A 66,700-nucleotide genomic window follows, 5' to 3' on the forward strand; every position below is an offset into this window, starting at 1 on the left:
CACTGTGGACCCAGTCTCCCCTCCTTGGTTTGCCCTCCCCAGGAGGGGGCTGTCCCGCCTCTGCTGACCTAATGCTGACAATGCTCTCAGGCCAGTAGCCTAGGAAGGAAAGAGCAAGATCCCGGCCAGGGGCCTCCCGGAGGCTATCTTCCAGGGCAGAGGCCCCGCCGGGGCAGGGGTAGGAAGCACAGGCTGGAGCACAGCCTGGCCTCTGCCCTGCTCCCAGCCCTGGGCCATCGCCATCCAATAGGTGAGACCACCACGGAGCAGCACGTCCCTGTGCCCAGCGCCTGACCAGCAGCTGCGGCCTCCCTCAAACCCCGGCTCCCCAGCTGGGCTCAGCTCGGCGGCGCTCACATGCCCAGCAGGGGCCAGGAGGGCACGGGCCTGTGGATGGTGGCCTCCGTGTAGGCGCGGTGCTCCAGGGACGACAAGGCCTATGCAGGTAGAGGCCACACCGCTCTGACCGGCAAGCCCCGGGCCCCACCCTGGCAGCAGGCGGCTCTTGTGCGAGGCTGGCCCGCAGCCCGGTATACATCTGGGGGCTTTTTTCCCAAGAGACTGCAAAACTACAAGTACAAAATTAGCCACAAAAGCAGAAGGGAATGAGAAAAGAAACCGTTTCCGAGAATTTGGGACGGCAACAGTAAGAAATGCCAGAGGCTCCAGGACGGCAGCACTCTGAGCCACCACCGCCTTCCAGGCCTCCACGCTGTCCCCGCCGCTGCCACCGCCCGCTGTCCCGAGGGAGAACTCCGCTCCAGCCCGCGAGCGCCGAGGCCACGCTGTGTGGCCTTCGGGGCTGCCAGGCCGGCTGGGCCCGGAACCCCTCACAGGCCGGCCGGCCGCTCCACCCGGCCAAGCTGCTTCCCCTTCCCGCAGGCTCGGGGCAGCGGCGGGGAGCCCAAGTCCCTGCGGCTGGAGAGCGCTGGCAGGAGCGCACACGCGTGGCCCAGGCCGCTGCCCTCCCGCCGCTGCCCTGCGCCCCGCCCGAGGAGCTGCAGGGGGAGGGCAGCGGCCCTGGCGGCGCCGACGCAGGCGGCCGGACCGCGGAGTCCGGCGCGGCCAGGTCAGATCCATCCCCGGCCGCCGGTCCCCGCCTCCGGCCCGCCCGAGGCCTCGCTGCGAGGTGTGCGGGGGCATCGGGTCCGCCTGGCTTGGGCGGCGGAGGGTCCGCGTCCCAGGACGGAGCGCCCGGAACGGAGGGGTCAGCGGTCCGGAGCGGCGGCCGCGAGCCCCGAACTGCGGCAGCACCACGGCCCAGCCCCGGGCGGCCTTCGCCCTGGAAACAAGACGCCGCGGGGCACGCGCTTGTCCTGGGCAGGAGGCCCGCAGCGCACCGACCAGGAGGGGGGACCGCGGCCGCAGCGGGGCGGGGCGGGGCGGGGCAGGGGGCGGGGCACAGCACGGAGAGTCTACTGGAGTGAACTAGGCTCAAAGTATAGAGGCCTCTCATTGGCTGGCCCGGGACGGCCTCTCATTGGCTGGGCCGGGACGGCCTCTCATTGGCTGGGCCGGGACGGCCTCTCATTGGCTGGGCCGGGACGGCCTCTCATTGGCTGAGCCGGGACAGCCTCTCATTGGCCGTGCTGTTGCCAGGGCAGGAGGAAACCTTCCTTCCTCCCGCTAGGATGGTAACCGTGTCCATGGGCAGGGCACGTCTTCCCGTGGGTCTGCAGTGGTCAGCGAGTGGCGTGGCGTGAGCGCTGGCCCCGCCGGCCTCCTGGCGCCGTTCCAAAGGAGGAGTCAGCCCTTTCACTGGTTTTGCACACCGCTTCAGGGCTCTCGCTTACCGGAGCGGTGGCCCTTACTTCCCGCTCAGAACCTGGGGAGGCAGGCGGCGCAAGGCTCAGCCTGCCGCGGGCTCCTCCGAGGGCACCGTCCCTCCCTCCAGCCCCAGGACTGGGGCAGGGAGCGAGGGCTGAACGTCGAAGCCAGTGTGGCTGGCAAGACGCCGACCTGACACATCCAAGGGAAACGGAGAGGCCCGCCGAACTGACCCGGGGAAACAGATGGGCCGGAGGGCTCCGCGGTCGCTGGAAACGAACACATTTCCGTTTTGGTTGCTGGGTAATTTTTAGTGAAGTAATGTGTACATGGCTGATACGAGAGAAAGGTCTTACGCAGGAAAGGAAACAGACCGTTTTGGCTAAGGGCAGGGTAAAGAGGAAAAAGCAGGAGAAGCAGGGGCTGGGCAGGGCTGGCGCAGGGAGCGCAGGCTTGCTTACAAACCTGTGAAAAAAATCAAAAAGGTGTGGGTGTTCCCAGCGCCCAGGGCAGGGTCACCGGGAGCACAGCAGGTACCCCAAAGCTCACTTCAGCAGCACTGCTCCGCCAACCCCACCGTCAACCACCCTCAGGGCTGAGAAGTCATATGGGACAAGTGTCCAGATTCAATCGTAGACTTAACCTCTCGGTTCTGTCCCAGCACCAGTGTCTCAGGGCAAGTGTGGGCTTTCTCCAGTCCAGTGCCCTCCCGCACACACCGGCACATGGCAGCCTCCGGCACGCCCACCCGCCCAGTGGCCACGTCAGTGTTGACCTTTTCACCAGTAAAATGGGTTTATTCGATAATGACAGAATTGCAACGTGCTAGGGCAGAACCACAGGCAAGTCCAACAAACAAACAAGAGGAACATATATGGAGAAAGGAGGACGCTGGAAGGCCTGTTTGGAACGGAAGCCCACTGGAGAGAAGCAGGAGTCCTGGGTGATGAGGGCTTGTCCCTGGCTTGCAGCGCTGGGGCTGGTACTTCCTGGTGGGGGTCGCAATGTGCACCTTTTCCGGTGGGGCCCGAAACTGAGTCTTTCCTGTTAAGGATTCTTCTGCTGGGTCTGTGACTGACAATCCTTGGTGTTCAGTGGGACAGAGTAAGGGCCCCCCGTTCGGGCCTCCCCACTCCATTTTAGTGAGGTTTCCCTTGATTAATGTCCATACAAGCCGGGGGCCCTCTACAGCGGTGAGGACAGGCCCTCTACAGCGCTGGAGGGCAGCGTCTTCCAGGGAGAGGCCCCTGGTGCTGGGAAAACTACACAAGAGGGGCCCCGAGAGTCAGATCCTCTGAAGGCACCGCCGGAGACACCTGGGGTGGCTGCGATCTTCCGATCTTCCGGTAGACAGGATCTGACCTTCACCCCCAACATATACATATAAATAGGCATAAATAAAACCTTCCAAAATCCCCACGTAACTCTACGAAGACAGGGCTGGCACAGCAGACCTGGACACGACACCCAAGAACAGAAGGTGGGGCTGTGCAAGGTGGACTGTCACAGCACAGAAGGTCACACCAACGTCTCGTGGAAATTCATGATCTAAGTACACCACCCGGAGTGAAGCTTCCTGTAAAAAAAAGTCCTTATTTAAACCTTAAAAAAAGAAATACACCAACTGCAGCTGTTCAGGTTGTAAGTTTCTAATGTAGCAGCAGAAAATGTTTATAGAAAAAATAGACTTTTAAGAAAATAGCTGAAAAAATCTAAAAAGATAAAAGTATAAAAAGTTTAAAAAATATATCTTACAACAAAATATTGCCCAAAACATATAAAACTTAATTTAAAAAAGTTCACCTATCTAGAGTTAAACCAGGCTGGATAGAGAGCCGGTGCCCCCCTCCACAGAGCGGCAGCAGGACGGGGGCAGATGCCCAGGGCCAGCAGGAGGTCAGACTGGCCCGGAAGACCAGTCTGAAGGAAAACTGGCCACTCCCCTCGGGGAGAAAGGGGACAGGCCAACCGGATGCTGTTCTGGAACGTTCTCCTCGTTCCAGCGACAAGCCAGGCGCTGAGCCAGCAGATGCAGGGCAGCAAGCATCACAGGCCAAGCACTCTGGATGCCTTAGGAATCCATCCATGACGCGTCCCATCAGGGCACAGCTGCCCGCTCAGGTCTCCACAAGGATCTCCACGGCGTGGTCCAGCTCGCCCAGATCCGACCTGCAGCTGGAACTGGGAGGCGAGGTGGCGGTGGAGGCGAAGGCCTGGAGCCCGCTGCCGGGGCCCGACGGGGTGCTGCCCACCATCCCCGTCAGCACGGCGTCCAGGTCGTAGTAGGAGCTGTCCACATCTGCAAACAGCTCTTCCACGGAACCCGAGGTTTTGCTCTCCAGCGTTTCAAAGATCTGATCCAGGGACTTCTGAAAGCCCCCTCTGCTCTCTCGAGAGCCGTCCCCTTCCCAGAGGCTGCTCTGCGGGCTCCTGGGCGCCTGTGCCGCGGGCGCCACGGCCAGTCCTGGAACCAGGTCTGGTTGGCCGTCTCCCATGTCAGGGGCAGGGCGCTCTCCCTCCTGCTCCCGCACGGAGCGGCACAGGATGTCAGTGGAGACGAGGCGGTCCAGCGGCGGCCGCCCTGCTGCCTGCGGTGCCACTGCGCGCCAGGTCCCATCCCGGGTCATCTCCTCCTGGATCTGCCGCACAGTGTTGGCGATGAGGACCGAGCGGCAGAGGTTGGGCTCCACCAGCATGTGGCACAACTGCAGTTTGACCAGGGACATGTCCAACAGGGACTGGCGCTGAAGGCTGTAGGAGGGCGTGGCCTGCGCACCCACTGGGCAGCCTTCCACGTCCTCCGGGTCCTCGGCATTTTTTCTCTTTAACCCTCGTGCAAACATTGTGCCCTGTGGAAAGCAAGGAGCATGCCATTTAGCACATTCCAGAGTCCCCAGAAGACCCTGCCCCGAGGCGGTCCGCAACTGTCAAAGACGGGCTTGGGAGAAGGACAGTCTGGTCCCGGGGGACACGGGGCCCCAGCTTCTGGGGGGAGGGCTCTGATTCACAAGGGAGCTCTAAACCACCACACAACACCCCGACCCCCCCGCCCAGTCTCCATCAGAAGAAATAAATGGGCTACAAATATGGGAAATACACTCACGATACACCCAAATTCTGGGCATCAGTGCCCACAAGGGAGGAGTGTGTGGGGGAAGCAGGACAGTTGCTGGCCCACCTGTGCCTGAGCTGACGATGGTGGGTCCCAGCCACAGGCAGCCACTGTCCCCTCAGGGCTTTCACAGCCCTGCTGAAATGGGCCCCTTGAGCCCAGAGGACTCAAGCCTTCACAGCCCAGGGCCCTGGCGGCACCCTTGGCTAGAGAGGGCTGCGGGAGGAACGACACCGGGGCTGATTCCCTGCACAACTGTGTCCCTCCCTCCTCCAAGTACAGCTGGAACTCGGCCTCACTGGGCGCAGGTGGGGCAGGTTAGGACGCACCCAGAGGCTCTGGGCGGGCACCAGTCTCCTACCACATAGCAGGCTCACCAGAACTCTGCTCTCAGAAGCCAAAATACAAGCAAACTGTTCTTCTGAACTGATTCTAGGTTGAGCGATCTCTGGAGAAACACAGTCCAGAGCAGGAAGGGTCTAGGGCCCCGACTTGGTATCTGCACCACCTGGCCAGGCACCCGGAGGGCTATGGAGCCGGCTCTCAGGGCACACCACCAGCAGCGTGTGAGGACCACCCCTTCTAGAACAAAGGCCAGCCATATGCATCAGGTTTCTCTCTTCTCAAGTTCATGAAGTAGCTAAATGTTTTTATTTCAAGTAACTTTTAGAGATTTTGTTTATTTGACACAAGAGAGAGTTAGCACGAGCAGGGGCAGCAGCAGGCAGAGGGAGCAGCAGACTCCCCAACGAGCAGGGAGGCCGATGTGTGACCCCATCCCAAGATCCTGAGATCATGACCTGAGCCGAAGGCAGACGCTTCACTAAGCTACCCCGGTGCCCTTATTTCAAATAATTAATCTGAGTTATTCATAAAGAGGGTTAAGTCTTTTAAATTTGCAAATTTTTAGACCCCCCCCCTTTTTAGAAAAAGCAGTCCAGTGGCTCTCTGTGGCTGCTGTAGGGGCTCCCGGGGAACGGGGGTGGGAGGTGCAGGGAGGGCGCCTGTGCTTTCTGTGCTCGGGCCCCAGAGCTCTGCACCCCTGCCAGGAGCCCCTCTGAGGACTCACTCCTGCCAGCCCCTGTCCCCAGGGTATCCTTTTGATGTCACAGACCTCACCCCCATCCATTCAACTTTTTTTAAATATTTTATTTATTTGACAGATAGAGATCACAAGTAGGCAGAGAGGCAGGCAGAGAGAGAGGAGGAAGCAGGCTCCCCGCGGAGCAGAGAGCCCAATGTGGGGCTCGATCCCAGGACCCCGGGATCATGACCTGAGCCAAAGGCAGAGGCTTTAACCCACTGAGCCACCCAGGCGCCCCTCCATTCAAGTTTTTAAGAGATTTTAAAAATAAAAGGACTTTGGGGGCATTTATCCTAAAGAAATGAAAGCCAACATTCACACCAAAACCTGCACAAGAATGTTCACAGCAGCTCCAACGACCCGGGGAAACAGCCCAGCAGCAGGGAGTGTCTGACGCGCGTGGGGCACCAGCCGCACAGTGCCTCGCAGCGGGAGGGCAGCGTGCCCCAGAGACCCACACCTGGAGGGGTCTTGGAGGAACTCTGCTGAGTGAGAAAGCCGATCTCAAGCTGTCGCACAAGGTACTGGAACACTCTAAGACGACCTAGACCTGAGGCGGGCGAGTGGGTCCACGAAGCTACGCATGTGCTGTGACGGCCCAGAGCCCCGCAGGCACAGCACACAGGGTGTCACGCAGCGGTGAGTTGCGGAGGACGTGTGTGTCTGGGCGCCTGACTCATGCCAACACCAGGGAGGCACGTGTACCTCCAGAGGTCTCCTCGCAGTGGCCAGAGCATCTGTGACGTCAGTGGCGGGAGCTGACTCCCTCCCGGGCGACTTTCCCCAGAACAGCCAACAGGTCTGACCCCGCGACCCTGCAGCCCGAGGCCACCGGCCGTTCTCCCGGGACCGCCACACACGCATCGACTGTTACTGAGTAAACACATGAAAGGGTTTACCGCCAAAACATGCGAAAAAGATGTCACTCGCTACTGGTAGCAAAGGGTTCCAGGTTTTTGTTTTGGCCGCAAGTGCAGCCTTTCCAGAAGCGTTTTTCTGTCCGCGCCCGCGTCAACGCCCCTGCTGAGAACCGGTGCGCACACTGCGGCCACTGTGAGACCCGGTCCAACCGGAGACCCCGCGCTGGGGAAGAGTCCGTCTCCGGGGCTCCTCTCTGGCAAGTCACTTTGCTGCTTTGCCTTTTAGTATCTGTTTTCGACCAAATCTGAACCTCCAACTCTGGGTGACCAGCGGCCAACCGAGCTCGCTCAGACGGCATAAAGAAGCCCGAGGGGCCGCCACAATGACGCACAGCCGCCCCCCGCGAGCCCTGCGTGGCCAGGGCGGTCGGCCCCGCCGGAGCCACTGGGCGCAGCGAGACCCCCAGCCCCGAGCTCCGGACGCTGCACGGAGCACACCGCCCCGGGGCCCCGCCGCCCCCTCCTCGGAAGGCCCCAGACGGAGTCCGTGAGTGGCCGGTCGGGGGGCCTCCGGCAGCGACGCTGACTCAGGCCCAGCCACAGCCCGCGGAGCCCCCGATAGCGGCGCGACACACCGCGGCAGGGCACGCGCAGGGAGGGCCGCCGCGAGGGCCCGACCAGCGCCCCCGCAGCCACCGGCCACGGCCCGTAACGGAGGCCTCGCTGCGACGGACAAGCTACGGGGAGCCGGCAGCGCCCACTGCCCGCCACAGGCCCCACGACCTCCCCGGGGAAACCGACCCCCCCCCCCCCCCCCCCCCCCGGCTCGCTCCGGCTGGGTCCGCCCACGGTCCGGCCGGTCCTGCCGCTGCGTGCCCGTCCGGTCCCCCGGGGCATACGCTGCGGGCCATCTCACCAGCCACCGGCCCCGCCGCTCCGACCACGCCCCCAGTCCCGGCCGAGACGCAGAGGCGGAGCTTGGGAGGAGAGGTGCAGGGGGCTTCTGTAAATGCAACGTCCATTGGACTAACCGAGAAGCTCAAAGTATAGAGGCTTCCCATTGGCTGAGCTGAGACTCCTCCCTTTGGCTGGGCCGGGACGGCCTCTCATTGGCTGGGCTGTTGCCGGGGCAGGAGGAAACCGTCATTCCTCCGGCTGGGATGGCAACAGTGTCCATGGGCAGGAGATGTGTCTTCCTGGTGGGTCTGCAGTGGTCAGCGAGCGGCGTGGTGTGGGCGCTGCCCCTGCCAGTCTCCCGACGCCGTTCTAAACGAGGTGTCCTTTTACTCATTTTTTACACCTGTTATTCCCAAATCTATTTTTGCTAGTAAAATAACTGACCTTCACTGTTAAGGTTAACACAGAGCAGGAAGTCAGACTTCTATCCCCATGACAACCGAGAAGTCGATGACGTCTGTAACAGACACCCCCCAGGGACAGGGCCTCGATAACTAACGGCTACCCTAATATTTGTCCCCACTTCCTAGAAAAATATAAACGTGCTGCCCACAAAACCACAAGGGCTGCGTGCTCCTCCAGCCCGCAGCCCCCATCGGGGCCCTGAAAGCCGGTTCCAGTCGGCAGTGCTGCCACTCGCCTGTCCCCAAGTGTCATTCTGCAAGCCAGGAGGTGGCCCACTCTGCGGTTGCAGCTGCTTCCAATAAACAGCCGTTGCTCTTCTCCCGCGGTTGCCTCTGTTTCCGCAGCTTACTGTACATAATTGGGAAGAGCATCAGAAATGCAAGACAAAAATCGCTAGGGGCCACCCCACAGAGAACCAGTTAGGACGCGGGTTCTTCCTAGCATCTCCCTAAGCAGGCTCTTTCTTCTCTGTGCATGAGAGCTCGCTGCCAGCTCTGCTTGTCTTACCACATCTCCCAGGACACGCAAGAGCTGACCGTCACTTCCGACAGCCTCGTGGTGACCCTCGGCTATAAAGACACTACAAGGACTGAGCCTCATTCCGTGCATACACACCACCCACGCTCTCCCCAGGTACAGTGAGGCTGGCTTCTGACTCCACGCGCTGACGCTGGCTCGACTGGACTCCTTTCAACCAGTTTCGACCAGGGCAGAGGCAGGAGCATCTGTAAGGCACGTGAGACACGTCAAGCCGCTTTCTAGGGAGGCGCCATCAGTTCACCCTGCACCAGGTTTCTCTGTATGGGTTTCTTCACATTTGCTGGTAAGTTCTGGTCCACGTTAGCCATTATCCCAGCTCCATCCTCCAGTCCTGCCATGAACCTGTCTGACCACCCGGATGTAAACATTATTTTCAGATTCAAAACAAGCAAGTCAAACAGGGACACCGTGGTGTGTCTGACAGTGGAACACCAGCAACATCCACACGGACAACACGGACAAGCCTTGTGCTATGCCTGAGCGCGAGGCAAGAACGAAGAAACGGGTGCCACAGGCTTCCATTTACATCCACTGCTGGAAGAGGTGAAGCTACGCTAAGTCCTAAAATAGCAGAACGTCACCAGCAGAGGAGCAGGGTGGGCGAGAACGCTTCGGGACGACGGAGATTCGCCCGCCGCGGCAGAAGCACGGTGTTCCTGGAGCCAGCGGACCGTGCCACTGCTAAGCGCCCACTGCACTGCACGAGGCGACACCTTCATCAGAAAGACAAATGCACGACGGCGCTGGCGTGGGGGCTCACACTACTTTACGTCTGAACCATTTTAGATGTTGCCTCCACACGCTGCCGCGTGCCTGGATCTCACTCAGCACGCCAGGACAAGTGTGTGCTCAAAGCCACTCTAATTACTCCCTTCAAATGTTCCTGAGCAACTTTAACTTTTGTTGCACTCGGTACAAGAAAACGCTGGCAGACTTGGGACCTGAGGAGGGGTCGCTCGAGGGCGGCGCATCCAATGACACGAGCTGGCGAGCTGTCGCCAGAGCCACATCGGGGTGATGGGTCAGGCAGAGGGAGGATCACGGTGGCCGATGAGGATCACCCTCCTCAGACATTTGTGTTTGGCACAAAGTCAGCAGAGTACGGATGGTTCTGAAGGCAGTGGAAGTGGGCACCCAGACCCCCTCAAGCACCACTCCTTGGGCAGCCCAGGACGGTGGCCTGGGCGCTCGACCCTTCGAACACAGCACACAGGACCTCCCACTTCCCAGGCTGTCCTAACTGCAGAGCCTGAGTCACCACGCAGTTCTGGGTAAAGAAAGCGTCGGGCATTACACACCTCCGTCCGCTCCACAGACAGCCAGAAGGGCTTGCTGAGTTCAGTCCCATCAGCTCCTCACGGGTCATGGTATTTTGCTCAAAACCCCCTGATGTCAGTGGACAAGCAGGCCGTGCAGTGTTCAGCCCTGGGTCCGAGCACAGCAGCCTCCAGACCACCAGCTGACCATACAGAGAAAACTGGAAAAGACAGAAGGACTGAGGGTCCCATGTGGTGGGTGGAGCCAGGGAAGGGCACTGTGCCTGTCCCATCAGGGTGCCCCCAAAACAAAGGGGACGGTGGCCTGGCGGACTCCTCACAGTTCATGCAAGCGGCCTCTCTCTCTCCTGCAGCTGCTCTCAGGCTCTGGCCAGCAACCCCGACTCCAGCAGAAGAGCTTGAAGAGCGGGAGACGGACCCAGCTCTGAGCTGACCCATCGTCACCACGCTCTTCATCTGCCACCAAGCATGCTCGTGACAGGTTTTCAGGCAAATCAACGTGAACTCTCAGTTTCTGTCACGCGCTCCGACTGTTTTTGAAATACCCCATCAAAGGAAAGCGGGAAGACAGAGCAAGGCTGCCGAAGTCCCGAGAAGGGCTGCTTCGGAGTCCACCGGGGCGGCCTCCTCTGCACTGTCTGAAATCCTCCTTAAGCGATTACTAAAAGAGTAATTTTGAAAAAGCAGTCCAGGTACTTTCGTTACTTGGAATGAAATACACGGACGTTCTCTGCCTGGAAACCCCTTCCCTCAGGAAGCTGAAAAAACCTGTAGCCCTCTTTCCAAGATAAAACGCGGCATTCTTTGGAGAAGGAGGTCTTCACCGACTTTTCATGCTGAGTTTCAGCTCCGGTTGTAAAACGGCAGAACGCGAAGACGAAGTTCTGCACAGCACGCGTCTAAGACAGTAAACCCCATTTTGCAAGCACAACTTCTTCTCTCCTCTTCTTTTTAAGGAACAGTTTACGTCCTGTGCAGGCAAGGCGAGGGCCACCAGAAGAGGGACCAGAGCTGGGACCCGCTCCGCTTGGACCCCGGCGACCCCCAGCGAGCTGTGACCCGGGAGCTCTCTTCCCGGACCGCGCTCTGCAGACAACGGGGAGCGGCGCTGGCCCCGGGGCGTCTGGGAGCGGCTGGGATACTTCTCCCCCACAGCTGGCCCCGTCCCGCACGGCACAGGACGCCCGCGGGAGGCGGTTCAGCGATCCGGGGATCCTCCCGCCCGCCCTGCCCGATGTCCGGCCCCACGGCCCGGGGCAGCTGCAGCCGGACTGCACGGCCGACAGGCGGGGGGAGACCACCCACGGCCGCCACCGGCGCTCCCGGGGCTCCCGGCCAGCTGCAGGGAAGCCGGGCCTGGACAGCACGGGGGGCACCGCGGAGCGCCCGTAACCTTCCCCTCCGACGCAGCGGAAGCCCCGACACAAAGGGACGGAGCCAGAGTGAACTCGGCCCTCCCGGGTGCCCGAGCGAGGGGCCGGGGGCCCGCCGTGGAAGGCGTCTGCTGCCGGCTACACCCCGCCTCGCGAAGCACCCGGGGCGCAGCCCGCGCTCGGCCTCCGGAAGGCAGACCAGGTCCCCGCGGAAGGCAGGGAGGGCGCGGGGGGCAGTGCGGCGCCGTCCGGTCCGCGCCGCACACCCCGGCCGGCGGGGCCGGCGCCGACCCGGGCCGCAGGTGGGGGTCCGCCCGTAGCCGCGGCCCCGCCCCAAGGAGCCCGCAGCGCGCAGGCAGCCCGGGGCCAGGCCCCGCTGAGCGCCTCCCTCGCCGCCCGGCAGCCCGACTTCGCCCCCGCCGCCCGAGCCCCCGCCGGGCCGGCCGCGCCGCGCCCCTCCCCCGCCGCGCCCCCGGCCCCCGGCCCCCGCGCGCCCAGGCCCGCCCGCCGCCGCACAAAGCCCGCCGCGCGCACCGGGGCGCTCACCTGGCCGCCGCCGCCGTCTGCGCCCGCGCCCGCCGCCGAGGGAGGGGCGGGGCCGCGGGGCGGGGCGGGGCGGGCCGCTCCGCGCCCACAAAGGGTCGTCATGGCGCCGGCCGCCCCGCCCGCCGATTGGCCGAGCGCGGGGGCGGGGCCTCCGGTTCAAACCGCGGGCGGGGCCCGGCGCGCGGTTCCCGCGCGGCCGCGTTGGCCGTTGGGGCCCGCGCCCTGGCCGCCCCGCCCCCTCCCGCTCCCAGGTCTCCGCGCGCGGCTGCAGCGCGCCTGCGCAGGGCCAAGGGCGGGGCGTGCAGGGAGAGGATGCGGAAGCGAGGAGGGAGCGCGGGGGCCTCGCAGCCGGACGCTGGAGGGAGGGGGCGGAGGGGGAGGAAGGAAGGGGAGGGGAGAGGGAGGTTAGGAGGGGAGTTGGGGGTGGGGGACCGGTGGGCTGCAGGGGACGGGAGGAGAGAGAGACGTTGTGGGGGTGGAAGTGAGAGCTGGGGGAGGGGAGGGGCAGGCACGTTGGGAGGGGAGTGGAGGGGGATCGGATCGGTGGGCCGCAGGGGAGGGGAGGAGGGGGCCGCAGCTCCCGGACAGTCAGCGCTCGCGACCGGGGCGTTCCCGGCTTGCACGCGAGAGACGAAGCCACAGGGGTCCACAGAAGTCTTTGTAGGGTTGTTGTTGAGGGAGCGGCCGGCCCAGGGGCAGGGGGCGGCGGGCCGGGGGGCAGCGGCCGGGGGCCGGGGCGCGGGGGGCGGCCTGCCCTCCCCCGGGCAGGGGGCGCGAGGCGGGGCTCCGTCCAGGGTCCTGGGATCGCGACCTGAGCTGAAGGCAGACGCTCGAGCGGCCGATCCCCCGGCGCCGTGTCTCCTAGAGGAGGGTTTCCCGTGGAAGGAGGTCGTCAGACAGCCCCGACTCGGTTCGCTGGGGCGGCGTGGCCGGAGGGACGGCGGGGCTCCGGCCCGAGCACGTAGACCTGCGCCCCAGCCGCGTGGGAAGTGGCGTCAGGAGCCCTCGGGTGAGGCGGGCTGCTCGTGCGGACACCAACGGGAAGGGGCTTGGCTGAAGTGGAGGAGCCCTGGGCCGGGGAAGGTGACGCGGTGGGAGGGGCGGGCAGGAGCCCACTGGACACTGCGCAGAGGAGAGGCAGGTGCTGAGTGGGGCTTGGAGGGCAGGCGGGGAGCACGTAGGGGTGGAGCGGGGAAACTGGAACGTCCCCCTTGGCTCCTGCCGTGCTGGGCGTCGGGGGACCGGGGTCTGTGACTCGCACAAATGTCAATGTTCGCGGGACAAACGGTGGAAGAGCTGGGGGGACGGTCGTCCCTCGCCATACGCCACACAAAATTCCTAGTGCACGGCCAGCCTGCACGTGACAGCAAGATGAGCTGGACACAGGACACTCGGCGGGCTCGGAGTGAAGGGGAGAACAGGCCCTTTCCTGGAAGAAGGGCCTTCAGTCCCGGGCGAAGGACCCTGTGTGTCCCAGCTGTGCAGGAGGGGCCTCCTGCTGTGGCACCGCCGAAGTCAGAACTACTGTGTGCGGTCAGCCTACCCGAGCCGCCAGTCTCCTTCACCCACAGTGTCCAGAAAATGAAAAATTAAGGGAGCCTGGTGGATCGGGATCGAGCCTCGCATCAGGCTCCCTGCTCGGGAGGGAGCCTGCTTCTCCCTCTGCCTCTGCCTGCTGCTCTGCCTACTTGTGCTCTCTCTTTCTCCCTGTTAAATAAATAAAAATAAGAACCTTTAAAAAAATCTCCCACTGCCCCTGCTTGTGTTCCCTCTCTCGCTGTCTCTCTCTCTCTCTGTCAAATAAATAAATAAATAATCTCAAAAAAAAAAAGAAAAATTAACAGACATACCAGGACATGAAACCTAATTTGGGGAAAATACAAGGCACACCCCCCCCAAACAACGAACAGATACTGGGCTCACAAGTGATCCTGATATCGGAGTTTTTGGACTTTTAAAAACAGCAATCATTTTACTCATGAAAGTTAATGATAAGGAGAACAGGAATGTATTAAAACGACTCATGGAGGAAATGGGTTTCTGGATAATAGAGAAGGAACTTTTCTCAACGAAGGGGACAGCATGACCCGTGACGATAACACCCAGAAAGGAGGCCAGAAGGAGGACTCCCAGGCTGCTGGCTCTCACAGCCACCCTTGAAACTTCCAGACGGTATCAGCAACTCAAATCCCACGATGTGCAGAAAAGAAGGTAGAGCACCACCAGAGCAGGGCTGCTCCGGGACCCGGAGCGTCGACACTCCAAAACCACACCTGTTCACAAAATGAAGGTAGAGCTGGAAATCCCGACAGGTGGGAAGAACCCCTGATGACACTCAACCCCCGTTCACGACAAAGTACTCGCCAAACTGAATGCGCGAGTGTAGGTTGGGAATGGCCCACGACACCCCCCACCTCTGACACCCACTGCAAGTTTGGGGCCACCACGACCACCCTCGGTTCAATAATTCACTACAAAGACTCACTAAACTCGCCAAAACGCACATTTGCAGTCGTGGTTTATTACTGTGAAAGTCCTGCAGGGGCAGGGTCCAGGCGACCCCCCCCCAGGCCTTCCACACCAAATGGCCCAAACCTCCCCCACCCCCCAGCAGCAGTCACCCCTGGCAGGCAGGACATCCCAGGGGGCTGGGGATCCCCAGTCAGGGCCCAGGGGCAGAGACCAGACCACCTTGGGCAAGGTTCAAAGGGAATCCCCTTGCCTGAATGAAGCCTATTTACAAACCACCTACAAGGTGACCCTGTGGTGCCGTAGCGAAACTATGGGCCGCCTCCTGTGATAAGGAATTAGGGCAGGTTTCTGCCCGCATCGAGCGGAGGTCTGGGGGGGCAAGCAGGCAGAAGAACCAGAAGGTATAAGGACCCGAAAGGAGCTGGGGTCATTATTCCCAGATCAGTTTTTGGGTATAGAAAAGCCAAAGAATCTCGTCTTAGCCAGCATGGTTGGTCACCCACAGAGGTGTTGCCATGTAGCAATGCGGGGCGTGGGGGGGGGGGGAACGACACCCTTCCATCCATAGCAAATCTCCACATAAAGAGGTCAAATGAATGAAAAATTAGGCATGACCATCAGATAATCCTATTTCCATATACAAGTAAGCCAGTATAGAATTTCCAAAAAAAAAAATGTTTTAATGATACCATTTGCAAAGCACCGAAAACGTCAGCACCAGCTGTATGTAGCTAGATGCACACGGGCTGTCCCGGGAAGAGCGGGCACCACCGGGGAGAGCAGTCAGGGACTAAGCTGGGGAAATGGCAGTTCCCCGGCCGGAAGACCCCGCTGGAAGGACAGCGGTTCTCTCAAACGTACTGTAGTGTCCGTGCGATCCCAGCAGAAACCCTAACTTGTTTTCCTGGAGACTGACGAGTTCATTCTAAAATCTGCAGGGAGGGGCGCCTGGGTGGCTCAGTGGGTTAAGCCTCTGCCTTGGGCTCAGATCACAGTCTCAGGGTCCTGGGATTGAGCCCTGCTTCAGGCTCTCTGCTCGGCAGGGAGCCTGCTTCCCCCTCTTTCTCTGCCTGCCTCTCTGCCTACTTGTGATCTCTGTCTGTCAAATAAATAAAATGTTTTTTCAAAAATAAATAAAATCTGCAGGGAAAGGCCCGGGGCGGGGGGCGAGCCGATACCGTCCTAAAGGGCATCCCGGCCCTTGAGCTGGGACAGCCACCCCGGAGAACCCCAGGGCAGGAGTGCACACGGCCCAGCGGCCAGAGCTGTGCCCAGCAGAGGCAGGACACGTGTTCACAAAAACGCTGGCGCACGAATGTTGGTAGAAAGGACCCTTGGGGCGCCCAGGGGGCTCAGTGGGTGAAGCGTCTGCCTTCTGCTCTGGTCACAATCCAGGGGTCCTGGGAATGAGCCCCACATCAGCAGGGATCCTGCTTCTCCCTCTCCTGCTCCCCCTGCTTGTCTTCTCTCTCTCTATATCAAATAAATAAAATTAAAAAAAAAAAAAGGCCTCCTCCGTTATAGCCCCAAACGGACAAACGGAGAGCAGCCCCGTGCCCGCGCTGGAGAGCAAGCCGGGCCAGATGAGCACGGCCGGCGCGGGTGGAGAGCAGGCGGTGGCAGGGCACGGAGGAAGAAGCCCCTCCCACAGGTGCGAAATTCTGAGCGGGGGGTGGGGGGGGGCGCCGACCTGTGCAAGGGGCACAATGGGGTGGGGCGCGGCCCAGCGAGATTTCTGGGACCCCATGACTGTGCATACTTGATCTCAGGGCAGGGCTTTCTCACTGGGAGCATTCTCTCTCAAAGGCGGCGTCTGCAGAAGGCTGGTCCCCAGGCCCCCAGTCTCCGGCCATGCACAGTCGCAGACCCTCAGAATTACGGGCCACACGTGTGTATGACCCGGTCCAAGAGTCCAGTCCTTCCTGTAATAAGACCACACTGTGGCTGTCCGGCCTCCCAGCAGAGCCCCTTCCTAGGGGAGCACGTGCCCAGCCCCCTCCAGGCGGGAGGAGGGCAGCCACAGTCCCCGTGTGGGGACTGACACAGTCCCGCCAGGCTGACACCTGGGCTCTCCTGGGGCCACGCCCTGGAGGTCCACCTGTCTGCCCCAGTCTCATGGGTAGAGGTGAGGTCATGGGGTGGAGACAGGCCCAGGCACAGAGGAGACTGCGAGGCCGTGGGCCAGGTGACCCTGTCCCAGAGATGCTCCAGGCCTGCCTGCTGGCAGGGACCCTCGCCAGACCCCAGCCCTGACACCCTGACACCCTTCCCGGCATCTCCTGTCCATTCCTGGAGGGGATCCCCCTGACCCGTCCGGAGTCCTCCCTGAGTCCTTCAGATGTGGCCAGAGTCGGAACTGCGCTCTGACGAGAGACCTCCTCGTTGCTGTGAGTGTCCCTGTGTGCCTCGTTTGGGGGAGCTCTCCCCACGACACACCTTTTGGTACCCAGAATCCCAGGAGTTTCCCCACCGGACTCTGTGTTGTCTACAAAAAACCCAGGATGACGCAAAGAGGAGCTTTCCTCTACCTCGTCTGGTGTTCACCCGGCAGAGCTCCTGCCCGGACGCTGGAAGACGCGTCCGCTCCCCGCTGCGTCGGAAAGGGCTGCGGGAACGGAAACCCACCCTGCTCCCAGGAAGGGAGGGTGGGCCAGGTCTGGGGGGCAGGGAGTCTGGCCTCCTCCCGGCACCCCCAGCCCCCGCGGGCCTCTGTCTGCACGACTCCCCTGCCTGGGGCTCTGTCCAGGGACCCCGTTGTCCTCTCCTGTACAAACAGCTGCCCAGCTTCTGTGTCCTGCCCAGGTGAACAGCCCAGACCCTCTCGGTGCCCCAAGTAACGCTCTCCCACGGCCAGGTGTCGGCCTTTGGTGCCACCAGTCCCAGCCAAGCAGGGGGCCCCACCCCCCCATGTGGGTCCAGGCCTCAGGGGCAGGCGGAAGGGCATGGGCTGGCACCTGAAATCCGCCCATGGCAGCCCATCCCCCCAGCACAGCCTTGGGGTGCCCATGGGCCCATGGGCCCTGAATACACAGATGCCACCAGACCTGGGTGGGCAGGTCCTGTAGGTGGGTGCCCTGGAGGGCTGGGATGAGATTATATTGAAGGGGCCCAGGCTTCCTTACGCGGGCAGCCACTAGTGATTTCCATGGTCACCATCACCATCCACATCGGCCGCTGGGTGGCCCCATGTCCAGACTCCCCGGACGCCGGGGGCCACCTGCCTGCCCTTCCTCCGGCCCCTCTCGCTGGTTCCTCCTCCTCTCCCTGCAGACGCTGGGGTGCTCTGGGGCCCGGGCCTCAAACCACGTCTGTGCACACCCACTTCCTGGGCTGCCTCACCCAGGCCCCCAGTGAAGCGCCATCGACCCCACAGCAGAGTGGACGGCGCCCGATGGTCCCGTCTCCCGTCACGTTCACCCACCACCGGGGCAGACGGGGCTCTGCCAGCGGGTCCCCAGGACTTCCTGCACCAACCCAGAACCTGGGACCGCGGCCGTGGCACGTTGCCAGTCTGTGGCTGTGTTGTTCTGTGGCAGGGTGACCCACACACCCAGATTTCTGCAAGGGCCCGACCCGGTCAAATGAGCCCCCGAAAGAGCCCGGCGGCAGAAGGGGAGGCCACAGAGGTCCAAGCAAGACAAGGACGGGGGCGCCCACCTCCGCTGGTTTTGAGGAGGGAGGGGCCGCGAGAGAAGGTGTGTGGGCACCCCGCACCGCCGAGGGCAGCCCCTGGCAGGCCGGCAGCCACGGGAAGTGGGGCTTTCCGCCTGGCGACCCACAACAGCAGGAATGGAGCCCGGCACCCGCTTGAGCGTGCAGGACCCCAGCTTCAGCCGAGGATGTTCCGGCCGCATGCCTGATCCGTGCCGCACGTCTGACCTGCGGACGGCCAGCGGTGCCCCCAGAGCCACCCCTCCTGTCTCACCCCTCCATGTCTCATAGACGCTGGCAAAGTCACACGCCTGAAACAAAAGTGTCGTGTTTCCATGGCCAGTCCAGTCAGCCACCTGCGGCTCGGCCAAAGACCTCGGGGTCCTCCCAACACCCCTCTTCTGCTCATACCCACCTCGCATCTGCCAGCCTCTCGGCAGAGGAAGAATCAGCCCATGCGTGCCGGGCCACCTGCCACCGCCTTGCTCCGAGCTGCGCCGGGACTGTCCTCCCGCGGCAGAGCCTGCTCCCACGTTCCAGCCGGACTGTCGGCCTCGCGGCCAGTGACTCCGGTGGGTGCGTGACGCAGGCACTAGCTGGTCCGGGAGAGTAAGGGGCAATGCTGGGGTGTGACTCCGGGGCGGGTGGCTGCAGGCCGCCGGGACAGGCTCCTCCGTGGGGACAGGCACTGCGGCGGGGACTGGGGAGCAGAGCTCTTAGGAGTGGGCCGAGAGCCCGTGAGTGCGGAGACACCTGGCGTGGAGCTCTGGGCCATCAAACGGGGCCTGGCCCTGACCCACCTGCACCACCGCGGTGCCCGGCCCGCGAGCCAGGCCCGTGAGGAAGACGGACCCGCAGCCGCACGCGGGGTGTGTAATTCTCCACGACATGACCTGAGTGGGAGGCAGCTCTCTGGGCTCCTGCGTTCTGCCGTCTCCTGAGCAGAGGCCTTGGCAGCTCTTACCAGGGTCGCTGTGAGCAGATCACCGGGAAGGACAGACAGCATCGACTCTCCCTCGAGGGGGAGGACAGACCTGCTGTCCGGGATCCCGCGGATGCTTCGGCCCGGGGCGGGTGAACAGGCTTGACCCCAGCGCCCTGGAAGCCTAGTGTCGTCCAGACGCAGGCTCCGCCCTGTGCGCACCACATCCGCCCGGGGCCCGAGGGAGGCGGCCTGAAACGGACCCGCTGCACCGCGCGTGACCGGCTCCCGTGTCCCAGGTCTTGGCCAGCATCCCTGACACGGAGCGCCCCTGCCACTTGCAAGCAGGTGAAACCTCAGCCCCTTCAGGCTTGACACTCAGCTCCTTTCCCTCCTTCCCCTTCCCTCCTCAGAAACCAGCCTCTGGCCACCACGCCCGCAGGTAAATCCTGAGTGCCGAAGGCAAGGGGAAGGGGCGCGAGGACAGGCGGCTGCCGGGTCAGGCCGGGGCCAGACGTCACAGAGCACACTCGGTGTCGTGCACACAGACGTGGAGAGATGCAGACGCGCCCGTGTGGTTTGTGGAGGCGCACACACCCCGTCCAGGCTGGAACCGGCTGCCCGGCCCCAGAGCGCATCCCGGCCCCGCTCTTGCTCTCGCCGCTCTCCGCAGAGAGGAGCCGGGGCTCCTCAGAGGAAAGGCTGAGCCGAGTCAGCTCAGCACCCGGTCCCAGAAGGTCAGGACGCGTCCACACAAAGCGAGATGTGTCAGAAGGATGCAGGAACCCGCTGGAACTTAGGGACGGCGGTGCCTGGAGCAAAGCAGCGTCCAGAATCCGTGCCGACGCACTTCCAGGAAGAAGAGCGCGCACCCCCGAGATGGAAGTCCCCAGCCTCGTCGAGCTGCTCCCACACTCTCTCTCCACAATCTGCTCATGAACGACGGAGCGCAGCGGGCTCATCAGCTCTCTCCACGCCGGGGCTGCTGGCAGGTGTCGTCCTACCCCAGCAACAGGCCGCCAGGCCACCGCAGGAGCCGTGCTGGGCTCCACGGGCAGTGGGTGATGGGGAGCACGGGGACTCCCTCCAGCGGCCTGCAGACAGGCGGCAGCACAGGAGACCAGCAAGCCGAGGCGGGGGATGCTCTGCAGAGATGCCAGAGGACGTCACCGAGACAGTGCGCGCTACATCAGCGGCGATTGATCTCCTGACCCCGAAGGTTGCACACAGTTATGCACAGTCCCGTGGCTCCGAAAACACTCTCTCGGGTGTTGAGGGCAACGGGCGTTGTGTCTGCAACTTATTCTCGGACGGCGCAGAAATAATTATAACGAGGAAAGGGCGACAATCAGGGAATCTTCAGGAAGAGAGAGAGAACCCAGAGTGTTTTTGTACTAAGTGTACCACTTTTCTATAAATTGGAAATTATTTTGAAATAAAAAGTTGGATAAAAGCAAACAATTCCACATAGTTTCCACAGTGGCCTAGGTAGGCAAGTAAATGTTTAGGAATAGTCTGGACGGTTGTGCAAAAGCGTGTAACCTCTGCCGTCCAAGGAGAGCAGGATCGCAGGCTGTGGTGGGGAGAGTGCCCGCGGGGCCTGCTGTCTGCAAGGACGAACGTGGGCAGCTGTGTGAGCAGACGTGGGGCTGGCAGGAGGGAGAGAGCAACAGGAGACACAACGGGGAGTGCTCATGTGGGAGAGCTGAAGGAGGGGACAGCGGGGTGGGGGCGGCTGCCCCTCCTTCGAGCAGAGCAGGCCCCGGGCACAGGAGCAGTGGTGGACTGCAGGGGAGCATCACTAGCCCTGATGAGGCCAAGGAGTGGGATGAGCAGGGCCTCCCCTTTGTGCGTTCTGCTTCGATGGCTTTGCCCACAGTCTCAGAGTGGCTGCTGCAGCTCCGGACCTTGCACCTGGCCTCACAGCTGGTCCAGGGGAAGGGAGAGCCTTTCCTCCAGGAAGCAAACTGAATCCCTGGCCCACCTCTCACTGGCCGGAATGGGATAGGAGCCTTTCTGACGGCACGGGGCAGAGAGCAGAGGTTCTCAGTGTGTGGACTTCAGGACCTCCTGGGAACTTGCTACAGATGCGAATTCTCCGACTCAGGAAGGTGGGGCTGGGTCCCTTCCCTGCTTTACCAGGCCCCCTGGGTGATCTGGAAGCAGGCTGCCCTTGGAAGAACCATCGGAGCCCACCCCGGGCCCACACCCAGGGGCAGAAGGGGCAGGCGGGGCAGGGCTGCTCCTCTCCAGGCCATGATTGTGACGGAGGACAGTGACTTCTCCTGAGTCAGCCCTGCTGACCTCCCCAGCTGACTGCCCGGGGCTGAGGCTGCTGGAAGGTGGACCCTCGGCCGCCCTGCCTGCTCCCCTCCCCGTTGTCTCAAACCGCAAGGGGCTGGGTCGGGGCCTCTCCCGGCCGTGGGGGCTGGGGTTCTCAGCCCGCCCTCCTTTGAGCCACGGTGGCCCCGGACTGCCCCTTTGGGACATCACCTCCGGAGGGGCCCTGGACGCTGTGGTGGTCACCCCCTCCCCTCCCAGCCCCTGGCAAACCCTCCTCGGCTCTGTCCTTACAGAGTCCCCGGTTCTGGGGCATTTCACAGAACTGGAACCCCACTGGCTGTGACCTCTCGTGTCTGCTCCCGTCATTCAGTGGTGCTCTCGGTCCCTCCGCGATGCCGCCTGTGTCCCACCGTGGGAAAGTCCAGCCCGTGTCCAGCCTCTGGCCATTGAGAGTGGCCGCGGGCGCCCTAGGGGGCGGTGCTGCTGGGCGGGGGTGGCTCCTGGGGAGCTGACGGAGGACCGCCAGGCTGTTTCCCGAAGCAGCCGCACCCGCTAGGTTACCGCCAGCTCTGGGCGGGAGCTCGGCCCTGGCCACACCAACACCTGTCCCCTCTGACCCGCTCTCCGGAGCAAGGGACCCTGTCCTGAAGGAGGTGTGCTGGACGCGTCCTGGGAGGGCTTCCTTGGCCACCGCTCGCCTGGCCGCCGCCACGTTGCCCTGCCCAGGGGGCTGAGTCTCTGCCCGGTGGCCTCCACCCTCTCGCCTCACCCCTGCCCCAGCCGCATCTCACTGGTGGGGGGCCGGGGAGGGGCTGATGTCACTGACAACAGTACTGTGGCTGTCCCTTGTCACCAGGACTCAAGGCCACTCGCCGTTCCTCTTCTTCTCAGACCCAGCTCCAGGCCCAGGGGGCTTTTGGCGTCAGCCCCGAGGTGGCTGGTCTCCGCATGTCCTGTCTGTGGTCCCCAGGCCTTCCTCCTGGAGGGCCAGCTCCGGCCCCTGCGGCGGTGCTGCCCCCTGGTGTCTGCGCGCTGCACCTCCAGGGCCGCCCCCGGAACGCCTGGCCTTTGTCAGGAATGGACCTGGCATCCTCCCCAGACGCCAAGACCAGCGTCTAACTGACTCCGGGCACACCCTCATGTCAGGCCAGCTTGGGCCAGGGACATGCATGATCTCAGTGTCCCCAGCAGCCTGGGCAGGTACTGTGGCCCTTCCTGAAAATGGTGGAGACAAAGGGGAAGGAACGTCTCCGCAGAGCCGTCCTGCCGACCCCTGAGTCAGAGGGCGTGCGGAGAGCGCACCTGCGTCCAGAGCTTGGGGTTCTGTCGGGATGTCCGTGGCCAGTGCTCCGCACTCGCTGGGCATCACCCAGGAGGGCCTGCACGTGGGCTGCCCCAAGACCCTTCCCTGCAGCCTCCCTTCCGAGGTCAGAGGCTTCAGGCTGGGGGAACTGCAGCCCTTCTAGACCAACTGCGGACCATGGCACCCCAGAACTCCCAGGCCACGTGCCCCGCTGTTTGGCTTCTCCTGAGGGACGTGCCCAGGGTGCCACCAGCAGGGTCAGGAGCCTGGGGTGGGCTGAGGAGGGGCCCGACCTGTGCACCTGTCAGGGCAGGAAGCAGGAGGACATCTGGTCCATGTGGGCCCTGAAATGTGGGGTGAGCCTGGCTGGGTTCCCGGCCAGCACCGAGCTCACCCACACACGTGACCCTTGGTCCCCCTCGGTTCCTCGAGGAATAGGAAGGGGATGATTCAGGCACAGGTCCTGTCCCGGGAGCCGATGGCAGGATGCTCCCTATCCCGGGGAGCCCACCCTGTCTGGACACACTTGAGGAGAGAGCCCAGGAGGGTAGGGTGTGGGCATGCGCCCCAGGTGGTGGGGGCCGTGCTGCAGGGGCCTCTGGGCTCCCACCTCCAGCATAGTGCAGGGACTGATGGCGCGGGAGGAGCGAGGCCCAGAGTGAGCGTGCGTGAGAGGGAGCAGGTGGCTGGGCGAGGAAAGGTCTCGTGCGCGGATCCCTGGTCTGGTCACTAGCACTCGGCAAGCCCATGGCTCACCAGAGTCGTTTCCGTGAACAACGTGAGTCCGATGGAAAGGTGAAGGGTCTGCGGTCAGTGAGTGAAGGCAAGGCCGGCGCTTGTCGTCGAGAGGGGGAGCACGGCCAGGAGGGGCTGACGCAGCCTGTCCCTGGCCCCCAGGCCAGCCCTCGCCCGCGTCCCCAGCTGCCCCATCCAGCTGGGATTCGGGCCCACCGCCCTCTGCCTGCTGCCCCCAAGACTTGCCCTGGGTGCCCCCGCACCCGGCATGTACCTGACCCACGGCATCGGGGGCCCCTTAGCAGCCCCCCAGCTAAGGTGGACGCAGCCTGCACACCGTGGACAGAGGATTGGTTGGTGTCTGAGTGCGGACACCCAAGCTGGCCCTCAGCACAGAGCTTCTCCTCGTCCCCAGTGGTCACTGTCCCTCCTCACACACATTTTCTAATTTCATGTGTCCCATGCCGTCACTGCAGACCCCCCCGAGGCCCCCCCCAGGGAAGGAGACCCTCCAGGTCACCCCTTCTGACCCTGGACCCCGGTTCACCCTGCCCCAGCCCCGCCTGCCCTGGCTGCAGCCTCCAGACCCCGCCCACCGCGGCCCCGCCCACAGCCGGCCCCGCCCATAGCCCCGCCCACGCACCGGCCTTCCTGGGACCTCTCCATCACCAGGGCACAGGCTGCCCCAGCGCCACGCGACTGGCCACCTGAGGAGGCGTCCATGGGACCCCTCGCCCAGAGCTGGGGCCGCCCGCCGTCCTTCCCTCCTGTCTTGAAAACGCTGGTCCCAGGGCAGTACCGAGGCTCCAGGACCAGGCGGCTTGTGGCAGCTTTTCAGGCTGAAGCATGGAAGCTTGGAAAGACCAGGAAGACCCCCCAGCTGGGACACTTGTGCTCCTGCCAGGGGCCCTCGACAGCCTGGTCACCCTGGTGCCCAAGGGGCAGGCTCAGCTCCCGGAGGAAAGAGGACAGAGGGTGGTCGCCCCGGCAGGGCACACAGGGCCGGCAGCACCTGTGAGTCCAGATGGCCCCTGGAGCCGAGTGGTCCTGGGATCGAGCCCCGCGTCGGGCTCTCTGCTCAGCAGGGAGCCTGCTCCCGCTGCACCCGCGGGTGCTCCCTGCACCCGCCTGCCTCTCTGCCTACTTGTGACCTCTGTCTGTCCAATAAATAAATAAATAAAAAAGAAAGGAACCTGGGACTGGCGTGCATTTTGCATCTTTATTCCAGGCTTATTTTCTAAATATATCTGGTCGGTGTCTCCTCCAGCAAGGAAGGACAGTGGCCGGCTAGCTGCCTTACAGACACGAGAATGTAACTTAGCACCTGTGAAGGGCAGGTGCCTGGGGGTGCCTGGGCCCCCCGTGGGGCGTGCAGCCTGCAGGGCTCCTGCTTCAGGGCCTGGGCGCAGGTAGTGGGTCAGCCCCCGAAACTGACTGACGAGGTAGGTGTCATCGACCCTGTGACAGGCAGGAAAGCTAGGCCGCCCCATGACCTGGCCGTGACGAGGCTGGCCGGGGCAGAGCCGGGACCCGAGTCCAGGGCTCGTGGTGGGCCTGGCTCCATGCCCCACTGGCACTCCGCACCTTGCCGCGGGGCTGGCGGCCCGGGGCGTCACCTGCTCCCTCCTGATGCCCCTTTCCGAGTCCTCGGTGGCCACTCCGCTGACAGTGAGGCCAGGGAGCCTTGATGCGGAGGGTTTCCAACTCTTCTCTGAGCCCCTTTGCCGGCTGTGTCACCCTCCTGGGGTGTCCACCAGCATCTCCGGCCTGGGCACCCTCCAGGACATACGTTGGCCGCCCTGCTGGAAGCTCGCCTGTGGGGTCCACAGCAGCCTGCGGCCTCAGACCGGCTCGGCACAGAGCAGCCTGGGGCCCCTGGGGCTGGGCTGCTGCCCCCCTCTCGCAGACCTCGGTGGTCCCCCCACAACCAGGCACTGTGCGGAGGGCCCAGTTGGCAGAGGCATTTTGAGCAGGACACAAAGGTCCCATGTTGTGCGATCACAGTCATCCAAGCCGTGCTCACAGAAGAGCGTGGAAGATGAGGGTATCACGGTGCCGTACCCAGGGCATGGCACGGGCCAGCTGCTGGCCGCACTGGGCAGGCGGGAGGCCTCTGCCAACAGCCCTGCTGCTCGCTAATAGCTGGGTGAGCCAGCGAGCTTGAGAGCCGAGGACGAGGCCGTCCTGCCTGCCATGCGTCGCCGGGATTCCTGCATGTGGCCACCTTCTGCATGGGGCCCAGTGGGACAGCCTAGAGGCGCTGGGATCCCAAGGTCAGGGCTTATGGAGGGCATGGCTCCAGGAACGAGAAAACGGCGGCATGTTTTCCAGAGGGGACTTCACAGCCAGCACCATGGACCCTGGCTAGCAAGTTCAGTGGGTGGGGAAGCCACACCCCAGGCCCCCGGGCTCCCACGCCAGCCGCCCTGCCCTGCAGGGCACCGGGCTCAGTGGGACTCTTCATCCAGCCTCTCCAAGGTGTCCAGCGAGGAGCTCCATGTGGCCGGCCCAGACTCCAGGGGGTGGATGGCCCTGGGGAACGTGGAGTCATTTGTGGGCAATGTGGGCAGCGACAGCTCCTCTGAGCCCTTGGAACACGTGTGCTTGGGGACGTCGGCGCTCGCGGAGCACTTTTTCCACCCCCTGTGGATTCTGGACACCTCTTGCCGTGAGCAGTCCGTGGCCAGCACGTAGATGATGGGGTCGGCCACGCTGTTCACCGTGGACAGGCACAGGAACACTGCGGAGAGCTGGCAGAGCTTGACCTCGAAGTCGCGCGAGACGTCCAGCTGTCCCCTGTAGTAGGAATAGGCCACGGCTTTGGTGAGGAGCACCAAGTGGTACGGGGCGAAGCAGACCAGGAAGATGGTCACGACCGCGATGACCGAGCGCTTCACCTTCGTCTTCTGGGTGTCGCTCAGGCCCGCGCTCTGCTTGACGCTCCTGAAGACGCGCCGGTTGGTGAAGGCGATGACGGCGAGCGGGACGGCGAAGCCCAGCGTGAAGCGCAGGTAGTAGAACGCCACGACCTCGGTGTCCATCGGCGCCTCGAAGCACGTCGGCTCCCCTCCCATTCTGAACACCGGGCTGTGGGCGAGCCCGACCAGCACAAAGACGGACGCGGACACGAGGACGGCGGTGCGCTGCTGGCGGCGGCCGCGGCTCTCCAGCGCGTACACCACGGCCAGGAAGCGGTCGCAGGAGATGCAGCACAGGAACAGAATGCTCACGTACAGGTTGCAGAAGAAGATGTAGCCGGTCACCCTGCAGGCCCAGACGCCCAGGGTCCAGCGGTGCTGGTTCTGGATGTAGACGGCCCAGAGCGGCAGCGTGCCGATGTACAGCAGCTCGCACAGCGCCAGGCTGAACAGGTAGACGGCCAGCACGTTACCCTGCAGCACCTGCAGCAGCGTGAGCCCCGCCGTCACGCAGTTGGCCGGCAGCCCCACGGCGAACACCGCGCTGTACACGACCACCAGGAACACCCTGCTGTCCTCGAAGGACGCGTTACAGCTCGAGGCGCCCATGCCGGGAAGCCCGGTCACTGGCACGGGGCTGGTCGCGGTGCTGGCGTTTCCTGCGGGACAGAGACAAGCGTGAGCACAGGTGTCCCTGGGAACCCCCCGGGAGAGACGTCGTGGCGCTCAGAAAGGGCGAGACTCGAGCTGGCTCCGGGCTGGACACACCAGGGGCACAGCTCCGAGTGGGCTCCTCAAAAGGCCTCTCCCATCTCTGGTCTCCAACCGGACAGCATCGTGGACGGATGCACGGGCTGGGGCCGGACCCAGTCCTTGCAGCGCCCCGAGGCCGGTCCTCAAAGGGTGGTCCCTGAGGAGCGAGGGCTGGCACGCGCACGTTCCCACAGGCGGGTCGCTCCGCCCCCCCGCCCTCCCCCCACCCACCCAGGCCGGCGCCATCCTGACCGAAGACTGCCTCGACTGCCCGGCGGAGGGTGGGCGTGCCCACTTTTCCTTGAGGTTCTCGCAGGGTTGGCTTTCTCTCTCGTGACCCACGGGTAAGGGGTCCGAGCCCTGGTTGTGGCTCCAGAGGAATCGACCCCGGGTCATCGTGTCGTGATGCTCTTCATCTCCACGGCAGGCAGAATGACCCCCCCACCGAGAGGTGCCCATCCTCAACCCAGAGCCCGTGAACGGGGTCTCCCCGCCGGCTTCTGCGCAGTTCCGGCTACTTAGCCAATGGGGGTGAGGACTCAGCTGACAGAGCAATAGGGGGTCTCGGATGCCCCGGGGGCCCGAGGCAGGCAGGGGTCCTCGCTTCCAGGAGATGGATGCGGAGGGATGTGACGGTTCCAGCAGCCACGGGCGGCTTGGAAGAGGGAGGAAGGGGCCGCGAGCCAGGGATGCCGCGGCTTCTGGAGCCCAGACGGGGGTGGGGGGGAGGCTCCTCCCCAGCACCCCTGGTGGAGCCCGTCTCCCGTGGCCCCCCCACAATGACCATGGTGAGTTTGCACCTTTTAGCCTGTAAGTTTGTAGTAACTTGCAGCAGCAGCCGTAGGAAGGAGGCCTCATTTCCAATCATGCTGTGAGTGTGAGTCCGCGCTGCTGGAGATAAACGAGCTCTTTGACGACGGTGCACTTGGGGTGCTTCCTCCCAGGCGTCCACCTCCACACGTCGGCCCCATGTTTCAGACGCCACACTTGCGAGAAGCCCCCACTGGTTTCGGAAACCGGACGGTCTGCGCCCCGTTCCACTGCGGTCGAGCACGGACATGGTTTTGCCCCCCGCTGTGTGGCCCCGTCTGCCCTTTCTGTTTCTATTCCCCTTTCGTCGTCTGCTACCGGCTGAGCTGTGCTCCCCACCCCTGGGAACGACGCGGTGACGACCTGCTCCAGGCAGCTCAGCACCCCGCCGAGTGTGGAGCCAGTCTTCGCAGAGGCCGTCGGGTTACCTGGAGGCCATGCGGGACGGCCCTAAGCCGGGGGCATTCATGTGCAGGGACGCACACCGGGCAGACCCTGGGAGGGACGGGGACAGGACGGCTGGAACCGAGCCTCTCTTCCAGACAAGCAGGCACACGCTTCCTCTGGGTTTGTTCAGGTTTTGAATCCTGACTCCCGCCTCTGCTGGTGGAAAATGACCCTTTGGTCTGTCTGTCGTCTCGCAGGGACCACCGTGGAAACAGACCATGCACGTTGGCAGCGTCTGGAGCTCATCAGAGCCTGCGGCCTCTCAAGTGTGCGGGAGCCCTGGGCACGGTCCATCCAGCGCCCGACTGGCCCGCGTGCCCCTCCGGCCTGGGCGTAACAGCTCCTGAGTTTGTGGCCTCTTGTGTGGGCGCCGTTGTCCACCCTACGCGGGACGGGCCACGTGGTGGGGCTCCGCCGGCTCCCTCGCCCCCACCGGCTCAGGACCTCCTCTGCCCGTGGAGAAGGAGCGCAGGATGCCTTCTTCACCCCGTTCCTGCAGCGGGTCCCCAAGGGTCTGCTTGAGCTTCAGCACACAGACGCCTGCACTCCAGCCTCTAAGGCCGTGAGGAGCCGTCGACCACTGGTCTGACTTTGGAGCTGTGCTGAGGCGTGACCGCAGCACTAAGGGTCGGGACATGGCCATGACTCACATGCTCTCTGGGGACCCACCACGGGGAACGAAGCTGTCATATCCCAGCCACCTCCCACTCCTGCCCAGCCTGCCATTCTGGGCCCCTGACCGCCTGACCTGCACCCAGAGCCTCCCTGGACCCTCTCCTCTCACCCTGCCCTCCTCTGGAACCCATCACGGAGCTGAACGCCTGTGGCCTTCGTGCCGACTCGTGCTTCCCACAGTCTGGGCTCCTGGACCCCACCTTCCCCCCCACAGTGTGCTCATGCTCCTGAGGTCACCGGGGAGCCGTGGACGGCCGCCAGCCCAACGCCAACGCAGGCCGATGGCTTCTGTGGCTGTGGCAGCCCCCTCCACGGTCTGGCGGGCCTCAGGGACGGCGCAGAAGGTGGCTAGTGCTTCTCTAGCCTGGCGGCCCCGGAGTCACCACACCGTGGCCTCTCCCTGCAGACGTCCAGGCGGTCAGGAAAGCAGCACGTCCCCAGTGCTGACCTGGCTGTGGGCATCCAGCCGGGGCTCCTATGGGCTGCGCACACGCCTCGAGGGGCCTCTGCGGCCTGGCCGGGCAGGGCCACTGAGGCCGGGTGCAGCGTCTTCCCTGCCGGGGCTTCGTCCTCAGGCCTCCCACAGCGCAGCCCTGAGCGACAGGGTTGGTCAGCCTCCCGGTGGGCCCCAGCACCCCGTCCCTCCACTCACTCGTCTCTGCCGGTGCTCTTCTTCTGGTAAAACACACACGATGGAAAAGTTACCGTCTTCGCGTTTCACGCGGGCTCAGGGCCGTCCTGATATTCCCGTTGCCGAGCAGCTGCCCCTGCTGTCTCTCCCCAGGACGCTTGTCATCCTGAGACGGACGCCCCGTCCCCACGCGGCGGGGGCTCCTCTCTGCCGCGCTGCCCCCTGACCCCAGCTCCAGACGTCCCCCATGTGGGTGTTCTTGGGCGCGGGTTCTCTCCTGCAGACCACATCCTCGAGGGCCACCCACGCCCCAGCCGGCAGCAGACGAGTCACAGCCGCCGCGTGTGGGCTGGAGCCGTCTGTTCCTGCGTCCGTCCGTGGAGGGGCACTGGCTGGTCCCCACGATCCGTGTTGCCCTGGACGTGGGCGTGGAGCTTCGCCCCGACACCCTGCTTTCACTTCTTTCGGGTGAACACCCAGAAGTGGAAATGCCCTATCACAGGGAAGTTCTATTTTTGGCTTTTTGAGGAACCCCCGAATGGCCTTCCCCAGCAGCCGCTGGCCCCGCGCTCCCGCCGGCAGCGCTCGGGTTCCAGTTCCTCCCCAGCCTCCCCGGTACGCAGCGTTTGGGTTTGTAGGAGTTGCCAACGAGATGCGGGCAGGGTGGCCGCGCAGCCGACTTCCCTGGGCCCTCCCTGCCTAAGGCCCTGGACAGGTGCAGCCGCCCCCACGTCCCCACGTGCAGGTGAGACGCTGGCACTCGGGGGCGTGAGCGCGGTCAGGCTGGCTTGTGCCTTCTTCCCCGGAGACTGGGGCAGCTGTGGCCGCGGGTGGAAGGGCACAGGGAGAGGGCAGCCACCGCGCGGTTCTCAGGCCGGAGAGAGAGGGTGCCCCGTCTTTGCTGGGGCTCCCCCACAGGTCCACACCGGGGACCCTGACCTCGCAGAAAAGAGCTCCCTAGCGGGGGCGGACGAAGCCCCAGGAGAGGGGGTGAGCCAGCCCTGGGCCGCTGCTCTGCCCCTGAAATGGGCATGCTAGGAGGCCCCGTGGCCCTCAGTCCTGGTCCTGGTGTTTTCCTGGCACCTCAAAAGAATAAAGACCAGACGCCTCCAGATGTCCCGACGGAGGGCCTTCCCCTTCCCTGGTTACGAGGTCGCTTTTATTTCAGTAGACCTGCTTTTGCGCGCTACGTTTTGAAGTAAGTATCCCCGCTGGCGACAAAGCACGGAAAGTCTCACAGGCTCCCTCCTGAATGTTTAAAGTCGAAGGAGACGCGACGGGAGGCTCTCACCTGGCGTGTGTGAGGGTTCCGGGATCATGGTGGCTCCAGGGGGCTCTCTAGCGCCCGTCATGCATCTCGTCAAGCCTACTGGAAAGTTTGCTCTGAGAGTTCAAAACGATCTGGAGAAAGAGGAGGGAAAATGACTGTGGGGAAGTCAGATTAAAGCACAAACTAAGTCATTCAACAGATGCTTAGTGAGCCGTCACTCTGTGCCACATCTTGTATTTATCCTATGGGACACAACAGCAGGTCGTTACTATGTAAAGAACATTTACAAATCAATAAAAATAGGACGTTTCAAAGCCAATAAGCAGATAATTCACAAAAGAAATAAAAGCAACTCCAAAAATCCAAAAAAAAAAAATGCTTAACACCACTTATAACCAAAGAAGCATGAACATAGACGTCAAAACAGTAATCTTTTCTTGCCTCTGAGGTTGGCAAAAATAAAGAACCTTGATTCTTAGTGTTGGTGAACGTGAGGAAGTGGGTGCCCTTTCCTGTGTTGATGGGACCATCAATGGGCACAAACGTGTTGGAGCAGTTTTGCAACGTGCTTCCCAAATCCTCAATGTGCTTAACTTTGATCACATAAAATCCTCTCCAGGAATTTTTCCTGGTGACATAATGAGCCAAGACAGGACATGCATGTGACCTGGAAGCGCATCAGAGCACATCGCCCGTGGAGACAGGACCAGGACCCCAGGACAGCGCCCACGGTGCCTGCAGAGCACGGAGTGGGGGCCGGTCTTCAGGCACTGCGGGTCCTGGCGGGTGGGGGCAGTTTCCAGGGTGCCGGCTGCCTGCCCTCCGCGGAGTCGCTTCTAAACCAGCTCTGTCCTCGTCAGCCCGGGAGTCCGGCGGGAGGCGCGCACACTCCACCGTTCCTCTGACCGGCCAGACAGCACACCCAGAGCCCCCGGGCCACTGGCTCCTGCTCTGTGAACACAGGCTGGGCCCAGGGGCTCCTGCGCTGGTTCCTCCCCTCCCCGGGCCGCCTGCTCCGGGGGGACGGCCATGGGGAACCAACAGCTGCGCACCAAGAGTGGATGAGCCCCCGAGCCCCCCTTGTGCCTATTTTTCTGGCAACTAGCGTGGCCGGGATGAGTGTCTAAAGCCACAGAAAGCTTGGTGACTTAGCAGGGATTTCAGGTTGTACCTGGAGAATCCAGACAAAGGGAGACTAGAAACAGTCGTTCCCCAAGAGGTCTTAACCTTCTCAGGCTGATGGTCCCAGATAGGCCAGCAGGACTGTGCCCGGAGGGTCACTGGGCCTTGCCTGTCCCGCCCCAGGTCGCAGATCGGCCCCTCAACTACCTGCACTGAGAAGCGGGGCGGCCCCTGGGGGCTCTCTGCCTGAGGTCTGTGGCCTGGCCCCGGAGGACCATGTGCAGGAGTCTGCCCTTCAAAGAGATGGGCCCGACGCTCCCCACTGTCAGGCAGCGGCACCTGCGAGGTGCCTGCCCCAGAGCAGGGACCCAGTGGCGGGGGGCCACTGAGAAGGGCCCCCCAGGGAGGAGTGGCTGGGAGGTGCCCGGGGGCTTGGGAGACCCCGGAGCCGGGGACGGACATACCAAGCTCGCCCGGGGGACGGATTTCCTTCCTCAGACGGGTGAGCTGCCTGGGGCAGGGGCGCGGGGAGGTCGGCAGTGTTCTGGAAGCTGGGGGCTAGCCCTGCCCACTCACACGGGAGCAGAGGCGGCTTGGTGCCTCTGGAGGCCACTTCTGCGCGCGGCAGAGGAAGCGATGGCGCAACAGAAAATGTGTGCTCTCCTCCCGCGCAAGGCCTGCGGGCAGACGGGCCCTCTCACGGGCTGCCCGAGGCCCCAGGGGCCCGCGCTCTGGGGACACACACAGGTCAGGGCCGAGTGGGGCTCCTGGTGGGGATGCGGGGCCTGCTCACGTGCCAGGTGCCAGCATCCAGGTCTGGGGCCAGCCCTGCTGGACAGAAGGGACGGGGACGGAGAGGGATGACCCTGAAAGAGCCTTAGGGCCAGCACCAGGCCCAGGCCAGAGAGCTGGGTGTGGGGGTGGCCTGAGAGAGGGGTCCTAGCCCTCCCGGATGCTCTGACTTTGAGCACTGCTGACCCGCCGCCGCCCCTGCCTGTCTAGCTGCCCACACCTTGCTCCCCAGAGCCCGTCCTGTTCCCTGTCCGAGGGACGTGCCGCTCTGACCTCCGCCCACGGGCCTCCTTCCTGGACCTGTTTCCTGTCTCCCCTGCCCACCGCCGACTGCCCCTACCTTCTCATACTTTCCTGTGTTCCCCAACCCTCCGAGACGGGCAGGCCCCAGAGCGGCCCGGGGTTAGGGTTAGGGCCCTTGCACCACCCTGTGGCTTGAATGCGGGCGGCCCAGGCCCAGGGGCTGACCTCAGTGCCCAGAACGGTTGGGGCGGCGGTACTCTGTTCCCTCCCGGCGTCCCCGCCCCAAAGCAGCTCGGCTCTTCCTGGGCCAGTCCCCATGGTGAGTCGGGGACAAGGGCTTTGGGGTGGCCCCGGTGCTACCCCAGGCCAGCGGCGGGCCATCCTGGGGATCCACAGAGACGGGTCTCCGCAGCAGGGCAGGTAGAATGACAGACCCCGTGGGATGGCCCGACCCAGCGGTTGGCTGCTCCCAAGCCCGGGGCCAAGGGAGGGACAAGCCAACCACAGCTTGTCCAGCCTGGTGCTTGCGACACCAGCCTGGGCCTGACCCCCGGGGGTCCCTGTGCTCGGTCTGTGCTCTGCGGGAGCTGCGGGAGCCACAGGGCGATGGGGTGGGTGGGGCCAGGTCAGCCCAAGGCCTCCCTCCCCCTGCCCTGGTCCCCTGCCGGCCCTGGACACGCGTGCCTCGACATCCCCAGGAGCCCGTGAACCCGCGTCCTCCTGGTCAGACCAGACCTCTCTGCCTCCAGCTGCACCGGGTCCCCCTGCCCCATCTCATCTCATGGGTCCCAGTGGGCCTCCCCCCGCGAGCCGGGGGCCGGCTCACAATGCTGCTGGATCGGCCCACTGTCCCCCGAGAGGAGCCCTGCCTTCATGGCCTCTGTCCCCCGTGCCGCACGCTCTGGATTTGCAGCTTTACCTTGTGCCGCGCGGCTTTTCAAGCAGAGCCAGAGGCACAGGAGTCTCCCATCCAAGTACGAACCAGGCCCGACCCTGCTTAGCTTCCGAGATCAGACGAGATCGGGCGCGTTCAGGGTGGTATGGCCGTAGACGAGGCACAGGAGTCTCCCATCCAAGTACGAACCAGGCCCGACCCTGCTTAGCTTCCGAGATCAGACGAGATCGGGCGCGTTCAGGGTGGTATGGCCGTAGACGAGGCACAGGAGTCTCACCCTGACTCGGCTCACTTGACCTTCGTGCCAGCGGCGTCCCCTCCTGACCGTTGTTGAAACCCCCAGGGCCGGGACCGTCTGTACCACGGCGGGATGGTCTGGGTTCTTCCAAGTTCCCTACATCCTACGCCCAATCCTTGATTCCTTCCTTCCTTTCAGGATCTTACTTGTTTGACAGACAGACGGAGCACAAGTGGGAGCAGTGGAGGGGGAAGCGGGCCCCCGGTCCGGGATCAGGACCCAAGGCAGACGCTTCACCGCAGAGCCCCCAGGCGCCCCCTCGACTCCATGTCTGTGTTCGTGTCTGGGGTAAACCCTGGGGAGGGAGACGCCGAGTCGTCAGCCACGACAGCACATCACACACGTGGGCTCCCACTTCTCTCCTTCCCATTCGGGTAGATCTTTTCAGTAATCTCTGCGCCCAGCATGGGGCTTGATCCCACCGCCCTGAGATCAGGAGCCAGCCAGGCGACCCCCACCCAGAGATGTCTAAAAGTGCGGCTTAAAGTCTCATTTGCGTTTCTCCTGTTGGTGATGAGGCCGACATCCCGCACCCTGTCCATCCTTACCTGTCCTGTCCCCCCCTGCCTGAGTTGACTCTGCGTCTGCCCTCCACCTGGCCGGTCCCTAAAACATCACCTCATCACCCTCCTGAGCACAGACATGCCAGAAAGAACAGTGTAGCCCGACTCCCTGCCCTTGGTGGCCGGCGCACCCTTCTCGGCAGACACGGGAACACCCCGCCGGCCCATGCCCTGCACCAGACAGCGACCTGAGAGGCCTGCGGGCTGCCCAGCCCAGGACCATGCCCTGGGACCAGGCTGGCCATCCCCCCCGCAGAGACCTCACTGTCCTTCCTGTCCTTCCTCTTGGCCACGTGCCCCCGGGCCAGGCAGCCCCTGGAGGCAAGGGAGCCAGGCCTCGGACATGCCCCCCACCACCCACCCCAAGGACCAGCCACAACCCTGCTGCGCCCGGAAGGCTCCAGGGACAAACGGGCCCCTGAGCTCTCTCTGGCCCCATGGGCCACGGCCACGGTGAGAACGTCGCGGAGGGGATCGTAGGCTAGCGGGGACGTCGGGGTCAGACCGAAGCTGCCGTCCCTGTCACCCGCACTCCCTGCTGCCCCCCCAGCAGTGCGCACTGGTCCCCCGGCTCCTCTCCCGGGGAGGGACCCCAGGCTGAGACCCTGACCAAGCCCCCACCGTTGTGCCAACCAATCGCCTTTGCTTTTCGACCAAACCACCCGTCACCACACTGCCCCCCACCCGTGCCCCCCAGCACGTGGAGCCCATGACTTACTCAGGGAGGCAAACCTCACACTCACTCTCTGTCGGCCCAGCTGAGAACTTTCCGGAAGTCGCAGGGTCCTAGTGCTTCCTTTTCAGCTCCCCCACCGTCAACCGTCGTGGGTTTGGCCGAGGTGTCGTCTCGCTGATGTCTCGGAACTCTCCCGGGGCAGATGCAGGAAACACCGGCCCAGACGCACTTCTCAGGGCTGCGACACGCGGGGACACTCCTCCCAGCTGGGGCGGGACGGACGGGCCAGCTCAGCTGAGGTGCCGGTGCCAAGCCCCCAGACGTGACGTGGTGGGGCGTGGGGAGGGACCCTCGGAGAGCAGCCCCAGCCCGGGCTCTGCTCACGGTGGCCCCACCACGACTCCTGCCCCAGCACCCCACCCCTTCGTCCTGCCCCCGGGACAGCCCCAGCCACGTCACGTGGTGCCTTCCCTCCCCGCTTCCCGTCCTGGTGTGGGGTCCCACCCGCGGAAAGGGCCACACGTTCTGTCCTTGGCCCCAGCCCCGGCCCCCAGAGCTGATCGCAGCCCAGGGACTCTGCAGGGACTGGGGGGGGGGTTTCCCCGGGAGGGGCCGCATGGGTTCCCCGGGACACGGCATCCCTCACCAAGGCACTGCCCAGCCCTGGCAGGCGCGGCTGCTTGTCCCTCTCCCCGGCAAACGCCCCACCCCGTTCTCCTTAGAAAACGCCCTGGGCTACAGGTGGCCCCTGCCTTATCCACCACCCTCTGCCCGCGAGCTGCTTCTGGGCTCTGGGGGCGACGAAAGCACGTCTCCCACCACCAAGGCCTGACTCAGTCCTGGCTCTCGGACCACCCACAGCTCCGACGTGGCCTGTGCCCCGCCGCAGCAGGGACGGTTGGCAGTGGCCCACCCTGGGCACGTGCACACCCCCGGGAGGCGCGCCCCGACTCCGCGCTGTCTCCAAGGCACCTCCGGGTCACCACCCACCGCCGGCTGCAGGGTCCTGCGTCTCCGGCCGCTCTCCCACTCGGCCCGCCGCGAGCAGCAACTTGTCATGGGCGTGGGCGGCTGCTGTGTACCTAGAAAGCTGGGCACAGAGTGGGTATAGGTCTGAGCGTAGGGCTTCCCTCAGCCTTCCAGAAACCCCCGCCCGGGTCTGCCCACTGCCCTCCCTCGGGCCCAGGACGGCTCTTCCTCAAAGGGCGGCAGCGGGCCGAGGGAAGGCTGTGGGCAGGCCTGAGACCCGCCGTCCCTTGGCAGCGGCCACCAGAGGCCCGGGGACCCGTGGGAGGCAGAGCCTCAGCAGGCCAGCTGGCCCAGGGGTCTCCAGGGATACTGGGTGTCCGTGCTCGGGGCCCAGGCCCTCCTCTGGGACCTGCTCCCCTGGGGATCCCTGCTCAGGTGTGAAGCACAACCCAGACCCGTGTCCCCTCCAAGCCATGGCTGAGCGGTCAAGAATGGCCACGGATTCAAGTTAGGCCCCTGAACCCTTCCCTGGGTCCCCCTCCAGCCCGAGGGTTTGCATGATTTCTTCTAGGGCACGAGTTCCTGAGGGGCAAGGGAGGGGTGTGGGAGGAAGTCTCCCGTGGAGGACGCGGCTGCAGGGAACCAGGGATGAGCTCGAGGGATCTGGGCCCTACGCCTTAGGGCTGACCGTCTTCCAGGCAGGGGGAAGGGGGCCCACAGCCTCCCCACGATACCCTGGGGCGGGTCACTGGGCTCTTCATTTATCCCGACTGCAAGGTCACGCTCCTCCTCTCTCCATTTCAAACGGATTTGGGGTACGAGAGATTCGGCCGTGACAGCTGTCTCCTACCGCCCTGCTCCTCGCTGTCTCGGGGCATCTGTATCCAGACGAGCGTCCCTTCTCCCAGCCTGTGAAGTCTTCACAATGAGGAGGAGGGAACGGAACGGGCCCTCCTGCAGCCGCCGCCTAGACTCAGCCGGCGTGAAGACCGTGGACGGGCCTCCCCCAGACACAGCCTCCAAGAGCTCCCCCGTGGGCCGGAGGCAGACGACACCCCCAGCCGGCGGGGACGTCCTCCACGGGCAGCTACGGACTTCGAGTTTCTCTCTGAGTGTCCGTAAGGACTTAGAGATTTTTGGTTTTGCTTTGTTCTTTGGGCTTCGATCTATTTACCTGAGAGAACGAGCGAGCACAGCGGGGGGAGAGGCAGAGAGAGAAGCAGCCTCACCCGTGCGGACAGACCACGTCTCCCGTCCGTGCTTATCAGTGCATCCCTGGCTGTCATCTGTCCGCTGCTGGGGAGGGGCGGGCGCCAGGCTCCAGGCCCTCCGTGGGTCTCAGTGGACCGCAGTCATCATTCTGGAAGGTACTGAGCTGTCCCACATGGGACGCAGGACGCCCGCCTCTGCGGGGCTGACAATAGGGTTTGTCTCTTCTTACGGTACCTGCGTTCATCGGCTGCCCTGACTGCGCCGCCGTCTCCCAGCTCCCTGGGGCAGGGCTCTTCAGACTCAGGGGCCGCAGGAGAGGAAGGCAGGGGCTGCCGGGGTTTCCAGGCAACCCGTGGTCCTCAGGAGTTCCCCCAGGCACCAGCCCGGAAGGGGTTTTCGGGGCAGTTCCTAAGAGAGCCTCCCTGAGAGGGAAGAGGCTGGGGGCGGAACGGGGCTTTCGAGAGGGACCACCCCGAGCGCTCAGTGATTCCGAAAGTCTTTCTCAGGCCCTGTTCCTCTGACCGGGGCGCCTGCTGAGTGGGAACCGCGGGTCCTCATTCAGCCCAGGACAGGCCGCCCTCATCACGATCCGCAGCCTCCCCTCTGTGCCTCGGGGGTCGGGAAGGAAGAAAGCGGACAGTGGTGGGGCCCCTCTGCTTTGGGGAGACATCCCAGAGCCCCCGCCCAGACTCCTGGTCCTGCGACCTCGGGAACGCGGGGCCGGGGCCATGCCTGGCTGCTGGGGGGAGGGGTGGTGGTGCAGGGCTGGAAAACATGATCTTTGTTGAGCCCATCCATGCCGGGGGTCTTCCTCAGTGGGAAGAGGCATACAGCTTACGGGGCGTGGCGTGCCCGGGCACAGGGGGTCACCGGCTTTGCTTTGACCTGGCGAGGACAGGTCCCGGGGGCAGGTGGGTGGGGTGCACACGGCCAGGCCCAGGGGTGAAAGTGCTCCCAGATGAGGAAAGGATCCAGAGGAGCTGGGGAGAGGGGGGCCTGAGGGAGACCCTTGAAGGGTTGATGGATGAGAGGAGGCCCCGTGGAAACCACAGGAAAGCCCCCTCCGTCGGGCCTCGCCCTGGAAGCAAGATAGCTGCGCAGGACTGAAGCCGCCACCGCGTGACTCCAGGCTCACCGGCATGAGCGGCAGCTGCGGCCTCCACGCCCCCGGACAGGACTGCGGCCTCCAGGGGAGGCAGTGATGCCCAGTGCTGCTGGAGGAAGGGCCACCTGTTCGTGGCGGCAGGTGCCAAGGGACACGCTGGCGGCTATTTTGGGGATGCACGTTCACCGCTATCGACTGGGGGCACCCGAGGGCCCCAGAGCTCAGCAGAGGGGTCGCAGCCATGCCGGGTCCTGCTGGAGGGACCTGCTGCGGGCCCACCTGTCCCTCCCTTCAGTGGGCGAGCCCATGGGTGGCAGGGTCCACACCCCATTTACTTTGGTGCCCCCGCGCCCACCGTCCTCGGAGCAGACCCCCTCGGCGGAAACCGCTCTCAGAAGAGCGCACAGACCCAGCGGCCTGCCATTCAGGGCCACTGCTGGGTGGGCGTTTGGGGCACATCAAGGCTCCTCGCAGACAGAAAGGCCCGCACCAGGGGGTCACGGAGCAGGCGGGAAACAGGACGGCAAAGCTTCAGAAGAAAACTGGGGGTTTCACATTGTGGGGCCGTCTGGGGGCAGAGGACGGCCGGGGCAGCAGGGGGCAGCGGGCTCTGGAGGGACAGATGGCGGATGAGCACACCTGTGGGCTGCGTGTGAAACCACAGACCCAGGAAGTTCCCGGAAGACTGCCGGAGGACATCTCGGCTGCCCTGGACACAGAAGGACCTATGAATCCCCGAGCACCCAGGCCCCTTCTCCCCTGGCTGCTGCAGGAAGCTCTGTCCAGATGCCCAGCGGAAGGCAGGCAGCCACGGAGACTGCGCACGGAGCACCGCGTGGCTGGGAGGCCAGCAAGGCTCACAGAACACGGGGCCCCAGCGTGCACCTCCTTTTCTGGCTCGTTCCCCCAGGTCCCCTTGCCAAGGTCAACAGCAGGTGGGAAATGAAAACTGGGTCCTTCCCGCTGGATTCCTCCTGCCTCAGGGAGACCCCCAGCCACCCCCACCCCCTGGCGGCACTGCCAGGCCAGGGCCTCGCCCGGTGGTCCCCGACCCGGGCGATGTCTCCCCCAGGGGCGCATCTGGCCTTTCTGGAGACATTCTTGGGTTTCACAGCTGGGGCGGATGCTCCTGAGGTCTATGGGGATGTCTCCCCACGACCCTACAGACCCCGTGAGTCATAGGCCAACCCCTCCCCGCCATGATTCATCATGCTGGGGGAGCCCTGATGGAGAGTGGGCAGGGGGAGGGCTTGCGGTCACTCTGCACCCCCCGCCAAGGCAGAGGCTGCAGCTCGGAGCCCCCCATGCTTGGCCTCATGCCCTGTCCTGGGAAAACCCTGGAGCTGGGGACAGAGGCCTTCAGCGGTGGCCGAAGCCTCCAGGCGTCCTGCCCACGGGGCCTGGGCGAGCCCCATGCTGCGGGGTCTTCACCCCTGGACTTCGAGACCCTGGGCCGTCCTCCTGCTGGTGCCTTCTGCAATACAGAAAAAAGCAGAAGTGAACTGGGCAGGGGACTGCCAGGGTGGGGCCCCCTTCCTCCCGCCTTTTCCCCCACCCCCTGCAGGCTGGTCCCTCCTAGACAGCAGCCGCCTGAGAAACCCTGGTGGTGCCTGAACCCGCCATTCAGAGCGGAAACGACTTGGTTTCCTCTGTAGGGTAACGAGCCTCCAGCCACCCTCTGTTCTCAACAGCCTGGTAACACCCAGGGCGGGGCGCCGGGCCGCGGTGGGGGGGGGCGCTTACAGAGCACCTGCTGTGTGCACCACCCTGGGGGGGTTCTGAAGGGCAGGGGACCTCTGCCGGGACCTCCGGCAGCCCGCAGCCCGGGGAGGGGCCCCTCACGTCAGCGGGCGCCAGAGAGAGCTCCTGGCGGCTGCTGGGGTGCGGGAGGATGGCCGCGGTCCTGGAGGGTGACCGGAAGCCCTGCAGGGGGCTGGGGTCTGTAAGACTGTTGGGGCGCAGGGGCCGAGAGGGGGAGGCTGGGAGGGGCGGGGGCCCCTGGAGCCTGCAGGGAGGGCGAGAGCGCGGGGCGGGCAGCTAGTCTCCGGGGCTGCCCGGGAGACCCTACCAGGGAAGGGCTGTGAGGTCACGTCCCACACCCACATCTCGGGGTGAGGACAAGGGCCAGAGGGCCGCGGGGAGGCTGGGCAGTGGCCAGGCCTGAGAACCCAGGGCCAGGAGACAGAGAGGGGGCAGGAGCGGGGGACCCGCTGCGCACGGCCCGGAGGGGTAGGGCTGGCACTGCCCAGTGGATGGTTGTGCGGGGGGCACGGAGGAGGCTCGGGCACCTGCCCACAGTGAGATGGGGCAGGGCAGAGGGCAAGGGGGTGCCGCTGACCCACCCAAGAGGTGCCGCTCGACTGGAGGGTGGAGGAAGGGGTGAGTGTGGCTGTGCAGCCCCGACTCGCCGGCGTCGCCCCCGCGGGTTCCGGACGCCCTGCCCCTCCCCCGCAGAATCCAGGTCAGGGGCGGGAGCGGCCTCCACTTCCTGCCCTTCACCTGCAGACTGCGCGGCCGCCCGCCACCGCCACCTGGGCTTCGGCTTCCTTCCGGGGGTGCCGTGGGAGCCGCCCACCTGGACGGGCCGGGCACCTTCCTCCCACCCCCGCCCGCGTGCACCTGGAGAGCCAGCCTCGCTCACCTCAGCCCACGCACGCACTGGCACACCCGCGAGCACACGCGCACACAGGAACCCTGCGCCGGGCGCCAGGTGAGACGAGCGAGGGCGGCGCTCGGACTGCTGGGCCCGCCTCCCTGCTCCGCGGCCCCAGCGGGCTGCCCGGCTCGTCAGGCTGGGCTCCGCTGGGCCGGGCAGCTCTGGGGTGAGAAGCAGGAGAGGCAGGCCTGGGGGGTGTCATGGGTAGGCCCTTGGGCGGAGCTGCCCCTCTGGATGGAAGGGCAGGGCCGGAGCTCGGGCAGGGTCTGTGCTGAGTGGGACACCGGTGTCAAGCCGCACCGTCCCCGTCTGGCCTCCTCTCCGCGGGGCCCTGCATCTCCGGGGCCTGCCCCTGCCCCTCGCCCCCTCCCTCGGTCTCTGCGGGCCGCGCTGGGGCGGACGGGAGGTGTCTATCTCCGTGCCAGCATCGGTTCCCTCGCGACTGGTGTCTCTTGAGACCCCACGGGAATTTTAGGACGATTTTTCTATTTCTGCCAAAAACGTCTCGGGGATTGCAGCGAGCCTGGAGGGGGCTTCCGGCCGGTCTCCATCCGCGAGCACCCACCGCGCCTCAAGTCCGCTCCCTTCGCGCCTCGCCCTGGGCAGCTCCGCTGTGCAGAGCTGGTGCGTCCCCAGAGACCTGAGCCCGTGAGCACCTCGTTCTCTTCGATGCCACAGACAAGGAAACGCGCGCTCGGCTTCCTCCCGGTTTGCTCCTGAGTCTGCGGAGGAGCACGGGGCTCCCGGGCTGACTCCGAGTCCCGTGCCTTCCCCCACTCCGCTCCTCCTGCGTCACAAGAAGCTGGTGGGACCCCGGCACGTGCAGACGCAGGTTTTCTTCTTCCTTCCAGGCTGGACGCCTCCCACGGCCGCCACTCATCCTGGGCAGAGTCCCAGGTCCTGCGCGCGCGTGACCCTGCCCAGCAGATTAGCCTCCCAGCCTGATTCTGCGAAACGGCAGCCCTGCTCCCCGGCAACCTGTGGCTTCTTTGTTGGAGGCTGTGCACCCCTCTTGGAGCCTTGGGGTCCTCACTGGTTCCCGGCACCACTATCCGGCCCTGAGGCTTTCCTGAGGGGGCGGGGACGATGGCTGTTCTAGAAGACCCGGTCTACTGCCCCCTTTGGCCTCTGCAGAGTCCAGTCTCTCCTGTGGATGTCCCAGCAGGCTGCGATCCAAGTGTCCCTGGCCCCAGGCTGAACCGCAGAAACCCCAGTCAGTGTGGTGGGAACAGGGTGGGGGTGGGGGACAGGCTTCCGTCCACAGCTGCAGCCCCGGGTCCTAGCTGCGGTCCAGGCGGGGGTGCTGCCTGGCTCCTGTCTGCTGTGGGAGCAGAGTGTCCCCGGCAGACGTGGTCAGGAGAGCGGACCATGAGCCAGCTGCGGGACTCTGCGCTCTGACCAGTCGCCTCCACGGGCTCGTTTGCAAAATGGGTCATTTGGGCCCCAAGTGCCCACCCAGGACCTCTTTTAAACATTGCCTTGGGGCGCCTGGGTGGCTCAGTGGGTTAAGCCTCTCCCTTCCGCTCAGGTCATAATCCCAGGGTCCTTGGATCGAGCCCCACATGGGGCTCTCTGCTCAGCAGGGAGCCTGCTTCCCCCGTCCCCCGCCTGCCTCTCTGCCTGCTTGTGATCTCTGTCAAATAAATAAATAAAGTCTTAAAACAACACTGCCTCAGTCGACCTGCTGGCCATACAACGAGTGAAACTTTTTTCCTCTTGGTCTAACCATGCTCCTGTCTCATCTGCTTCCAGGAACACTGGCATGCGGGTGTGCACAGATTCTCTCGTTAACACTTTTTTGACTGAATTGATTTTTTTACATTTAAAAATTTTTTAATCTGCACGCAGGAGCATTCACTGCGGGACATTCAGTGCGACGCGTGTGCACAGCTGCGGCGGCTGCGTCCCCGGCCCAGAGTCGGCTCTGTCCACCAAACTCCCTCGTGCCGCCGCCCCACCCCACCCCAGCGACCCCCGCTCTGTGTCCCCCTCTCCGCTCCGGCCATTTCCAGAACAGCACGGACGGACTCGCACGGGCTTGCGGAGCCACCCTGCCCGGCAGGGACTGTCGTGGAGACCCACGCCTGGCTTGTCCGTGAACAGCTCCTTTCTCTTGGCACTGGGCGGTGCTCGTCTGGCCGGCCGACAGCCGACTGTCCCTCTGCGGGAGAAGAGCCCCCGGGTTTCTCCAGTTCAGGCGATCGTGAACCCCGCTGCAGTGAAGACTCACGTGCCGGCTTCCGCACGAACATGCGTTTCCATTTCTCTCGAGGGAACACCCGGAGGTGGAAATCCTGAGTCATCTCAGGGGGAGGAACGACCCAGCCCGCGCCCACAGCGGCTGCCCCGGCGGTGTCCTCGGCGGCCGCACGGCTCTGTCCCACACGGCGCTGCTACCGCAGGTGTCCGCCGTCCCCGCCGTCCGAGGGAGCCGGGGGACCACGCCGTGGCTCTAATTTGCATTTGCCTGACGACACCGGCTGGGGATCGCCCTCTCGTCGCCCTTCCTTGGCGCCGCGGTCAGACCTTTGGCCCATTTTTAAATTGGGTTGTGCCTACACTGTCTACACCGTGGAGTCCCGACACACCTCTGCCTGTGTGTCCGGCGCCTGCGGGAGGTCTGCAAGCACCGTCTGCCCGTCGGCGGCTCACGGTCGAACGATGCGCGTCACCTGCTGCTGTCTGCTCCTGCTTCTCCACTTTCCCGCCCCAAGCTGGTCTGCTTCCGTGGGGGACGAAGTTTTGGAAGAACCAACCTTCGTTCTCCTCGCCCTTGACCGTGCCTTGTTCTTCAGCTCATTGATCTCTGATCTTGTGTTTTATCTCCGCTTTTTAACTCCCTTCGGGCTTGTTCTGCCCCGACTTTCCTTTTTTATCCGGTTTACAAAGCTGGGGCTAACTTAGGCGGCGTGTGGCTCAGACTCTTGACGAAGGCGTCCGGGTGGGTCACAGCTGACGCCACAGGCAGGAAATATTTCTGTCACCCCTCCTTCTTCCAGCCCCTCTGCAGCTGCTGCCCCCCCCCCCCAGGCTTCCGAAGCTTCGGGCCCCGCTGACACAGCCCGAGGCTTCCTCCTATTCCGAAGTGCACGTTAGTACTGGTTCCCTGAGGCGCCGCCGTCCCCTCGAGTCTGGACACGCACTGTTTTATTACCCTTCGGTTCCGGGTATTTTAAAATTTCCATCACGTCTCGTCCCGAGCCCACGAGATACCCAGCACTGCGAGTGTATGTCCTACAGCGTCTGTCCATCAAATTTCCCTGACGCCGCGTTGTATTTTCAGACACTCAGCGCGGTTAACAGTGAAACCGAACGTGCTGCCCCGCACCAGCCCGCAGTCCCGACTTGTCCCGCTGCTCCTTCACGCCTCCCTCCGGCCGGCCCCGTCCACCTACCTGCTGGGGGGAAATACCTCCCTCTGCCTTTCAAAGGCTCTTCTAGGTGGTCTAAGAATAAAATGGCCACGGAACAGGTCAACAGAAGAAAAACGAATTAATGTTGTCCGTACCGGGACCACCGCCCGCAGGAGAGCTCCCAAGACAGCAGGGTGAAAGGAGGCATCGCTGCCGTTCTGAGCCTCGGACGGGGCTGGGGCGGGGCTTCGCAGAGGGGGACAGCCGGCGGTCACAGGGCCACGAGAAGGAGAACACACGTTCACTAATTAGATGCCCGCCCGACCACACAGACGGGTCACTCACGCCAACTCTCTCTGTTGATACCTCTTATTCTGGCAAAGTCTCCCAGTTTAGGTTCCTCTAGGTGTTTAGGGAAGGGAGAAAAGTTTCTCCTGAGCCCACAGGGTCTTAATTACCTCCAGCTCAAAGTAGCCTGTATACCAAAATGACATATTTTAGGGAGAGTTGTCCTGAGCCCCTTTCGTCCGTCCATCTACGCCCCATCCCTCCCTCCTCTGTCCCGCCACCATCCACCCACCACCATCCCTCCCTCCAGCCAGCCGCCCCCCTAAATGCCCTCCTGCGTCTGTCCACCTACCCACCGGTCCGTCCAACCCTCTGCCCAGCCAGCCGCTTGCCCGTCTCTCTGTCCATTCACTCGACTCCTTCCCTTCTCCCCACAAGCCCCCCTTCCTCCCCTGGGGCGCTAACTCCGACTGACAGCGCCGCTCCCGGGCCTGTGCCCTGGCAAGCGGGAACCCAAAGGAGAAAGGCCCTGTAGCTGGGTCCCGGGGACCACAGATGGCTGCCACCGCCGGCCACCCCCAAGGACTGTGCTGCCGCTTTCTGTGCACGGATTCCTGACCAGCAAAGGGACAGCGGTATCCGCACTTCCGAGGGCTCGGAGGTTGCCTCCTACATGCCAGGCAAGGGCCAAACCTTTCTCTGAGCCGTGCAGGGTGTGGACGACCCAGGCTGAGTTAACCCCACACTGCACAGGCTTAGCCCTGGTTCTCGGCTGTCGAAACCAGGCACCGTGGCCTGCATGAAGGGAAGAGCTTGGGAGAGGCAGAGGCCTTGGCGGCTGGGGCGCAGGGCGGCAGGTAGGCAGGTCCCGGGCATTGAGGGGAGCGCAAATTCCACTGAAGGGTATATTTTGGTCTGAATGTCTCCATTTCAGTTACTTGGTCATAAATACCATTTCCGCTCACCCGGGCTCTGGGACAACGCTGTCCCTGCCATCGGGCATCTGAGCGTTTCTCAGGGTCAGGAGGCTGTTCGAGCGCGTATCCGGCCCCGTGATGCCCGGGGCCTGGGTCCTCGGGGCTCGGCTTGGGCTGAGGGGCCATCTGTCCGCTGACCGTGCTCGTTCAGCCAGTCCCAGGGCAGCCGCACCGTGTAGCTTCCAGGGCTCACAGCAATCATCTCAGCCCAAAGTCTGGGTTGGCAGGTAGGGCACAGAGGGGTCAGGGGCAGCCTAGGGGCTCTCTGGGGACACAGACCTGCCCTCTCCCCTCACATCCCACAGATGCCAGGACCCATATCCCTGCTCCCTCCTGGTCCTGGACTCCCCCCCACCCCAAACACCAGCAGAAAGAGGAGAGGAGGGCCCCGGCTCGAGGCACAGGTGTGCGGGCAGCAGGGCTCTCGGGAGTCTGGCCGCACCTGTTCCCACCTCCACGGAGCTGGGCCTCGGTGGGGCGCACGTCTCCCTGGGCAGAGGGCCGGCAAAATCCACGGGAGGGAGAAGCCCACCCCAGGGTACAGCGCCCTCAGGCTGGTGCCTACAGCGAAGCTTCGATACAGGGTGGGGGTCCCTGCTGCAGGCGGCCCCCCCAGCCTGCTCCCCAGACAGTAAGTGACTCATGGCTCAGGCTGTGCCGGTGCTGGGAAGTTTGCTGGGAACTTTTCTTCGCGACGGGGGGAATCCCCAGCTGCCTCCAGACAGAAAGTCTACAAGATATTTCTACGAAGTGATTGACGTTTCCCCAAACCACAGACCAAGGAGGGGCGCCAAGATCAGGGTCAGCTGGCGGGAGCACAGAGGCTGCCCCTCCCCTGCGCTCTCGGAGCTGTGGAGCGCCTCTGGCCCCCAGATCCCTCCCTGCTGCCTCCTGGCTAACAGCTTGTCTGTGGAGGGACAGGCCACAGTGCCTGGGACAGGAGGGACAACGTGAGGTAAGCCCGGGGCCAGCGGGTCTGGGTGTGCTTCAGGGTATCGCCGTCTGTGAGCGGCCAGGCCCTGGCGGAGATGTGCCCTCCCCGCTGCGGGGTCCCAGAGCGCCATGGCTGGGCCCTGACCAAAGCACAGGGGCACGTCAGGAGCCTCTAGTCCCAGAGGACACTTTGCTGGCTCAGCCACTGCCCTAGTGGAGCCCAGGGCTCACCTTCCCGTCCTGCAGCTCTGCAGGGGTCAGCCCTCCCCAGCACCCCCCCCCGCCCCCTTTCTCCTGGGAGCCAGGAGGGACACCAGCCTAGGCGCTCCCCTGTCCCTGACTCCACTTGGTAGGGGAAGCAAATCACAGGGAGCCTGAGGTTGCCCCATCGAGAGGGGCTGGGGGAGCCTAAAGTTTCCTTCCCCCAAGGACCCCAGAGAGCCTCCTGCCTGCTGGGCTCCCGCGCAGGGACTGCCGGATGAGCTGATGCCCGCGGCTCCTCACCTGTGGTCCCACCAGGCAGCTCCCCGGAAGGCGCGCTCAGGCCGGAGACAGCGCATCTGAGGAACAGGGTTCCGGGCTCCAGGCCCAACCTCCGTCCCTCCCCGCGCTGCCCTGCCGCCTGGTGGCCGCTGCCCGCTCTGCGCCTGCGGGCCTGGCTCGGGTCACTCCACGCTGGCCACGCAGCGGCGGGCTCACCCCCAGTCCACGGGGAGGGGGCCACCCACTCAGCCCGCGCGCAGGGCTCGCTTCTCCCCTCCAGTGCGGCGCCGCCCCCCAGGAGCTCCTGGGGCTGTCAGCATCCCTGCGCCGACCCGCTCCCTGCGCCGACCCGCTCCCTGCGCCCCACCCCGCTCCCTGCGCCCACACGCTCCCTGCGCCGGACCCGCTCCCTGCGACCCGACCCCGCTCCCTGCGCCCACCCGCTCCCTGCGCCCGACCCCGCTCCCTGCGCCGGACCCGCTCCCTGCGACCCGACCCCGCTCCCTGCGCCGGACCCGCTCCCTGCGACCCGACCCCGCTCCCTGCGGCCCGACCCCGCTCCCTGCGCCCGACCCCGCTCCCTGCGCCCACCCGCTCCCTGCGCCCACCCGCTCCCTGCGCCCGACCCCGCTCCCTGCGCCCGACCCCGCTCCCTGCGCCCACCCGCTCCCTGCGCCCGACCCCGCTCCCTGCCGCCCGATCCCGCTCCCTGCGCCGGACCCCGCACTCCCGCCAGAGGCGCTGCAGACCTGGGGCCTCAGTTTCCCGGGCAGTGAACGGGCCTGCCGCGCTCAGAGGCGCAGGGACAGGCGAGGCATCTGCCCCGGGGACAGCAGGGGTGGGCGGCACCTGCCCCCGCCTTGGATTCAGGGATTCCCTGCCGCTGCCCTCACCCTTTCAGGGCCCGGAGCCCGCCGGTCCGCGCGCCGCCTACGGCCCTGCCCCAACCGCCCCAGCCTCTGGTCCCGGCGGGGCCGTCCCTGTGCCCCCTCCCGACCTCCCCCCGCCCAGAGGCCCCGCGGGCACCGGCGGCGGCGCGCACACCCACCCTGGCCGCGCGGCCGACCGGAGCGCGCCGGGACCTGGGGGCGGCGGGCGGAGCCCTGCGGGGCGGGGCGGGGCCCTCGGACGTCTCCCGGCGAGCCGGGGCTCGAGGCCTGACCCCGTGGGGCGGGCCCGCAGCGGTTCCTGGGGGGGACCCCGCCGCTACGTCTGCCTTCCCGATGCGGAGCTCCAGGCACCGCGAGCCTCGCCCCCGCGCTCCGGACGCCGCCCCCCACTCACCCAGGGCTTAGCGCGAGCAGGCGGGCCTCCGTGACCCGGCGTCCTCCCTCTGACCCGCAGGGCAGGGCCCCCGGCAAGGCGGTGAGCTTGGGTCCCCCGGAACGTCCCTCCCCAGCTCCCGCCCTCCCGGGGCACGGAAACGGAGGAGGCTGAGCGGAGACCCGCCCCCGCCAGGGCCGCTCTGGGGGTGCGAGGCGACCCCCGACTCTGCCCTAAGCCCAGGGGCCACCCGCCCCCTCGGGAATCCAGCGCTGGGCGCCAAACCACCAGCTGCGGCCGTGGGGGCGAGGCCGAGCGCGCTGACACTCTGGGCTGGAAGTCCCTGGGGAGCCCGCGGCCCGGATGCCGGCCAGCCGGACCGCAGGAGACCCCATCCGCGAGGCCCGCGGGGTGGACCCAGACCCCTGCTCCCGGCCCTTTTCCTTCCCCCTGCTGCTGCCCCAGGGCCCTGCACCTGGCTCCCAGCAGCCTGGGACACCTGACTGGAAGGTCTGTGCCTCCGTTTCCCCACTGCACCCAGGGCGTTGCTCCCACCAGATCCGGGTCCCTGAGGATTCGGGCCGTCTGGAGCTCTGGAGAGGCGCAGGGCACCTGCGTGAGGCCGTTCTGGGGCAGGTGGGCGGAAGACGAAGGGGAGCAGGGAGGACCCAAAGCCACAGAGCCGACTTCTCCCATCCCCTGCCTGCGTTCCAGCACGGGTGCGCTCACACCCATGCGTGCTGGTGTGCCCTGTGCTCCCGTGTGTGAAGGTGCGTGCTGGAATGAACGCAAGCTCACCAAACTGGCGCATGTCTGCCTTGGGAGTGTGTGTGCACGCGTGCCCATAGAAGGCGTGTCCGTATGTCTGTGTGTCCACAGGAGCGTGTGTTTGCCAATCCCACCCCTTAGGTGGGGACTGTGTAAACATTTCTCAGATGCCAGTCCCTGGAGGCCCCCTCCTCCTCCTCTCCCCGGGCCTGCGCTCACTGGCTCATCTGGGATTCTGGGGAAGTACACAGCACCCCATGCCGGGGGAAGCCAGGCTGGTGTCCCAAGCACAGATGTGTGGCCAAGGGGTCCCAGGTGACAGCAGGGCCCAGAAAGGAGGGCTCCTCTGATCCACTGTTCCCAGGGAAGAAGTGTCCTCTTAGGGGTGATTGGGGGCAGTCACGGCCAAGACCACAAGCCCTAGGGTGCAGGGAGCCCCTTCCCCAGGGGACGCTGAGAATGCTCCTGGGGTGAGGAGGAAAGTCAGGTGCCCTCCCCAGCAGACCCCACAGCTGGCTCTCAGCCCTGCCCTGTCCCGCACCCCACAGGCCTCACCGTGGTGGAGCTGAAGGGGCAGGGGTCACAGGGCTCCAAGCCAAGGCTTGTCCCTTTGCCCTGTGCCCAGAGACCAGGCAGGAATTGCCCCCCACCCCAGCCTGAACCCTCGCTCAGCCCCAGGCCCAAAGGCCAGAGAAGGCCTGGCCTCGCCCACCATGTGCCTACGTGACCATGGTCCCCCCTGCGTGGCTCCTGCCTGCCTCCCTCCCCCCCATGCTGTAGGGCCAGTGGATGACCGTGAGTCATTCCCTGCCCCAGCTCCATCCCTCTCCCCCTGGATCCCGTAGCTCACTGGCTCTGACCCTGAGGCTGGGACAAGTGGGGAGCCTGGGCAGACCGGGACACCCACATGAGTCTCCTCCTTCGCTGGTTTGTCAAAGTCCTTCCCTTCACCCACATCTCCAGCGAACTCTGACTCCAGGCCTCCTGGGTCGGTGCTGTGGTGACCCCCACGGAGGACAAGACAGGGCCGGGGGTGGGGGGAGGGGTCTGAGTGGGGAGGGGCAGGGGGAGGCCTCCTGTGGCCACCTGGCACTTGGGTCTGAAGGAGGGTGAAGGCCATCTCCGAGAAGACCCTGAGGGCTGGCATCCACGTCCCTAGTCTGGTGGCACCAGAGCATCGGACTGGCCACCTCTGAGCACCATGGGGTCACCGGACAGGAGCCTCTCCAGTCCTGGAGCTGCGGCTGCCCCCTCTCGAGGGTGGACCCTGTCCCTGTCCCCATCCCTGCTTCCCCTACGGCCGTCCTCTGGGACGCCGTGTTGTTCCCCAGTCCCAATGGCCTTCAGCTGCCCTCGGGATCAGCTCCAGCCTCCTGACCTGGCACGCGGGGCCCGCCCAGTGGAGACCCTGGCGGGAGACCTGTTCTCCCCAGACTCTCCGTCTCTGCACACAGACCGGCCCCCGGGATGCCGCTCCGGCCCCGCAGGCCCTCTGCCTGTGGCCCCCACAGCTCCTCCCCCCAGACCTGTTCTCTCCCCTTCCCTTCATGTGCCCCCTGCCCCCCCCCAAAGGCCACGCCATCACCAGGGGCAGGGGACAGGGCCTCATGCCGTCGGTAGCCACCAGGGGGCGCGTGCCTCAGACGTGGCCTTAGGGTGCTTCCCGAGGGCTGAGCGGTTGCTGGGAGCTTGAGCGGAGGAGCCTGGCCCTCCGCCAGCGCCTTCTGGGTTTCTGGAGAGTTCTGCCAGGTGGCCACTGTGAGCTTACTTCCCAGGTGAGGAGACAGGCGTGAGAGGGGGTGCAGCCCCCACCCCGCCCCGGGCTCTCGAGGGCACAAGCTCTAGGTCTTCAAGGTCTCTCCATGGGCACCTTGAATCTGCTGTGTTGGCTCTTCCTTGCTGTGTGGCTTTGGGAAAGTCACCTGAGCTCTCTGGGCCTGTTCCCCACCTGGGAGCTGGAGTGGGGGTGGGTGGCGGAAGGGGCCGACTCCTGGGCAGAGCGTGGTGGCCGGCTGGGCTCCCACGGCGGCGGGGTCTGCAGGGCCGAGGCAGCCCTGCTCCGGCCAGTGGGGGCCTGACCGTCCCGGGGAGCTGCGGAGCCGCAGCCCGGACAGGCAAAGCGGCTTTGCTGCCAGGGAGCTTGCTGCCCCAGGGTGTGCGCACACGTGTGTGGTGCTACATGCGCCCCTTGCCAGGGACGGCCCACCCCACAGGCTCGCCCTGCCCTTGCCAGCTGGGACGGGGCGGGGTCTGCCAGCCCAGGGCGCCTGGTGGGCATCAGGGCCGCGTCTCCCCTGGGGAAGTGAGGGGCACTCGGTCCCCACCCTCCGTAGGAATCCCCAGCGCCTGGCAATGTGAACCCCTCCTGGGTCCTCCTGAGACCCTTGAAGGAGGGCAGCAGGGGTGAAGGCCACAGCCAGGGCCGGGCGGAGGGCGCCCGCCTACCTGGGAGTGCACAGAGGCACGGTTCCCACGCTCCGTGGTGCCAGTCTCGGCACTCAGCCCTGCCCCACCCTTGCCTTGTGGCGACCAGGGCACCCGGAATGTGGCTGCGGATTCCGTCCCCCGGGGCCACGGATTCCTGTCTCAGTGGGCGAGGGCGGAGGACGGCTTTCCGCCCTTTGATCCCTGCCAACTCCAGGGAGCTGGGCGTGCCCAGGCCTTGCCAGCCAGGCCACAGGGGAAGCTGGGGGGGGGGGTCCAGGCGGGCGCCCTTGGAGCGCCTGACTCTCTTGCCCGCAGGGGTGGTCCTAGCTCCTCACCTGTGGACCCAGGTCCGCTCCCCACCTTTTGCCTCCATGGCCCACAGCTCTGCCCCTCCCAGCCTGCCAGTCGGGGGAGGGGAGCCGGCCCGGCCCTGCCCTGGTCACCTCCCTCCACCCCCGCGTTCCCTCTTGAGACCAGCCTGGCGCTGGTCGGGGCGCTGAACCATCCGGTACCAGCAGGGACCCCAGCATGTCCTGGGCTTCACCCCAGCGTGCCACAGCCCGGCAGGCGGACCCGAAGGCCCTCGCCTTCACCCCCGACCCCTCGCAGCCTCTCTGATCCCGCGACAACTGCCCACTCAGTGTGGCCTGTATTCAAACGCCACCGGGCACCTCTGACCTGGGACACGGGGCTGCCCTCTGAGCCGGAGCGGGGGGGCTGTGAGGGTGTGATCAGGAGCTCCGGAGAGGCAGAAGGACCCTGGAGGGTGGCTGGGCCCTGCGTTGCCTCCTGCGCCCGTCCTGCCAGGGGCGCCCGCACCCGCCAGGTGGGCATGACGGCCGCAGCACCTCGTCCCGGAGGCCGGTCTGCGACCTCTCTATCCGCCCCGCGCAGCCAAGGAGAGGGGACTCAAGCTGGGCTCCAGCACTGAGGAAGGCCAAGACCGGGAGCCGGAGCAGCGTGGCCCTTGGGGAGCCTTCCCAAGATGACCCCCGCCTGTCCCAGCAGGACCAGGGTCTACCTTATTCCCCACTGACATCCGCTCCCCAGCCGGGCAGTCCTCGGGCCACAGAACTGCCCGGGACCTGGTGTCCTTCTCGGGGGTGCCTCTCTCTGGGGGTGTGGGGTGTGGGGAGCCAGGCCGGGTGCATGCTCGGGGAGAGCAGGAGGCCTGTGCCCACCGAGCAGAGCAGCCCACTTGCAGGCCCGCGATCCCGATGAAGCCTCTGGCCACGAGAACGACCTGGGTGCGGCAGGGCCCACGGGGAGTCCGGGGCCTTCCACGCCCCCGCGCGCTCCCTCCCAAGCGTGTCCCGGCGAGCCCGGCCTGGCCTGCTCCGACACCCGCCCCGGCCCGTGCGCATTCCTGGGGAGGCCGGGAGCGGCCGGAGGGGCCCACGGGCCAGGTTTGGGCCGCGCGGCTGAGGGCGGGCCGATGGAGGGGCCCCGGGAGGCGTGAAGCCTTCCCGCTTCACCACCCCAGAGGGCGGTGACCCAAGGTCAGGGTTCCTTCTTGGCCGCTGCGGGCGCAGACCCACGCGCTGGGGGAGGCACCCGCGGGCCAGGGCAGGGGCTGTGACTCGGCTGGGCTGGCCCGGGGCAGGGGGAAGGGGTGAGGCCGCGGGCCCAGTTCGCGGAGGGGCGGGGTGCCCGACGGCTGCCGGCGGGGGTGGGCGCTGAGGAGCCTGGCGAGCCGGGAGGAGAAGGGGCAGAGGCGCGAGTGGCCTGTGTGGTCAGAGGGAGGGTTGCAGGCGCTGGAGGAGGCGGGGCTGCAGGGGGGAGGTCGGAGCGCGAGCCAGGGTTGCGGGGGCCTTCGAGGCTGAGAAGCCGGTGTCTGCGCTGGGTGCTCCTCCATCCCTCAGCCCTGCCTCAGGGCGTCTGTTCCTTTACTACAAACGTCTAGGCCCCGTCCTGCCGTGACCTGCACGGGGGCTGCCTTCTAGGGGCTCGGGACCTGAGAGGTCTGCAGCAGCCGGAGCCCGGGAGAGATGCGGGGGCCCTGGGGGGGGCTGCAGGCGGACTGGGCCTGGGGACGGCTGGAGGGCTGGCCGGGGCAGGGCCCGCTGCGGTGCTGCTGGTCTGTGCGCTCCCAGGGGCCAGCTCGCCTGGGCTGACCCCCAGCCCCGCCCCAGCTTGGGCACTGGACACACCCACATTCCACAGGGTGACCTGACAGCAGAAAGGCTGCAGGGGTGAGAGACGAGGAGAGAGAGGCAGGAAGTGCTCAGAGGGCAAGGGGAGTCTGGGGGGAGGGGGTGCTGGAAAGGCTCAGGAAGGGGCCCGAGGAGCAAAGCGGACCAGTGAGAAGGGCTGGTTTCCTGTGCAGAATGGGGGCTGCGGGTCTCAGCGTGGGGCAGGTGGAGGAGGCGCCTGGGCTCCGGCAAGGCCGTGGGGGCAGTGGGGAGCCGCAGGAGGGGTTTGAGCAAGCGCCAGTTTTAGAAAGAGCGCCCCAACAAGCAGGGAGAAAGCATGGCGCGTGGACTTGTAGAAGAAGCCACCCTCAGTCTGGACCGGGCTTACTGAAGAAATCTCCTGCGGCTGGATACTGAGGTGGTTTCCGGATAATTCTGCAGTGAAAATCACTGGCCGTCACCATTCGCATTTTGAGCCTTTAAGGCAGATTTCCAGAGGGGAGTAAAAGCTCCTCAAGATCACTGCCTGCTAATGCAGCCCTGCCCGCTTGGCCCTCGTCCCACGGCGCCCCTGCAGGCCCCCCCGGCGCCCCCCAGCCCTCCCCCAGCCGTCTCCTTCGCTGGGACTGATGCTTCCCCACGGCCTAGCGAACCCCCAGGGAGCCCGGATCCCCGACGGGGGAACCAGCTGGCCTCAGGACCCTCTCAGGATCCCACGCACAGGCCCCATCACTCCACACCCCCTCCCACTCCCTCCTCTGTCCTCCAGCCTCCCAAACCGCAGTCTGTGGAGGGACAGTCTCTCTTCACCTGTCCTGCCCTGTTTCTGCTCCCCCTTTGGGCCTGGCTGGCCCCCAGGAGACACCCAACAGGATCCTCCCCAGCTGAAGGCTGCGGCGGCTCCCCAGAGGCCCCAAATCGGGGACCCCTGCCCCGCCCACCCCACCCCCCAGCTCTGCTCAGCTGCCCACAGACCGCCCTGCAGGGTCCATGCTTCCCTCCCCCGCTGGGACTCAAGTGCAGCCTCTTCTTCAAAGCCTGTCCTGCTGCTGGTCTCCCTGTATCCTCCCAGGCCCCCGCAGCTCCACACCTCCTCCCTGCCTCTGGCCCGGGCTGCGTCTGAATCCCGGGGCGGCCACATCCCCTGCCAGAGCCCAGGTCAGACACCAAGGGTCCACAGAATGTCACCCTTGGCCCGGGCCCTTGGCCCGGTCGCAGCATCCAGAGAGGCCTGGCGACGGGCAGGACGTCATGCAGCAAGTCCTGGGTCCAGGTGGCTGGGTGGAAAGGGGCCTGTGCTGGCCCACCCGCTGCCCTTCCCCCTGGAAGTTCAAGCCCCCCAGTTGCCCCCGGTTTTTAGGGTCGGGAGAAGCTGCCTCCGGCTCTCCTGCAGGGATTGGCGCCAGGCCCCGCACACCCTGCACACCAACGAACACACACACACACACACACACACACACGGCTGAGCCAGGCGTGGATGGGCGCGCTCCAGCACGCCCTGGTATTCCTGGCCTCACAGGTGGGGAAGAACCCAGTCAGGCCTGGTCAGCATCCGGATGTCTCTCTGCAGAGCTCAAGCCACAAAGGTGCTGAGCAGAGAAGGCCAGCGCAGCCCGCCGACCTGTGAGCGACCATGGGGGGCAGTGCCCAGGGCGCTTGTTCCCGGAGCCACAGAGCCCAGCACAGGAGGGGCGGCCTTCGGGAAAGCCAGGTCCCGGCACCGCAGCTGGGTGGGCTGGGGGCTGGCGCTGGGGGCCACGGCAACCCAAACCTGCCGTGGGCCAGCTGGGATCAAAGGCACACCCAGCGGGGCCACGATGCCAGCGGAGCAGAGAGTCGTTCGACTGCTCAAAGCCTCCTGCACGCCTCCAAACCCACAGGAATTTGGGCACCGGACCCGGCAAGCACGGCTGAAGCAACACTGGGCCAGGGTGCCTTGGCCTTGCCCTCACAGCCCGGCCCCACCCACGAACCTGGCACAAAGAGATCTTCTTTTCCAGTCTTAAGGCCTGGAAAGATATTTTAGGTTTTAGGGGTTTGGGGGTTCCCCCATAAAGGACTGTGGGCCCTGAATTAATTTTTTTAAAGAGTTTGTTTTTAAGTCATCTCCACACCCAGCTCGGGGTTTGAACTCACAACCCCAAGGTCGAGAGTTGCTTGCTCCTCCGTCTGAGCCAGCCAGGCGCCCCGTACGTAGAGTTTTTAAGTAACGTCTTTCCTGGGTTTGGTTTGGTTTTGTTTTTCCCCAGTGTTAGGGAAACACTCTTTGTTTTTGTATCAAGCAACCCCGTTGAACTCAGATGAGTGCCAGGGGTCATTATTGATGGTTGATTATTTTGGCGTTTCAAAGTAAGTTATCACGTTATCTGAAAACACAAGGTACTACAATTGGGTCTCCCTTGGCCTAGTTCCTACACCGTGGTTTCTTTTTCTTGCCTTATTGCATTGGACGCCCAGGCTAACCCTCAGCGGCACCCGTGAGCATGAACACCCTTGCTCGAGGTAACACGTCTGTCTTGCCGCTGTGGGCCTGCAGGAGCGGCACTCGCCACGCTAAGAAATTCCCTCTGGTTCTTGTTTTTTGAGCTCAGTTTTCTCGTTGGTTTATTTTTCAGTCGTGGGTACATATTAAACTTTGTCAAATACTTTAATCTGTACTGTTATGCTGAAAAAATAAATAAATTAAAAGATTCGATTTAAAAAAAATACTTTAATCTTCAGGAGTGTAAGAATGATCTTAATTTCCTTCTTTAGCCTGGTGAAATGCTGTGTGTGATCTAATTTGAACGATGTTTATGTTCCCGGGATAAACTGCGTGTACCTTAACACGCCGCTGGATTTTGGCTAATACTTGAAAAACGCGTGCTTACACATGAACCTGGTTTAGACTTCAGTGATCTCGTGCTCCCTGTTCTATTTCTGTCCTGCCCTCCCCAGGTGGGTTGGACCACTTTCCGCCTAGCTCTCCTTTCCCGGAATACTTACACATCATGTAGGTTATGAGCTCCCGGGGGTCCGGTGGGCCTCACCTGCGATGCCCGCTGGCTGAGGGGCTTTGGGAAGCCCACTGGGAGAGAGGTTTGATTACTATTATAACTTCTGAATGAATTTCAGTATATTTAATTTTCCATAAATCTACGTGTTTGCTGGGTTTTCAGATTTATTGGTGTGCACTTTTTGCAAAATGTCTCCTACGTTTAAAATAACCAAGGCTATAGCTATTCCCCTTTTCGTCCTACATTTTATTTTTTGTGCTGTTAATCAGTCTCAAAATAAGCTTCTCAGAGAGCTGGCTTTGACTTGGCCGCCATTTCCTTTTTGCTGTCGTTCCGTCTTGATCGGCGTCTTTGTTTTTTCCTTCCTTCTTTATTTCCAGCAAAGCTATAACCTCGTCTCTGACACTGCTTTACACACATTCTAACTTGCAGAGGGCCCATTATTGTCAAATTCAAAGCATGTTGTGGTTCACTTCATGAACTCCTCTTCAGCCCAAACACTGTTTCGTGCTTTAAAAAAGTTCCCAAATGCTGCATTGTCCTCGCCATGCTTTGGTTACTGGTCTCTTCTTTTGGAAAAGGAAAATATATGTGTAAATGACGGATACACTGAAGGGGCGGGCGGAGAGTCCAGAGAACCTTGAGCCGCTTCCACACCCAGCACGGAGCCCGACGCAGGGCTCGACCTCAAGACCCTGAGATCACAACCTGAGCTGGAACCAAGAGTCTGACGCTCAACCCACCGAGCCACCCAAGAGCCCCTTGGAAATTGTGTGAGTATTGATTCCTCGTGTCGGTGATGGCGCACTGGGTGTTAGAACAGGAGGACACAGCAGAACCCTCCTGCCCCGCCACACACACCCCGTTTCCCAGGAGGTGCCAGCCAGCACCCCCTGCCTCGTGCGTGTGTTGGGATCGTCCGGGAGCGGCCAACGTGGCGGCACAGTCCCAGCCCCCCTGGCCGTGCCCTTTCCTTCCGCAGAGTCCCCGCGCCGGCTGGTGGCTCTGCTGCCTGCCTCCCCTGCGGCTGGAGCCAAGGCTCTGCCCGGGAGACACGAGCAGCACCCCCTGAGAGCAGCAGAGAAAACACCCATTTCTGCGTGAAATGTGGGCCAGCTGTGCCGGCCGCTGCCATCGTCTCTCCTCCTTTCTTGCCGGGAGCACGCTGCGACTGGGCGCCTCGAGGCAGGCATCGTGGATGCTGAGTCTAGGAGGCCAGGGGAGCCAGGACGGGGCCACGTCCTTTGGGCCTCTTGGGAGGAAGGTAACCCCCACTCGGTGACGTGCTGCAGAGCTCGGGTTTCTTTGGCCTGGAGCGGCACCACCTCTGGCCCCAGCCCAGCTCACCGTGACCGAGCCCCCTTCCACGGCACCTTCTTCGCGCAGCTGTCCGTCGGGGAGACGGTTCTGAGTCACTACCTGGACAGCGACCTTGCTCCTTCCCGCTCACGCAGGGACGCCTCCTCTGTGCACGTCCCGCGGGTCCCGTCCCCCGCCCGTGGGCCTGTGGAGACGCCGCCAGGGTCCCGCCGTTACGGACGGAGCCGCGATGACCAGCCCCGCGCGTCTCATTCCACACGCGTGAAGTCACACCTGTGGGACGAGCTCCCGGCGCGGGCGCTGTTGTGTCGGGAGATGCCGGATGCGCTGCGCCTCTCACTGCTCCGAGTCCCCTCGCGTCGCTCTGGGGCCGCGGCTCCCCCGCTCGCCGTCTGGGGAGTTTCTTGTTAATTTCGTTCCGCGGCCACCGACGTCAAGAGATGCGGTCGGTGGGATCTTCCCTCTCGTTACCCTTCCTGCAAACAAGCGGGTAGACCGAGGCTGAGCTGCGCTGGTTTTGTCCCGGCGGCAAGACTGAGATCCTGTTTGTAACAGAATCCGAATCGGTCCTCCTGGGTGGATGTTTCCGGGCTTAATCATATTGTCTGTGAAAAGCAAAACTGTACTTCCTTCTATGCGATCGTAAAAGATTTTGTTTTACTTTTTTAAATTTTATCTTGAGTCATTTCTACACTCAATGCAGGGCTCCAGCCTACAACCTAGAGATCAGGAGTCGCACAGGCCACAGGCCGAAACCCCCGGTGCCCCTGCGGCTTCTACACCTGGTTTCTCCTTCAGTACTGGGCGCCGGCGACAACAGAACACCGGCCGCTGAGACCGGACCTGCACAGGCGGGCCGTGCCCTGTGCGCCGCGCGGGGGTGGCAGGGTCCTGCACGACGTCCGGTTTCACACCGAGAAGGTCAGATCGCGAACGCGCGGCGGTTCTGGCCTTCGTGCCGCGAGCCGGGCTGGTGCTGACGCTCCCGCTGCGTCACGTGGCCGCTTGCAGGAGCCCGTCAACGGGCAGAGTGAGTCTGTGCTCTCCGGAGAGACGAGGTGTGTGAGGCGAGCCCCGTCTGCCTCTTCTCTTCCTCGAGTTCCTTCTGAGCTGCGGAGACACGGAGCCAAAGCAGCGTCGGCGGCCTCGCGGGCTGCGTGTCCCCCTCCGGTTCTGCCTCTGTCTCTCCAACGAGAAAAATGGTTTCCCGGGGAACCCAGGGGCCCCAGCAGGCGGAGCGTGTAACCCTCGGTGTGCAGCCGCGAGCTCGAGCCCCGGCGCTGGGCTCGTCAGACGACGTGCAAAATCCGACAGTCGACGACAAGTTAATACGGACATTAGAAATCCTTTGAAAGCCTTGCGAGAGCGGCCCGTTGGCTGTATGTGATGAAGCAAATACGTGTTAAATCCCACCAGAGGCCTCTTCAGACACGGGCAGGTGTCCCCTGACGCTGTCTTCGGATCGGTCCGCGTGACCAGAGCGCGAGTCCTTCGTGCGCTCTTGGGTCCTGATGACCACCATGTCGGTGTCGGCGTTCGTGAGGCCGGTCTGGGATTTCGCATTCTCGTGCGAGGTGGCTGGAGTGTGGACACCCCTGCTCTGTAGGAGATATTTAAAATGGGAAATTTCCCTTAGTTTTCCACCTTCTGTGATACTTTCCACAGCAGCAGCGCCGTCCTCTCCTCGAAATGTAAGGCTCGCTCGGGGCTCCGTAGGGCCGATGGCTTTGTTTGAAAATGGTCTGTGCTACTTGGTGCACTTAGATTAAAAACAATTTTTTTAGGCTCTACACTGGGCATGTAGAAAGGGGCTTGAACTCAGGACCCCGAGATCAGGACCTGAGCCGAGGTCGAGTCAAACACTGAACCGACCGAACCAGCGGGCGCCCTCGCAAACTTACATCTCCTTGCGTCTCTGTCACAATCATGAAGATTAATTATAGCATTTTCTTGGCAAATCATCTGTTCCAACCTTTACCCATTGGCTTAGTGCCCATCAGAATGGTTTCTTAACACACAAACCAAGCTCTGTCTCTGTGTTGGTTCCTCTCTTTCTCCCTTCCTGGGCATTTTAACTTTCTTTTTTTCTCGATGAGGACTTCTAATTCTTTCTCTTCTTCGTTGTGATTTTTGTCCCCAAAGAATTAGCTCTTACGATGATTTCTTGGTCCATCTTCTCGTGTTCAAATCCGTTTTGTCTTTACTTGTGACTCTTGAGAAGTTTGCCCATCGTCGGCATCGCGGTCAGCACCCGCCCCAGAGGACAGCCCCCACCCCCTCCGCCCCAGGTCGCCAGCGCCGTCGTGCCCTGTGCCCCTCGGGGCCTTGCCGATGGCATGGAGCTCAGGGTCTTCGTGGGACCCCGTGGGGAGACCAGGGACATCTTCCTCCCTTAGCTGGGCTCCGGCCACACCACGCCCGGCCCTCCAGCCGCAGGCCTCGGCGGGTGGGGGCTGGCTGGGCTCGGGTTGCGTCAACTACCCCGGGAGAAAGCGAGCGCACCTCCCGCTCCTGAGATCCGGCGTCTCGTCTCGCACACGGCTCGCAACAGCCCATCCTCCCCGTCAGCCTGTCCTCGCCTCGCCGGCGTGGGACCCGCGAAGCCACCTCACACGCCGCTAGTCCCCGGACAACAGAAGTGACAAGTCTTGCGGGTCTTGTGGTGTGACAGCCTTCTCTTCCCGGCCAGGCGTGCCGTCCCCCGGACAGGCAGGGTCGGCCGTCAGTTGTAGGTTTGGAAGCAGAGCGGGTGGGATGAAAACCGTCACCTGCTCGCAGAGGGACCGCATCCGGTGAGGTCTGAGAAGTCTTCAGAGGAGGCAGGACCAGACCCATCCTAGGGCAGGGAGGGACGCGCCGACTCTGCGGTTGTGGCGACCTGAGTCTCCCTCCCCTGTGTCCACCTCCCGGCGCAGGGGTCCAGCTCCGTCCGAGAGGGCCCCGGCCTTCTCGGTGACGGTGCCTCTCGATTGGGAGCACATCAACGCGACGGCCTGGAGAGGTTAGATCCCTGGGGCGCTCTGCGCACGCTTGCTCTCTGACCATGCCTTGAGCTCGGAATCCAAACACCCTGACGGCATCACACGGCCTTCGTCACCCTGCGCTGCAGCCCTGAGCCCGACCCACCGTCCCGGGCCGCTGGCTCGCATCGCCAATGCACGCCATCGCCCACGCGCGCCCTTCGTGCCCATCGCCGGTCCACTACGTGCCGGGGCCCCGGATGTCCCGCACCCCGCGTGCCTGGATTCCCACGCGCAGTCCTGTGGACCGCCCCGAAGGTGTGTGGTCTGCACTCACGGCAGGCGTCGTCGCTGCGGGAGGCCGGAGGGAGGGGCTGCGACGAGACCCTCCGGCTTCCGCAGGTGGAGGGAGGGGAGGAAGGCTGCCGGGACTTGGCTGCGGCGGTGACCCCGCAACCACAGCCCTCGCAGCTCCGCTGTGCAGGACGGCCCGCTCCTGGCGTCGAGACCAGCCTGCAGACTGGCTGTGGCTGGCGGGCCGTCGAGGTGGTGTGCGGCATCTCCCCTCAAGCTCCTGGGGAGCGGACGCCACCGGGACCAGCCTTAGCCTGCCCAGGAGCCCGTAGAAGGAGCCAGACACCCGAGCCCAAGACCCGTCGGCCCCCAGGCCCGTGGACGAAGCCGTCAGAACGGCCACCCCCGCTGGGCCCACAAATCCCGCAGGCGCCTCCCCGGGGAAGCTGGTCCCGGAGGTGTCCCCTCCGGCGAAGGACGCATTCCTCGGTGCCCATGGGGTCCACACGTCCGACCACACCCTCCATGCAGCCGGACACGACAAAGCACACACGGTCTTACCCACCAGCTGGACTCGTGGGGCACGTTTGCTCCCAACTCTGAAGGGAAGAAAGGGCACAAAGTGGGCAGCCCCCAGGGCCACGGAGAGAAAGGCCAACAGACCCGACAACCTCTGACCACGGAAGAGCCACAGGCACACGCAGAAACGCTCCCTGCCACGCCTACCCCAGGTGATGGACGGGGCTGACCACGTAGGTTGAAAACTTACATTCAGCTAAAGGAACCACAGTCAATCCTGAACCTGCAGAAATATTCACAACGTACGTTGTGGAAGAATCAACAGATCTGGGGCTCCTGGTTGGGTTAAAGCCTCTGCCTTCAGCTCGGGTCATGATCTCAGGGTCCTGGGATCGAGTCCCGCATCGGGCTCCCTGCTCAGTGGGGAGCCTGCTTCCTCCTCTCTCTCTGCCTGCTTCTCTGCCTACTTGTGATCTCTGTCTGTCAAATAAATAAAATCCTTTTTATAAAAAAAAAATCAACAGATTTAAGCCTGTAAAATTAAAAGACTCTCATAGGGAAAGGAACCACAGACAAGCCCACCAGGGTGAGCTGCCCTGCTCCTTGGGGCCCTCAGGAGCTCCCATGTTTCTGTTCCTCCTGGGAGCGCCCCCCACCCTGCTCACACTGTTGAGACCGCTCCTCGTGCCACTTTCCATGGGAGCCCAGCCCCAGCGCCAGCGACTTGCCTGCCCCACCATCATCTCGAACATGTCCACTCCTGCCCTGATGCCCCCAGCGACACCGCCAACCTCCAGCACCGGCCCCGGTGGCAGAGCAGCGGGGCGCCCAGAGAACGCCGAGGGGGCTGTGCTCTCCCGCCCCGGGCCGCGGGCCACGCCAGGCGGGCACCCACGGGCTCAGGCTGAGCCACCAGGCCAACGTGTTCTGTCCCCGCCGCACGTGGAAGTGCTGAGCTTTCTGAAGGGCAACGACAAGGCACGGCTCAGCTGCGAGGGATGGGAGAGGCTGTGCACGTGCGGGCGTGGAGCCCGCAGGCACAGGGCTGCTGGCGCACGTCCGCACCACGTCCACACCTGGGCTGGGGCTGGGCTCCAGGTGGTGGTGACCCGAAGCTGCCGTGAGGGCCTAAGAGGGGGCACGGGTGCCAAGTGTGGGTCCTTCTGACTTCGAGAGCACCCCTGACGGAGCTGTTTGCCCCGGTAGCTCTGTGCCCACTTTGTCCCCGTGACAGCTCCCGTAGAGACCGGACCCACGCGGAGGACAGAAGCGCCAGCTCGGGGCCGTCCTCTCGGGGCAGGCAGCCTGGCCACCGCCACTGCCCGTCAGCCCGAGCTGGCCGCAGGTCCTTGGCCACTCCGTGACCGCTCTGGGCCTGGTTCCTTGCCTGCGCCATGGGAATGGTGGCCACACGCCCCACACGGCCGTAGCAGGTCATGGGGACGGGGACGGGGCACAAGGAAGTGAGTCCCTCCGTATGGGGTTTGGAAGGAGGCCTTGTGACCGGTGAATTCCACTGAGCTTCTGGGAAGTGACTGAACAAAGCTGGCCTGTCCCCTGGTCTCCGTCTCTGCGCTGGGCTCTGAGTCAGCCCCGTCTGGGAGGAGGGACTGAGGCCGCGAAGGGGGTGGCGGGAGGGCAGGAGGCTGACAACGCCCCCGCCCCGGCCCAGCCCTCTTTTCTGCACGGGCTCGGGCACCGCAGACCCGCAGCCCAGCCCGCCAGGAGACTCTGACAAGGCAGTGGTCCTCGAGGACAGCAACCTGACCCAGCCGAAGTCCCCTCCATGGATGAGCACCCCAGGCCCATGTCACCCTTAGACAGTGACCCCAGGCACGCCGGGGTCTGAGTTCTGAGTCCAGACAAACAAGGCGGGCTGGGGGCCTCAGGAGAGGTCATTGCAGGACAGTTGTGAACGCAGAGGGACAGACACAGGACCCCCCACACACGCTTTGGATGCAGCCCGGGGTCCCCGAGACCACACTCGGATTTGATAGCTCACGTCCAGGGCTGGCGGAACTCCAGAGAGCGGGTTACGATTCTACCCGCGAGCGGACCCCAGCACACGCCAGCGGGGAGGGGGGAGGGGGGCGCAGGGCAGGGCTCCGATGGGGCCACACCCCAGGTCAGACACAGCGCCACTTTCCCAACGCGGACATGCACGGGTCTGCTGTGTTGTTCGCAGGGCTGCCGCCGAGCGCTGGTGTCCAGGGTCTTTGCGGGGGCTCCGAGGTCGGCTGACCCTCTGGACACACACTGATCCTACGTCCCCCAAGGCCCCACCCTGCATCCCACTGGTAGACGAGCTGGGGTGGCCCCAAGCCCCAGATAAGAAAAAGACCACCTTATCAGGCAGGACGTTCCTAGAGGCCAACCAGGGGCCAAGGGCAAGGCCGGACCTTCCCTGGGCGGCGCTAAATCCTCTCCCACACACGGGCCAGTTGAAGGACGGTGGGTCTACGCAGACAGGAGGAGGGGCTGCTCAGCGGCCAGAAGCCTGGTGTTGGGTGCTCAGATCTCTCCAAGCCCACCTAAGGCTGCCTCCCCCGGCCCCAGGTCCCCGGGCTCACGGGCACCAACACACCCAGCAGAGCTCCCGATTCCACCTCCGGATGCCTGTGCCTCCTGGGGGGCGGCCGTGGTCAGAAAGGCGGAACGGCAGGCGCTGGCCAGGTGCAGACAGCCCAGAGCGGGAGCCTCGCCAGCTGCCAGCAGACACGCGAGACGGGGCCTCAGGGCGGCTGTGTCTTCCCATGCGGCCGCACGGCCCCGCTGCAGGAGCCCGTCCGAGGACGTGGCGCGACTGCCCTGGCTCAGCCCTGGAAACAGCCCCGCGTCCACACGGGGGAGCGGGCACGCCATCCATCGTCCCTGAGACGTCCCCGTGACATCCCCGTCTCACCGGGGCTGTGAGAGGCACTCTGAGCAACGACGTCCTGAGACGGGTGATGACGACCCCACGACGGGAAGGCGGCCGCACAGGGGAGACGCGGGTGGCACGGCAAGGTCCAGAAAAGGCGAGTCTGCAGACACAGAGGGAGCTCAGCGGCGGCCAGGGGCCAGGTCGGGACGGCGCGTGACTGCTAGTGGGCACCAGCTTTCTTTCTGGGTGACCGGCGTGTCCTGAACTGAGGCTGGGGTGATCCGGTCGTTCTAAGCACGAGAACTGACTCCCTGCGCACGGAGAGCGGAACAGTCGCCTCAGAGGAGCTGACAAGGAAGACGGGAAGGAAACGCATCTCTGCACCATCCCGCCCCTCGGCAGCAGCGGGAATAAGTCCGGGGCGTCTGCAGGGACGGGCCCCACGGTCCAGCGGGTCCCCACGCCGCGGCTGACAGTCCACCACCCAGACGCATGTGGGACCGTCCCCACCAGCCGGCCCTCAGGTGACCTGCCAGGGGAGCCCTGACCTCAGGAGCCGGAGCTGAGGTGGGCGGCAGCTCGTTGCGCGGCCGGAACTGACGGATACACAGAGACCACAGCGGGGCGAGCGCAGGGAGGGGCCCTCCCATCCTGCCGTCCGCGGGCAGGAGGCCTTGAGGACCACAGCTGCCAGTCGGGCCGGAGAACCAAGCCCAGACCAGAGTGAGGAACCCGGCTCCCCGTTCTGGGTGTGGAGGCTGACTCCTCCCCCCAACCCCCTGCTCCCCCCACCAGCCCTGCCCCCGACCAGGCCTGTGAAATCCTGCTCTGAGCCCCGGACGCGGGCACGCTCCAGCCCATGTGCTCACCCCAGGCCTTGCCCCAACCCCAGTCATCGGCACGGCAGCCAGGCCGTTGGGACCCTCTGTGCCACCCACCCTCCTTGGGAAACATCGCCGTGGGCCACGGACGTGCCCGTACCCCATGGTGCCTGCACCCCTAACTGGCCACCGTCAGCCTCCGCGGCTGACCCAGCGCTGGGGGTCTTCTCTTGGAAGAACTTGAGGGGCTTCACACCGAGTCGGCCCTCGGTGGTCTTTGGGCGTCTCCCGCAGACGATGTGTGCGGAGCACAGAGCCACCAGGACCCCGCAGGGCCAGGGCGCCCGCCACGGCAGCTGCCGCAGCCGGACCTAAGCCCTCTGCCCCGGCCTTCCAGTCCCGCCCGTGCCCCCAGCTGCCCTGCCAGGCCAGGGCCCGCTTCCGGGGAAGGCGCTAGGAGCGCGTGCTCAGACGTCTGGTCCCCACGCTCTGGGGGTGGTCCCGGGCCACCGTCCCACCTACCCCTGGCCACTCGGGCAGAAACCCCAACGCAGCCCAGGAGAGAAGCGGCCACCCAGATGTCCCCACAGCAGCTTCTGCGTGGGGGGACAGCCGACCCTGGGTTTTGTACTTCTCTCTGCAGACGCACGGGGCTCAGCACGAGAGCTCCCACGAGCTGGTTTTACAAAAACACCTGGTCGGGCGCCCGGGTGGCTCCGTCAGTGAAGCGTCTGCCTTCCGCTCGGGTCATGGTCCCAAGGTCCTGGAATCGAGTCCCGGGTCATGCTCCCTGCTCAGTGGGGAGCCTGCTTCTCCCTCTCCCACTTCCCCTGCTTGTGTGCCCTCTGTCTCGCTCGCTGACAAATAAATAAAGAAAATCTTTTTAAAAGAACCTGAAAACCCACTTGGTACTGAAATGGAACAAGCACAGAATTGAAGGCGTCCGGGGAGCCTTGGTCACCAGACTGGGCTCGGCCCTCC

General features: G+C 64.4%; 4 protein-coding genes across 20 annotated transcripts; 2 read left to right on the top strand and 2 right to left on the bottom strand.

Moving 5' to 3' along the window:
* Positions 1-2,543: 2,543 nt before the first annotated feature.
* CDCA4 (cell division cycle associated 4) lies at positions 2,544-12,009 on the bottom strand. Of its 4 annotated transcripts, none has more exons than XM_046010255.1 (2): positions 11,922-12,009; positions 2,544-4,616 (listed from the first exon to the last, which is right to left on the bottom strand). In XM_046010255.1, the coding sequence occupies exon 2, from the start codon at positions 4,608-4,610 to the stop codon at positions 3,885-3,887; it is 726 nt and encodes a 241-aa protein (XP_045866211.1). In that variant the 5' UTR covers positions 4,611-4,616; positions 11,922-12,009; the 3' UTR covers positions 2,544-3,884. The 4 variants fall into 4 exon arrangements, with proteins under 4 accessions (XP_045866211.1, XP_045866213.1, XP_045866212.1 ...); XM_046010257.1 differs by lacking the exon at positions 11,922-12,009 and adding an exon at positions 10,024-10,044; XM_046010256.1 differs by lacking the exon at positions 11,922-12,009 and adding an exon at positions 8,801-9,452.
* On the top strand, positions 6,872-11,394 carry LOC123943699 (basic proline-rich protein-like). Its single transcript, XM_046007910.1, has 4 exons — positions 6,872-6,996; positions 7,246-7,867; positions 8,705-8,818; positions 11,095-11,394. The coding sequence occupies exons 1-4, from the start codon at positions 6,872-6,874 to the stop codon at positions 11,392-11,394; spliced, it is 1,161 nt and encodes a 386-aa protein (XP_045863866.1).
* Positions 12,010-24,492: 12,483 nt separating the features above from the next.
* GPR132 (G protein-coupled receptor 132) lies at positions 24,493-38,129 on the bottom strand. Of its 6 annotated transcripts, XM_046007270.1 has the most exons (5): positions 37,579-38,129; positions 36,371-36,470; positions 35,423-35,646; positions 30,813-30,922; positions 24,493-26,864 (listed from the first exon to the last, which is right to left on the bottom strand). In XM_046007270.1, the coding sequence occupies exons 4-5, from the start codon at positions 30,871-30,873 to the stop codon at positions 25,735-25,737; spliced, it is 1,191 nt and encodes a 396-aa protein (XP_045863226.1). In that variant the 5' UTR covers positions 30,874-30,922; positions 35,423-35,646; positions 36,371-36,470; positions 37,579-38,129; the 3' UTR covers positions 24,493-25,734. The 6 variants fall into 6 exon arrangements, with proteins under 6 accessions (XP_045863226.1, XP_045863227.1, XP_045863225.1 ...); XM_046007271.1 differs by lacking the exons at positions 36,371-36,470; positions 37,579-38,129 and having other exon boundaries at positions 35,448-35,758; XM_046007269.1 differs by lacking the exons at positions 36,371-36,470; positions 37,579-38,129 and having other exon boundaries at positions 35,423-35,758.
* Positions 38,130-39,143: 1,014 nt separating this feature from the next.
* LOC123943225 lies at positions 39,144-42,907 on the top strand. 9 transcript variants are annotated; one of them, XM_046007206.1, is made up of 4 exons: positions 39,252-39,601; positions 40,322-40,361; positions 41,121-41,376; positions 42,174-42,907. In XM_046007206.1, exons 1-4 carry the CDS (start codon positions 39,453-39,455, stop codon positions 42,419-42,421), a joined length of 693 nt encoding a protein of 230 aa, XP_045863162.1. In that variant the 5' UTR covers positions 39,252-39,452; the 3' UTR covers positions 42,422-42,907. The 9 variants fall into 9 exon arrangements, 8 of the variants coding, with proteins under 8 accessions (XP_045863160.1, XP_045863164.1, XP_045863159.1 ...); XM_046007208.1 differs by lacking the exon at positions 40,322-40,361 and having other exon boundaries at positions 39,146-39,601; positions 41,172-41,376; XM_046007210.1 differs by lacking the exon at positions 40,322-40,361 and having other exon boundaries at positions 39,250-39,601.
* Positions 42,908-66,700: the final 23,793 nt, after the last annotated feature.

This window comes from Meles meles, chromosome 6, assembly GCF_922984935.1.
Source record: "Meles meles chromosome 6, mMelMel3.1 paternal haplotype, whole genome shotgun sequence".
Lineage (NCBI taxonomy): Eukaryota > Metazoa > Chordata > Mammalia > Carnivora > Mustelidae > Meles > Meles meles.

What these genes read in the sequence shown, in the direction of transcription:
- CDCA4 (XM_046010253.1), bottom strand. Translation starts at nt 6,827, where the DNA reads ATGCGTGTGTGGCGGTCCCGGGAGAACGGCCGGTGGCCTCGGGCTGCA. An exon ending in CTGCGAGGAGACCTCTGGAG is followed by an intron (nt 4,617 to 6,668) that starts GTACACGTGCCT and finishes TGCTTTCCACAG; the next exon opens with GGCACAATGTTTGCACGAGG.
- LOC123943699 (XM_046007910.1), top strand. Translation starts at nt 6,872, where the DNA reads ATGCGAAAAAGATGTCACTCGCTACTGGTAGCAAAGGGTTCCAGGTTT. An exon ending in AACGCCCCTGCTGAGAACCG is followed by an intron (nt 6,997 to 7,245) that starts GTGCGCACACTG and finishes CTGCGTGGCCAG; the next exon opens with GGCGGTCGGCCCCGCCGGAG. An exon ending in GACTAACCGAGAAGCTCAAA is followed by an intron (nt 7,868 to 8,704) that starts GTATAGAGGCTT and finishes CACATCTCCCAG; the next exon opens with GACACGCAAGAGCTGACCGT.
- GPR132 (XM_046007270.1), bottom strand. Translation starts at nt 30,873, where the DNA reads ATGACGGGCGCTAGAGAGCCCCCTGGAGCCACCATGATCCCGGAACCC. An exon ending in GGAACCCTCACACACGCCAG is followed by an intron (nt 26,865 to 30,812) that starts GTGAGAGCCTCC and finishes TCTGTCCCGCAG; the next exon opens with GAAACGCCAGCACCGCGACC.
- LOC123943225 (XM_046007203.1), top strand. Translation starts at nt 39,453, where the DNA reads ATGCCCAGCGGAAGGCAGGCAGCCACGGAGACTGCGCACGGAGCACCG. An exon ending in CTTGCCAAGGTCAACAGCAG is followed by an intron (nt 39,602 to 41,120) that starts GTGGGAAATGAA and finishes CCTCCCCCGCAG; the next exon opens with AATCCAGGTCAGGGGCGGGA.